Here is a 72,089-nt window from a genome sequence, read left to right on the forward strand (position 1 = left end):
TCTCCGTCCGAAAAGACTTTCTTGTTCTTTATTTAAAATGTGCAGCTCTAAATGAAGCTTCCGTTGCTTTGTGTGACTTGTTCCCCGACCTCGTGAAAACAGATGCTGCTGTCCAAAGCTTTAACTCCCGGCTTGTTCTGCCCGCAGTGCTGCCAGCTGGGTAGTTAGTTAGTTAGTTAGCATGGTAGCTTTGTGACACGTAGCGAAGTGTATCCACAATGTGTTGATTTAAATAAAAAAAACAGCAAAACAATTAAATACAAATTTTAGACGGAGCTTCATGGTGACTAGTGCTATTTTTAGAACATGGCCTGCAGGCGACTCACGTAGTCCCTGTGGGCACTTGGTCGCGGGCACCGCGTTGTCTACCCCTGGTTTAGAGTCACCGGGTCACCTGATGAATGTAAGTCCAAAACGTACTGTCTTTTAGCTCTGTTTTTGGTCTCCAACAACTCCTCAGGTATCTGTCTCTTTAGCTGTTTAATGTTCCATGATGTTCACCAGCTGATCACTGCAGTTTGGTGCTGATCAGGTATAGTGTACAGTGGGTATTATCAACTGTCTTCTTCGACAAGTAATGATGCTGGTGAGAGTAAACAAAAAGAGTAAAGCTGGGGGCCAGAAAACAGGACAAGTTGCTCCTTTACCAACCAGAAAACATGAACACAATGTGGGACTGAATAATAAAGTGAAACAAAATGCCACTTCAATCTGATTATCAGGCAAAAAGTCGCTTTAAACCAGCACTTAGCTGTTACTGTGTGCGCTCATCAGGCTACAGCAGAAACCAGGTCAACTCAGAATCCCAACTGGAAACAGACTTTATGTTTATGTTCACTTTGTCCTTGAGTTCTCAGTCTGTCTGCTGCTCATTAAAATGCAGATGGAGTACATTTATCTTTTAGTGTTTGCTTTTATTCGACATAAAGCGTAAATCAGACTTTAGGTTAAAGAAATACTGCTTATAGGGTAGCTGCTTCCCATAAGGTGAACAATATATTCACGACTGGGCCATTAACATGAACACAGGCGATGTCCGTCTGATGAATTTAAGATAATAAAAATGTTGTACTTTTTAATTTATTTGCAATCACAAAGAATAAAGAAATAATAAAACATTTTAAAAAACGTTTCAGTTATTAAATGCCTGAAACAATGTGACATTACATTTGGCTAGAGTAACAAGTTTTGTGTAGTGAAGCAACATTCGAGAAACAGACTTGTGGTACGGCTCGACTCAACTAGACTCGTTTTATTTTGGGTTTTTCATTAAGAACAGTTGTGGATAGTACTTAGTAACTTCAGCTGATCTGATACTAAAAGGTGATGTTGAAACACTGCCGTCAGTAGCACGTCACAGGACATCCTGCACAAACCCGGTGTTTGACAGAAATGTCCAATTGACATCATGCTTTCCACAGTTTGAGCTATAGCTGGAGCTAATTACATCAACTCATTGCATCATCCTCTTCTTCTGCAATGGTTGAAATGTTTAAATTCAAACTAAACTTAGCAACACTAACTGTTTATCTTGATGTGCTCAACACCTAATATTCAAATGATGGTAGTGGATGGAAACTCACATTAATTTACATTTTCTTTTGCTGATTTTTGGGAAATTCTTTTAAAATTTGTGTTACATTTGGATGGAAACTGGGCTATATATATGTCACCCCAAGGTTACTACTAGGTCGTCCTCAGACGGGCCCTCCATCGGTGCTTCCAGTCATCCCGATCCTCCATGCATCTGGCTAGCTCGCCAGTATTTTCTGCTCCCGCATCTTTCCTGAGTACATCCACGTATGTTATTGCGGGACGCCCTCGTGATCGGTGCCCGTATGTTGGCTCCCACAGCACAAGTTTGCTGGCTGGCAGCTCTTGGTGTCTCTGGCAGTGACCTGCCAGCCTCATTCTCCAGATCGCTGTTTTCTCACCCACCCTTAGTGCCCCTCCATACAAGTGCGTGTTGGTGACACGCACTGCTGTTGGTGCTCATCTTTGTTGATGCCAAGTACCACACGCAGCATTCTCGTGTAGCACCCATCTAGGGATTTCTGCAGGGTGGGCTTCAGCGTCCAGCATTCACTGCCATACACGAGAACAGACTCCACTGTTGCATGGAAGAAGCTGAGTTTCATTTGTCGGGGGAGGTTGGAGTTCCACACACAGGTCATGCCATTCAGGGCCCTCCATGCATGCGCCTTCCTCACTTTAAGGTCTTGCTCGGACGAGTTGACCCACAAGCCCAGTTATTTGAAATCATTGACTTCCTTTAGAGCAGTGCCTCCTGTTGTTTTTAGAGGTGGATGGTCCGGGGGGATGTTATATATGCTGTGAACTCAGTTTCCTTGGCATTTAGCTGAAGGCCAACCTTGGCGGACTCTGTCTCCACTCTGCCCAGGAGTTCTTGTGCTTGCTCTACGCGGTCAGAGACCAGACTGATGTCATCCGCATAGTCCAGGTCCGTTAGGACTAGAGCGGGGTGTCGTCTCGACCTCCTAGGTGTTATTGTGAGGCCGAGTTCTAGCTCCCGTCCACTGATGGCCTTCCTGAGCGCATAGTCTAGGACAGGGGTGGCCAACCAGTCAGAGGTTAAGAGCCAAAAATGTTACTATGTTACTGCAAGGAGCCACATCATCCAGTCACAGATGTGCACCGCCCCCCCTTCTCTCTTTTGTTCTCAGCCTTTCTCTGTGCTCCCTCACTCTCTTCCTCCCCTCTCTCTCTCACACAGACAAAATTAAAATCTAAAACTTTACACACACACACACACACACACACACACACACACACACACACACACACACACACACACACACACACACACACACACACACACACACACACACACTCAAAGACCCTCCCTCCCAAAGACACACACTCCCTCACACAGACACACACACAGCTCTGCTCAGACAGATTTATTGTAAAGGTCACACACCATAATATTGACAGAAATGGAATTAAACCTCTCCTACCAGTATTCAGAGGCCAGTTATTATCAACAATGAACATTGTGTGCACTCACACACACAAACTCTCAGTGTGTTTTATCTTCCTATGCATGTTGCTTCTTTAAATTAGTGGGACTTCTAACATCCCTTGCCTTGAACAATCCTCCTCAAATCTGTCTTGTATTCCGTTGTGGTCACTCGAAGCATTTATTTCACATGTGTGTCAGTCAGAACAGATGGATACTTTGATTTCACGTGTTTCAGGGGAGATAACACCGACTCACAGACGTATGTTGACCCAAACATTGATAGTAGCTTGAGTGAAGCCCGTTTGACATTGGGATATTTTCTCCATTGGCACAGTTTTCCAGAACTCAAGGGTCCCTTCCCTCAGAACAGGTTTCAGTCGGTCTTCCTCAGAAAGTTCAATCATCTCCAACTGGGCCACCGCCTCGTCCGTGACTAGCGCATACCTGTCAACCCTCCCGTTTTTCCCGGGATTATCCCGTATTTTTACTTCTATCCTGATTTTCTCCCGCTTAAATATTTTTCCCGTAATTATCCTGTATATTTTACCTTTCAGAAAACAAAATAGGCCTAATTTAAAAAAGTGTAAAGTGGCCTCCGGTAGAGCAGGTGGCAGTGTTATGTTTAACTTTAGCTGAAAAACTTTATCCGCGAGTAAACACACAGAAGAAGAAAATAGGAACAATAATACAGAAGAAGACGAAAACATATGGATGAGAGTCACAGTGAACGGGAGAGAGATGCAGTTGTACCTGCCAAACAAGTTAAAACTTTATGCAAGTACCTGGCCAAATGAGAGGAGACCTTCCCTTATTTATTAAAAGCAGTCGGGCAAACTCGTGCTTTTTGTAAAGTGTGCCATTCAGATGTTAGCTTTGCACATGGCGGAATAAGCGATGTTTGCCAGCAAGAAAAATCGTCCAAGCACAAGCACGCCAAGAGGCACAAAACATACACTGTCAATGACTTCATGTGCGATAAGAACTGTTTCGGAGGCAGACCAAGTGACCAAAGCTGAGGGAAAGATGTCGATGCTTGCACTAAAAATAATGTAGTCTTCAGCTTCTGCGTTGATTTCAGTCGCAGTGTAGCGGACATGTTTCCCGACATCCATCATCAAATACATTGATGATAATAACTCATCAAATAAAATACATAAATCTTATAAACATATATGTACAAGTAATACATACTTTAAATAAACATGTATTATGTGTTTACGTTTACATTGGCGGCTGAGAGCTGTTAGAGAGCCGGGCGGAGTCCGGCAAAAAAAATCCCTTATTTTGAAATTCCAATGTTGAAAGGTATGCACTAGTGGGGCTTTCAAACAGTCCGTCTCAGCATTAAAAGGGTCGACGAGGAACGTAATCTGTGACCTTTTCAGCTGTAGATCATGGAACCGGGTCGCAAAGTTTTCGTGCAGGGTTTCAACCAATGTTGCATTTCGGCTTGTCCGCTTGCTTTTAGCAGGGAGGGAAAATGCGCTAATTCTCCCTTTTGAAGAAGTGTCTTAAACAGTTTCAGTTTGTTAACAAATGCAAATACACTTTGCACTAGGTCAGGCAGCATTTTTATATGAATATGAACACATTATTAATCACCTTCTAAATGAATCATTTGTCTGATTAATTCCTGGTGAAATGTGGCGGGAACAACAGCAACACTCGGGATGAGCTTCGGGTTAAAAACAGTGACACAACAAATGAGGGAAAAAACCTGAAACATGTATAAGAAGAGAAAACTACTTCTGAGCTACACAATCAGTGATATGAACATGCTCAGAGAAAACAACCTCTAGTGGATTCCTTGTAGACAGTGGTGGAAAGTAACTAAGTACATTTACTCAAGTACTGTCATTTAGTTCAACTTGAGTATTTCCATTTTCTGCTACTTTAAACGTGTACTCAAATAAAATTCAGAGACACACTTATTAACTAGCCACTTTACAAATTCAGATAATTAATCCAAAATAAAGTGAGCAAATACATGTGGATGTATCGTCATAGCTACCAGGCAGTATGTAAAGTAAAATGAGCCCCACCTCACGCAGCTGCAACATTAAAGTAATATTAACATTAATCTATCACTGATTATGATCCAATACATCTGAAATGGGCCATTCTTCATAATTAGTACTTCTTCCACCGCTGCCTGGTGCTCAAAACATCTAAATCCTTCCAACGGGAGCTATTTGGTGTGCACATCTATCTGCTCTTACTCTTTTGAATATGTTAACGATAACTCATTAAACAAAGAGAATTGACCTTTACCATTTATGTGGGTGAGACTTAGTTCCTCAATTTTAGACAATGGAGGTACACCTTCAGCTGTGACTGTGAATGTGACTTTATACTGTACCTTTTGGTTGTTTAATCTGTAACAAGACATTATATGTTATAATGTTTTCTAACTAACAGTTAATGCAGTAGAGTTTTAAGTACAACAGTTACATCTGTAATGTAGTGAAGTAAGAAGCATAAAATGGAAATGAATTAAGTAAAGAACAATGAGTACATTTTTGAAAAAGGACTCAGGTGAAACTTTACACATCCATACATGCAGCAGCCTGACGAAGGGCATATGAGGTCTCTGCCAAAATGTGACTCCAGGACACACACAGTTCTGTTCGCCTTATTTGACCTGAAATGTGCAGCCAGCTGAGACATAGATCGGAGCTGTTAAAATATGCAGCTCACGTGGCCGATGCAGACACACAGTATATAACATGAGGTTTCATTCACAGCTCTGGCAGGCGTCCAGGTTGTCCTCAGGAAACCCCACATCCTGCTGTTAACATAAAGTCATTTATCGTGCGCTCTGGGCCAAGCTGACAATGTGGGATTTGCAGACGCAGATAAAATGGAACAAACAGACTTGATCCAGAGCTCCATTAAACAGGGACGACAAGTTTATACGTCCCTTCTGTGACAGCAGCTATAACTTTGTCAAGATACATCATTCTTGTCATTTGTTTTGACTGAGGTGTGTGTGTGTCAACTAAATTCTTACATATGTAACACTAGTGGAGTGTTAAACCTATCCATACACACACATCTATAATATTCTGCTGTTTGTACTTCAACTTTATCAGCTGGTAAAAATGAATCAAAATGTTGCTTTTTTATATCTTGAGAGATAAGGAAAACAAAACATGTTGTTAAAGGGACGCTCCGCTGATTTATATACAGCCGGGCTTTTTCAATCAATGAACTCAAACAGTTTGTATTTGGGACAGGGGCCGATAAGGGACAGACCTTTAATTCCTTTCTTACAAAACTCTTGTTATTACTTGTATAAAAATGGGGCTATTGAATATTATAACAGTTAGCAATCATTCATTTGAACTAGCTCCGAGACCTGGCATACCGACGCAACACCTCTCTTTATCCTCTTAAAACACACCTGCCTGTCAGCAAGCATCCTATTTGGCGTACTAAAAAGGAAAGTGGGTGAAAAAGAAAAACACACACACACACACACATACGTACACACACACACACACACACACACACACACACACACACACACACACACACACACACACATACGCGCACACACACAACCACACACACACACACACACACACACATAAGTACACACACACACACACACACACACACACACACACATACGCACACACACACACACACACACACACACACACACACACACACAAACACACCACACATTTCAGTCTTCTACAAAACATTCTTCTACAAAAAAATGGATAACTTCTCACAGACCCCCTATATATAGCTTATATTTGTGCCTAGCTCTCATTTTACTCTGTGAGCACAATGAGTAGGCGATTATCTGTCAGAGATGTTCTTGACCACATTTTTGAACCAGATGAAGTTGAAGTTGACCCAGAAATAGAGGAGGATGTCTCAGAAATGGAAGGCAACATCGATCCAGTTTTCGATCAAGACTGACCAGTCAACAGATGGCGAGGAAGAGGTCCCTGAAGAACTGACACCGAAGAGCAGGCCCCTGAAGAACAGACACCTGAAGAACAGGCCCCTGAAGAACAGGCACCTGAAGAACAGGCACCTGAAGAACTGGCACCTGAAGAGCAGGCCCCTGAAAAACTGGCACCTGAAGAGCAGCCCCCTAAAGAACTGGCACCTGAAGAACTGGCACCTGAAGAACAGGTCCCTGATGAACTGGCACCTGAATAACAGGCACCTGAAGAACTGGCACCTGAAGAACTGGCACCTGAAGAACTGACACCTGAAGAACAGGCAGAAGAACAGGCACCTGAAGAACTGGCACCTGAAGAACAAGCACCTGAAGAACTGACTCCTGAATATCTGGCACCTGAAGAACAGGCACCTGAAGAACAGGCCCCTGAAGAACTGGCACCTGAAGAGCAGGCACTTGATGAACTGACACCTGGAGAACTGGCACCTGAAGAACTGGCACCTGAAGAACAGGTCCCTGAAGAACTGGCACCTGAAGAACTGGCACCTGAAGAACAGGTCCCTGATGAACTGGCACATGAATAACAGGCACCTGAAGAAATGGCACCTGAAGAACTGGCACCTGAAGAACTGGCACCTGAAGAACAGGCAGAAGAACAGGCACCTGAAGAACTGGCACCTGAAGAGCAGGCCCCTGAAGAACTGACTCCTGAATATCTGGCACCTGAAGAACAGGCCCCTGAATAACTGGCACCTGAAGAGCAGGCACCTGATGAACTGGCACCTGGAGAACTGACACCTGGAGAACTGGCACCTGAAGAACTGGCACCTGAAGAACAGGTCCCTGAAGAACTGGCACCTGAAGAACAGGTCCCTGATGAACTGGCACATGAATAACAGGCACCTGAAGAACTGACACCTGAAGAACTGGCACCTGAAGAACTGGCACCTGAAGAACAGGCAGAAGAACAGGCACCTGAAGAACTGGCACCTGAAGAGCAGGCCCCTGAAGAACTGACTCCTGAATATCTGGCACCTGAAGAACAGGCCCCTGAAGAACTGGCACCTGAAGAGCAGGCACCTGATGAACTGGTCCCTGAAGAACTGGCACCTGAAGAACTGGCACCTGAAGAACAGGCCCCTGAAGAACTGGCACCTGAAGAGCAGGCACCTGAAGAACTGGCACCTGAAGAGCAGGCACCTGATGAACTGGCACCTGGAGAACTGGCACCTGAAGAACTGGCACCTGAAGAACAGGTCCCTGAAGAACTGGCACCTGAAGAACTGGCACCTGAAGAACTGGCACCTGAAGAACTGGCACCTGAAGAATAAGCACCTGTAGAACTGGCACCTCAAGAACAGGCCCCTGAAGAACTGGCAACTGAAGAACAGGTCCCTGAAGAACTGACACCTGAAGAACAGACACCTGAAGAACAGGCACCTGAAGAACTGGCAACTGAAATGTGATGCTTACGTTTGCAAGGCACACTCCGACATGATGGTAAAATCAAAACCCTAGATTATGTTCATCCATCAGATAGTACACACACACACACACATGCACACACACACACACACACACACACACACACACACACACACACACACACACACACACACACACACACACACACGTGAACCGCACATTTCAAACTGAACAATGTATAATGTCTTCTACAAAACAAAACAAAAATGGATATCTTCTCACAGACCCCCTATATATAGCTTTTATTTGTGCCTTCCTCTCATTTTACTCTGTGAGCACAATGAGTAGGCGATTATCTGTCAGAGAGGTTCTTGACCACATTTTTGAACCAGATGAAGTTGAAGTTGACCCAGAAATAGAGGAGGATGTCTCAGAAATGGAAGGCAACATTGATCCTGATTTCGATCAAGACCAGTCAACAGATGGCGAGGAAGAGGTCCCTGAAGAACTGGCACCTGATAAAATTTGGTGATGATTAATGGTTTTTATGTTAATGTAAGAACTGTTAAAACAGACCGGTCAAAAAATGACCGGGAACACCAAAGTGAGGGGGGAGAAACGAACACAACAGGAGTGTTAAAATCTCTCTTTGATGCCGGTATACGTCACTTGTTGACCATGTGCAAGATTAAAGCATGGGGTTTATCATTAATCTAGATGTTTGACAGTGACATTGATTAAAATGGCTGTGTGTAATGTGAAAAGAGGTCACTAGCAGTGATGAAATCACAGAGAATTTCACAATAATCTGGTGGAAGCTGTGTCGCGATCTGCCTGTTTGTTTTGATGTTGGTCTGCCCTCTAGTGGACACATCTATTTATTAATGTAGCTTTAACATCTTAAAGGGTGGGGGAATTTACCCGAAAATACCTACAAACGACATACCCAAAGTAAATTGAAAGCTGCTCTTCAACCATTTGCACCAGCGCGCGCCACCAGGACGCTGAGCTGATCCAGGGTCAGTCTGTAACAAAAGAAGAGGACGGGCACTTTCTTATCAAGTTGACACTCATTGGCTCATGAAGGTTGTAAAAAACCCATTGAAGCTCCGATTGGCTCAAATGAAGTGTCAATCTAACGCTAAGCTTCCGCCTAACATTCAGGATGTAACTGGGCAGCGCTGAATGCACAAGATATTACGTTATGAAAGTTTCTGATCACACAATGTAAAAATCGATCAGCTGATTTCACAGATTGCAACACCTGTTCATGGGCTTTTATCGATGTGACGATGTTCACAGTGGATATCTTTTTACTGGAAACGAACGTGTGGACATCTGGCAATGGCTTAGGAGCGTCTTTTTCAGAATATTGCTGAAAAGAGGATATTTATGAGGCTTTATAGGTAAGTGGGCTCAAAGTTATGATTTTGATTTTGAGCATACTTGCTAGTTTGAGGAGCTGATTGTACCTGCTGTTGTGATGTTCATCTCAATGTTAAAATAGACGAGATTCTAAGCTTTCCAAAAATATATATTCTTTTTTTTTTTCAGAATTAAAAAATGTAATAAAACTCTTCGACAAGAGGTTTTTAAAGGAAAAGTCTGCCGATACATTTTTTATTATTGTCAACAAATCAATACTTACGAGAGCACCAAATGTAGATTAATCCGCCGCTGAAAATAGTCCATGACAAATGAACTATTCCCTCCAGTTTGTGTGATAAAGATACAGTGACCAGCTGTTTAAGGAAATTATTGAACCTTTTTAGAAAATGTTTGAGTCATTTTTTAAAGATTGAGAAATGTTTTATTTTCCTGGGATTTGTTGACAGTAAGGAAAGTTTTAAGGTCCACTTGACTTAATGTGGTTGAGTCTTGTATTAATGTGACACCTGGGTGAGTTGTTTCCTTCCTCAGATTAAATGTTTCCCCCTTCATCTGCCTTCCATTGTATGATTTGTATGACCTGGCTTCAGGTTCACTGGAGCTGTTTGTGATAACATCGCCATCAGCTGGAATGGGCTAGTATTACATCCTGCCCTTCAAATGCTGTAGAGTTGAGTCCATTTACATAGAAAACAAAAAAAAGCTGTGCAATATATACACATGATGGCAGGTTGACATTAATCAGAGTGCAATAAAAACAGTGTTAGATTAGTATTTTTTTCAAACAACGAGTAATTATAAAGAAAACGTTTAACATTTGAAGGGGGAATTTAAAGGGAATTTTTAGTGGTGTTTGGCATTTTGTTTATCTTACAGAGTTTTTCACAGGTTTCCAAAAGGTAAAATAGAAACCACAGGCGAACATTATTTCAGATGCATGCATTTATGTTTTTAAATATTATTATTAAAAAAATTATATGAATGGCCAGATGACAGCTTTGTAAAACACTGAAGGTTCACGTTTCCAGCTGTAAAAACAGTGCCGAAGTTCATTCTCAAACTCAAATTGTACTCAAACTACAGATATTTTCTCACAAACTTGAATTTCACATTATTTGCGGGTTTACAAATGATAACGGACAACAGGCTCTGAAATTCATCACTGATCATCCTCTCACATGCTCCAAACCTTTTTGACCCTTATCTTTGTGTGTATCAGTCCACTGGAAGCTCAGTTATGTAACTTAAAGCCTCCTGCATTCTTTCGAGGAATCATTGCTTCAGCTATTCCTGGAAATGCTACTGGTGCCAGTACAGTGAGGGCAGGCAGTGTGTTGGACAACTGCAGAAGAAGAAGTGTAATAGCCAAGCATGTTCAACAAATATGTACACAAAAGGTTGAATTTCATTTGAAAAACGTGGATTCAGTTGCACTAAATGGATTTATACAAACAGTATGAATATATCAACATATGCTGAGTACTCTTCCAGTTCTCTTCTTTGAATTAAGAAATAACAATAATTGAAAGTTTCTTTTTGCATAAAAAGCTCATTGAGGCCACAGCGGCCCAGCATTCAATGTCAGCTTACAAAACACACACACACACACACACACACACACACACACACACACACACACATATGTAACATGCTTATATATACACACAGACTGTCCAATAGGAAGCTCTGAATCCCCCTGATACTTCCACACAGCAACAATGATGCACTTCTCATGTGCAGACATGTGAGAGGCGTCTGAACATTGTGTCGTCCTCTGGAGACATCATGAGCACACACACACACACACACACACACACACACACACACACACACACACACACACACACACACACACACACACACACACACACACACACACACACACACAGTCATATATAACACAACACATGATACTATCACAGGTTTTATTTTCAAGCTCTGTACAACTCATGTGTAGCCTCTGTGTGGATTTACAGTTGTTTTTTAAATTTATTTCAAGCTAAGTGAAGCGTGTTTGTCTCATTCATTGAATATATACTGTATATAGGTTTCTAGTGTTCAACTCCTACATGCAAACAAATAATAAAGTGTGGAGAAGAATAAGTGTCCAGGTGGAACCTGAAAAGACAAAGGGACACATTCATTTAGTTTGTTTATGTTCAGTTTATATGCATTAAAGATTTTTTAAATTCTTTAATAAATGATTCAATATTTTATAAGAGGACAAACCGCCTGGAGACAACCTAACAAAATTAACTCGCAATCAAGACTTCTTAAAAGATAAAGACTGAAATTATTCTTATTGTTAAAAAAGCCCATAAAAACACAAAAAACAACGGTGAATGTGTGTACAAACAAGAAATGTCAAATATCAAATCCTGATTTATGTTCTTCCTCACAAATGCAGTATTTCCTCCTGGTTGAGTAATGTTTTTCAAAAACTACAGTAAACAGCAGGAAATCACTGAACATTTTTCAGCCATGCTAGCAATTTGTCTTTACTGATGACGATCAGTGTGTCCACCTTCTCGGTCCAGACTGAAATGTCAGGTGAACACTTTAATGTGTCCAATAGGCCTACTTTGGTTTAAGACCGAATGCCTACAAAACTAATCACATTCCCATCAGCCGGTACTCTGTGCTTTATGCGGATCAACTTATTAAATGTTAGCATGCAAACAATTGAAACAAAGATGGTGAACGTGGTGAACATTAAACCTACTTAACATCAGAATGATAGCATCATCATCGTTAGCATGTTAGCACACGGTTAGCATTTAGCTCAAAGCAGTGCTGTGCCTAAACCTGCAAAAGCTGATTTTCTTTTTTAGCCACTTGGGCAGCGGAAACATAATGTGAACACAACATTAACATATCATCACCTTTTAGGTTAGCAAACACTTTTATGTGAATGTTCAATCAGTAGGCTATTGATGGTAAATGAAGTCAATTCAGGCATTAACCCCTGAGTGCTATATTGACCCAGCAAGCTGAGTTCTCCTGCTGAGAAAACTGTTGTTCTTCCTGCATTGAGTGCCTTCAATTGACGTGACATTGACGTAGTTGGAGGCAAGGAAGAACTACAGACTACTTCAATACTTTGAATTTTCTGGCCCCGTGCTCTAAGTGCCGCTCAAAAACAGAACTTCCTTGTTCTCTTAGCAACCGGTCACGACAGATGGTTCTGCTCAAGGTTTCTTCATGTTAAAGGGGAGTTTTCGTCTGCCACTTTTGGACTCATGGGAAATGTTATGTTCGGTCTCTGCAAATTATAGTGTACGGTCTAGAACTGCTCTATATGAAAAGTGTCTTCTGTTATGATTTGGCGCTAGATGTATTATTGTCTTTGTCAGTTGGAACCATCGAGCTTAATCTCAGAGCCACAGATAGGAAGTCAGAAAGTATTGAGGGACAAACTAACACAGTGAGGATTTTGATCTTTGTTGATACAAGAAAAATATAGAATATCTTTCAAGTAATAGTTCACCACATAAAGAAAGAACGTTTGCTTAAAGGAGACATTTAAGACGGAGGGGCCACATTGAGGACGTAACTAAAAGGGCAATAACTTGCTGTGTGTTTGATGGGTGAAATATCCCTTTACCACGTGTGCTTCATGTAAACGTACCTGACTGATTCCCTCCACTCTTTGGTGCTGAAGTGACAGCCTCTAAAGAAACAAACACATCCTGTTACTTCACAGTATCACAGCTTGCATGCTCTTTAACGCACACAGACGTGCCGCCCCTCACCTGTCAGACTCACCTGTCACTCTGGCCAGCTCCACGCTGTAGTCAGAGAACTCATGTCGTTTGCTCACTGAACAAACATGGGCCCCATAATCCTCCATGTTGATGTGTTGGATGGTAAGTGTGATGCTGCCGGGGCTGTAGGTGATGATATAGCCCGCGGTGCAGTTCTGGTACGCTTTATGTTTGATGTAGTGACACAGCAGCTCATTGTTTGGGTTCCTCCACTGCACAGACAGCTGAGAGATGTGCGCGTGGTCCTCATAGTGGTACGAACACGGGAAAGTGACCCGCTGACCAGGCTGACAGAGCACTTTCACAACACTGCCTGGAGACAGAACAGCTTTGGAGGGGTCAGTTATAGATGAACCCACACACATTTATCTCTTACTCTGCAGCTCTCCACTGCCTTTTAGACTCTTTAACTCACAGTTTAAAATGTACACAGAGGAAGAAAAATACTCTACCACAAGTATAAATCCTGCATTTGAAACCTTACTTAAGTAAAAGTATGTGACATTTGACACGACAAATGTAGTGGAGTAAAAAGTACAATATTTACCTCTGAGATGAGTATAAGTATAAATCAGCATCAAATGGATTTATTCAAATACCTAGAATGTGTACTTGTACAGTACTCATCCACTGTTTTTTATAGAATAACAAAATAAAGTCTGTTGCTTTTTGTGAAGAAGTTAATTGAACCCGGATATAACTACAGTGACTGTGCAGAAACCATCAGCAAGGAGAGAAAGTACAAGACACCATTATTATCAATCATTCCTTTAGCTTCAGTGGTGAGTGATATCTAATTAAAAACAAAATCAGGTGATACATTTATCTAAAAAAGTCACATCTGATCATTTGTGTCATAAAACGTACCTTCTCCAACCAAATGTGACAGAAGCAGTCCGAGGTACAGTGCAGCCGTCCCAGTCTGTTCAAGAGGTGTTCTGCACATTTGGTGATGGATTGACCCCACAGGTTCAAATCCTTATAATATATATTATAAGAATATAATTCGGAAATATCAAGAACCTTCAGCACAAAGTTTAGAATCGACTCCGGCCTCGTATCACTTTTGCTTTCACAGTTGTATCAGTTTACAAGCCGCGGCACAGGAGTGCATGCACTGAATCTGTGGTTATCAGGCACCACAGGACTCCTTGTTATGTGATCCTATGTTTTGTTTTTTTGTTTGAGTTGTCTGCAGTATTTGTTCGATGGGGAAAATAATAACTGAGCTAGCAGAAGAGTCTGTTCGTGTTTCATCAGGGGCTTTTACAGAATGAGTCAACAAAAACAACCCACACATCACAAGATGGCTGGATTATTTCCACTTATCAAATGAGAAGACGACACAGAGAAGGTCAGCCTCTAAAGCAGGGGTGGGGAACCTTTTTCCTATCAAGGGCCATTTTTTTTTCAACATCCTTCGAGGGCCATACTAATGAACTCATAACCTCTGTAAAAAAAAATTAAGACACAGTCCATTCATTTCACTTTTCTTTTATGCTAAATGCAAAAAAGCAACTTTTTTTATCCATGTATCTTTCTGTTTTATCAGAAAACAATCCTTTATTAGTCCCACAACGGGGAAATGTATCTTGTCACAACAAAAGAACATATGAAGTAAAAAGGCAGTACACAATAATTAAATAGAATAAAAAATAATATAAGTACCAAGTGGTTGATAGAAAATAAAGTGAGTATTGCACATGGCAGTGATAATTGCACAGCAGTGGTGGAATAGTCTGTTCTTGGTGTGGTGGTCTACCTCTCTATCTTTCCATGTTTGTATGTTCCGCTCTGCAGAGAGCTACTTGTTGGGCCAAACTCCGCCGAACTTTATCCAAACGCACTCGTCCTTTCAAGCTCGTGCAGTTCGGCATGTTTCGTGCAGTAATGACGCTCGAGATTATTTTTAATCACCGCAAGTACGTCCGCACAAACTAGACCCACTGGCCTTTTACTTCCACAGAGAAATCATCATTCGTCCATTTCTCCTGGAAAGTGCGACATTCCGAATCCAGCTTTCTGTTTTACACTCGCCATGCTGCGTTCACTGATGTCAATGACAGTCTCGTTTAAAATGGACGTTTTTTGACATGACGTGACCACGTGATGACACGTTCCGCTCGTGTTGTTGTCAATGACCCTAACCTTGGCCAAGAAAAACAGTCAGTCGCACATTTAAAATATTGCCGTCTAGTTTTTTTTTGCTAGTGGATTTTTTTTGCGTGCATTTTACGAATGACCTCGAGGGCCGGATCAAATGGTCTTGCCCCTGCTCTAAAGGATACTGTACCCCAAACTTTTAAAAATAATATAATATAGCCATGGTTTTTTTAATTTTTATGTCAAGCAAATAATATATATACATATATATGTATATATATATATATATATATATATATATATAATATATACTATTATATAATAATATAGTAATATTATATAATAATATAATATAATATAATATATATATAATATATATATATATATATATATTATACATATATTATCCAGCAGGTGGAGCTTCACTCGCCCAATGTGAACCTTGTTCTGTATATGATTAATTCAATGTCACACCACTAAAACCACAGAATTCAGTTTAATATCAATCAGTGCCATTTATACAAATCAACTTTTTGTTTATTAAAACACACATACAGTAAAATATTATTTTAGCTAAACTTCCACTTTATATAACTACTGACCACAGTAACATTATCACACTGTACACAAAGAGGAAAACACACTGTACATTGGCACAGTCCCACTGAGGCATATTTACATATAAACAAGCATACATGCACTCGCACACATTCACACACATTCAATCTCATGGTGTGAAGTTGCATTCATTTACAGGTGCTCCATGACAAACTTAAATACTGAATACTCCTTATCTTAATACTTTACACTGAACCCTGCACTAATGTACAGACTCTTGTAAACAAACACAAATAATCCTGACTGTGAAGAGACTCATGTTTAAAGATTTATGACTCGTGTTGTTGACTTCAGGCCTCATGCAAGAACCTCTTGTACGACGACAGTTTGTCACATTCAGAAATGTTCACGGATTTAGAGCATGAATGAAATTCACGAGTCCTGTCGTATGAGTTGTGTACAGACAGTTCTCCACAGGGAAAAACACCTGTTACACTCAAAAATCACAATGCCTTACGTCATTTATGTTGTATTTAGATGGTATTGTATTAATATTCACTGGCCCATTTCTGTCTGTTTGTCCTTACTTATTTTGCTGGTGTGGCTTATTTGACTTAGGTTAACTACTATACCTGTCCAGTTGGATTAGTTTTGTTCTGCTTGCTTTGCTACTTGTTCTTAATTAATTCACTTTAATATGTTGTTTTGTTTTGCATTATATTGTTTATCTATTGGAAAACTTCATAAAAAAACTTGAATTACAAAGAAATGATACAATCATAACGCCTTAATCTGATTGAAATGTTAAAGTTTAAATTTGTAACAAAAACAAAAAGTAAAACAAAACTTTAAATGGACTTTCTTCCTCATATATCTCCAGCCTTAATTACATTTGGGATGATACTTTCAAATCCAGGTTGAAAACATTTCTTTATTCTATTCACTATGATTTTTCCTAATTTTACCTGCTGGGAACCCAAATCACTGATTTTAGCTCATTGACAAGTACGCGAGCTACCCGAACGTGTACAATCTTTGTTTTTTAAATGATTTACCTCAAACTTGTGTGTGTGTGTGTGTGTGTGTGTGTGTGTGTGTGTGTGTGTGTGTGTGTTTACTTTTCATGTAATATTTTGTGTTTTCTTCTTTCAAGTTTTTTACTGACTTGTTAAGTGTAAAGCGACTCTCTGGGTAATGTGCGCTTTAATTAAACTGAATTTGAAGTTGAAGGCAGTCGTGCGGTAAACCGCTTTCCTGTTACAAAGTAATCTTTAACCTCTCAGAGTGTGCGGCCCGCTGGATATAAACAGCTGTTTTATATCCTCTTCATGTCAGACCGTCCTTCCTTTATTTCTGTCACACTACGGCTCTGCTCTGATGAAACATTGTGGGCAGCTGTATTAATATGTTCTACTCCTGACACGGATGAGTTTGTTCTCTTTTTGTCTGTTCTTGTGTGATGCTTTTGTGAATGAACAGGTGGCCTTATGAAGCCATTTGAGGGCATCCATAATTCTACTCATGAACAGTTTAAATTCATCATCATCATCATCATCAAGTTCAAACAATACATTTGTGCAGCTCAGCAAACCTCACAGTAAAAAGAAAGAGAGGTTTATGATCAGAATACAAAAATGTTCTTGCATGAGGCCCGACATGTTCTGATTTCCATTGTTGATTCACATTTTTGTTATAATCCTGTCAGCTCTGTTCTGAGGCTCCCTGCAGGTTAACATGTGCTGATTGTACCTGGACGCTGTTGTGCAGACTCTCCATGATCCTGAGAATCAATCATCATGGCCAAATCGGGCTATAAAACATGTTTCAAGCTTTAGGCCCAGTTTTCTGGACTGAAGTGACGATGTATAATTCAGTTTGCCCTCTTAACACCAGTGTTAAGCCTTAACCTTTGAGAAAACAGTGCGGACAGTGCAGAACCTTCTCAGGTTGCAAATTACTTCCTGTGTGTGTCTATTGTGCCCAAAGCAGCACCTCAAACGCCCTGCTGCTGCTGCTGTTGCTGCTGTGAAGTACAAAATGATGTCACAAAACCAATGAGACACATAAACTATCACTGTACAAATACATTTCATATTTTACAGTTTTTGTTTTCGTTCTGCTTGTGCCTTTCCGACGGCTGGTGATGATGCGTGTGGACGCGACGGTTACTGGATGCCTCTGAACAAACACATCGCAAACACCATGGCGAAGAGCTGCAGAGAGAACGAGAAAAATCTCAATGTAAGTCGTTCCCTACAGTTATATTTCTAGAACATTGTGGGCCTTGAGATACCAGGTACAGCAATAGTTTAGCAATGTTTTACTGTGTGTAAAATCTTCAGAGTGATGTTTTCATTCAGTGCCGTACATGTATTCTGCAGTGAACTGTGTCTGATCTCGGCAAAGACAATAATACATCTGTAAGTGAAAATGCACAACAAATTTCACAAATTCACATTTACAAATGTCAGATTTTCAGACCTTCATGTCTACAACAAACCTGCCTTCTGTTCTAGGGTTACATTTGGCAAACTTAAACAACCATTCCAGTTTTTGATCGTCTGTACAGGATCAAAGACGTCAGGGTTTTGTTTGAGCCATTTCATAAAATAAATAGAATATTATCAGTTTGTACAATACAAAAGAAAATGAAATCTGCCAAATGTGTAACTAAAGATCTTGGGCGTGTTTAGATACACAAGATGTAACTGATGATTCAGGGCCTTACTGTTGTTAAATATGCATACATGTCTTTACGTTTCGGTTTTGACAAGATATTTACAAACCATTTTCTTCAAACTTGAAAAAAAGCAGAATTGTAATAGCATCGACATCATAACACAAATGATAGTAGTAGTAATGCACCAAAATCAGCCTCCTTTAAGACTCAAGCTCATCGCTCCTCTTAAAAACTAACTTGTAAGGTAACACACAGTCTTCGTTTTCTTGTTATTTAAAGCCTGCCTCACTGCCCTGAATCACTCACATGCAACATGATTCAGTATTTTATTATAAATCAGTGAGAAATCAGTACATACTTCAATTGTCAGCACCACGATGGCCAGAGCTCCTGCTGTGTAAATGTACATCTCAAAGTAGTCCACCATCGCAGAGTAACAGCCCTGCATGAATAAAACAAACACATGGATATAAAATAGATGCCTGGGTGTAAAACCATATTTAATTATTCTGATGTCTTTAATAAAAGAGAACTACATGGTGATTATTACTGTAATAATGTGTTTTTAGAATTGAAATATTTGTTGAATTATGAAACAATATCATGTTTCAGCGATGGCAGAAGTACCTCAAGTCTTTTCTTTATTCAAAAATATCAATACAACAACTCATCAATTAGTGAACTCGAATTTAATATTTACTACGTAACAGAAATGTCACTATGATATAATAAATAAGAATATTTTTACTACTTGGAGACATGTATTGCTGTGTAATTTATAATGTATCTATTATTGAGGAAGTTCAGCTTCTATTTTAATCTACTTTACGGTTTCTATTTAGGAAATGTTGCTGTACTTCAGAACTATCATTACGGTTACTTTGCAGATTAAGATTGTATAAAACAATCATTTATAAAAGTTACGTATTTGTTATACAGTAGGCTAAATTATCCAACAATGACTTACAATATTATATATATTACATTATTTGACCAAACATTTTTTGACCAAAAATAATTATTATATTATGTCTCCCAAGATTACTACAAAGTCAACCTCTAAAACTGCAGTATGTGCACTGGTTTGCTAATCTACCACCATCACAATCGCCACACTCAGAGATAGCGATGCTAATTCACAGCTAGCCCTGAAGCTAAACCTATAATCAATGTTGATGACCCAACATCTTTGTCATTATGTTTGTTATAAATAAATGTGCACATAAATAAGACAGCAGCTGTATTCAATATGTTGAAGTTACTCAGATAAGCTAGGTAACTAGCCTAGCTTAGTTGAGTAACTTCATCCTGTTAAATCACACATTTATGTATATCATAGGTTTAATTCATCATATACTTAAATTGTATTAAATTATGTACAGTAATTAAAACTAATATTTCAGTTCATCAAAGGAAACTGAAGAAAGAAATACTATACATACATACTATTTTTCTCAAAGTCACTTCAGGCCAGAGCAGTATATAAAGTATTTAAAATGCTGCTTGCACATGAAGTGATAATAACACAATACTTGTGGAGTGTTTTTAAATCGTTTAATCTCTCAGGTGTTTTAGACTTGAGGTGTGTACGTTTCTCATGACAGGCATTCGAGTGTTTGTGAGAAAATGTGTTTTCTGTGATGACCTTGTTGTGTCTGAAGACCATGCTGCCGCTCACACACTGCTCCACACTGACGTCTCCGGGGGAACTGTTCCTCTGGCAACAGGCCTCTGGGACCATCTTACTTGGGCTGAGGAGCCTGAAGAGACTCTCCTCGAAGTCCTCGGGGCCACTCACGCCACAGCAGTTGAACTGTACAGAGACACATGATGGGGGTTGATTAAAGGTGGGGAAAAACAAGCAAAAGGAGGAGAGGTACTGTAGCTGCAAGATGGATGCTTCACCGTGGTCATGATGGCGTTCCATGTAGATGTGAAGACGTCGGTGTTGTTGTGACCTTGGTAGTGACGTTTCAGCTCTCTGCTGAAATACTCTCTGGTTAACTGGACAGAGACACAAACAGTTCAGTTCAGGAACCAGGTAACCATGACAGTGGTGGGAAGTTACTAAGTACATTTACTCAAGTACTGTACTTAAGTTATCAGACAAATAAAGTGGATCTTTGCGATCATTTAACACAAAACACATGTCAGAATTCAGCCATTCACACACTCATACAGAGTCAGAGGCTAACATACTGCCACCTGCTCATCAGCAGTGATAAACATTCACACACACTCACACACCGTGCTATCGGGAGAAATTTGGGGTTCTGCCCTAATGACGTAATATCATGGATTAAGCTACCCAGCAGTATATAAAGTAATTAACATTAGCTCCACCTTTACCAGCGGCAACATCAAAGTGATGAACACATTAATGCATCAATAATTATAATCCAATAATATAAAATGCATGATTCTAAAATGGTCTACTCTGCGTGATGAGTACTTTTACTTTGATGCTAATACTTTCGTACTTTTACTTAAGTACGAGTTTGAATGCAGGACGTATTTAGTTAATTGTACCTGAGTATTTTAACACTCTAGTATTTCTACATTTCAGTATTTCGGACATGCAGTTTATTTACTGCTCCAAATAAAGGGTTAGAAATGCGATCAAACATTCATGTGCCTCCATCATCCACGTTCACACATGCAGACTCAAACACTGCAGCAGCCACTCATTCTGAAGTGAACCTTGAAATAACATCCTGGCACCACCCACCGAGACTCAAGGGTCAAAAGCCGACCTGGGAAAGTTCAACTTTGCTTTGCCCCCCTCTGGGAACAGAAGTACACAACTGCTTCTTACTCCAACTCAACAACGTCAAAGTACTAAAAGATTAACGGAAGAAAAGCTGATCATCATGGTTCTGCGACTTCTCGGTTCTCTATGAACTTTAATGAGCTACGTGGACTAAAACAACGCAGTGGCAGTATGAGAAAGTAACCGGAGCAGAGGTTGTAAATAACACGCTTCACGCTAAACATGTCCACAAACTTAAGGCTTTTTAGAGGGAAGAGAGCGCGTTCCACATGTGTGAACAGGGTTAAAGCTCAATGCATCTATGCAGCTGCAGCGGTCTGCATGACGTAAATCTTGTTATCTGCCCATGTCTGTGAGCGTCCGTGCAGATGTTATACTTACCTATTTAATATATATTTTACAGATGTTGTAGAAAATTCAGAGATTAAACTACAGGGGCGGATTTCAATTACAACTTTTCTTTTGATAGTATCATGATCCTTCTGTAATAAAACCCTGTTCCACAGAAAGAAACTAGTGCAGCAGCTCTTTCTAGTCACAGCACAACCTTTGGCCTCTGTACTGATTAACTTATCGTGGTCCCCTCCCGTGTCCTGTATTCAGAACACACACTGTTCCCATCAGCTATTGAACTTTTACCTTCATTGATGATGAACTGATACAGAAAGTGTACTCACATGCTCCCTGAAGAGGAAAGCCAGGATGGCAGCTGCCAGCTCGGCCAGGAAGATGAAGAGGATGAGCATGAAGAACTAAAAGCAGTAAAGATAAAATAAGTCAGTGTTGCCCAGGGAACGTATGCTTATGGGAAGATACTCGAATAATAATAATAATAATAATAATAATAATAATAATAATAATAATAATAATAATAGTAATAATAATAATAATAATAATAATAATATTCTACAAAAACAAATGTTCAGTTATGACTCCATATATTAATATATTTTAGTAAAAAAAATCCAATAAACACAATGAATGTCTCAGTTTACACAGCATACAGTACTGGCTGTGACTAATACTTTGTCTGTCAGTGTCTGGGGAAGTAAAGGTTGAATAAGTGATCACTGACAGCTCGTCTTGTTGCAGATAAGCACCATTACATTCCTCTAGATGGAGCACTTGTATTGTTGGACTCTGCTCTTTACATAACTCAGAAGCAGGGATGTCATGCAGGATGGACAGAGACTCTAACACAGCTTCCTTCTTGTTGCAGTTTCACAACTTTTTTTATGCTGATGTGAAATCACAAAACTTAAATATAAATGAAACAGAACCAACTTGATGTAAGACATACACAGATAAGGCCTTTACAGTAATTCACAGCGTATAGTGTTTTGGACCTACATGGATTTCTACCAGATTTCTTTATTTAAAATACAACAGAAATAGGATGTGTATGTGTGCTATATAGTATTTCTGAAAATATTTTTTAGTGTGAATACAATATGGACTCTTGGGACACTAGCCTTGAGCTAAAAGACATCAAAAGAAATGTTGCTTTACTACATGTACCATGTTCTCCGAGCTAATGAGTCAATCAATACTAAAATGAAACAACAACAAATCAACTTCAAAAGCACCCACTTTCCACCACTGCAATGTGTGAATGCAGCATTATTTTCTACATACAAACTCTATAACCTACTCTTATTTTTACTAAGATGATCACACAGGATGTCGTGGTTCACCTGTTATACAATAAGACCAGTAAATCTCTCTGCTCATGTGTGACGGGTGAAACTTCAGCACACTCACAAAGAGCAGGAGACACTTGTTCTCCCGGATGGCTCCGCAGCAGCCTAGGAAGCCCAGCAGGAACAGCATGCTGCCCATGGCCAGGATGACGTAGACCCCGGTGAACAACACCGGGTTGGCCGCCACGATCTCCCTGAAGCCCATCGGGTCCACCAGCACCCAAACGCCGACACTCAGCAGGAAGGAGCCACCCAGCTGGGAGAGAGAGGGTTAATTATTCAGGAATTAAGTAATCAGTCATCTTTCCTCACGATAACTAATTCTATATAATATAATTCTATATATTGACCAATAATTGTGATAAATGATATTATTGTCATTTTAAGACCATTTGATGCCACTGATAATATAACAGCGTCATAATGCAAAAACACTCCTTTAAAGAGCAATGAACTTTTCATTCTTAAAAATATTCAGATATTGGAATTGGAATGTAAAAATTGTTAAAATATCCCAAATAAATAAAACATAAATAAAATAAAACAATAAAATGGACTCTCGGGCTCTGTCTACAAAAATGCGCAACGTCGAAGTTTATAAGCCTGCTGTTTATTCTGGCTTCATGTTGGTGACATACTTATGTAAATAAGTCCATAATTAATATATTATGGACTTATTGTTCAAACTTAGCATGTTGTTGTTTTTATTGTTGTTTTAATGGATACATCTTACATGTGGCTAAGGGGCAGCAGTTAAAAACATTTGCAGTGATGTTAACGAGTGTGACTTTGTCCCTGTAAAAGAAAATATAGCAAGAAGGAAGTCAGTCTGTAAACTGTGAACAGACAGTTTGGGTAATAATTTTAAGATTTGTTTTATCTTACAAGTACATTTGATTAACCTTCACGTCTGATCGCCTGCAGCTCTTGTGTGTCGCTCTGTTGGACAAACCTTTTGCTTGATGTTGCTGTGTTCACAGAAACTCAGCAGTGACTTTAGCGTTACTATAACTGATGGAGCCATCGGCCAAAGCTACGGAAATGTAACATCTGTAATTTCCCTTTAATTGTAAACTCCAAGGCTCCATCACATATGAAGAATCAAAGGTATGTAACCTGGACATCGTGCCAGTAACTTGTTAAAGCGGCACAAGAGAAAAGAGAAAGAGACACAATGAACTTGTATTTCACTTACTGCTGACACCTCTCTTACTTCTCTTCACTACATACATATATTCTGCTGTCAGTGATGTTGACTATGGATTATATAAACTTGACATAAAGCTTATAGTATATTTTTGGAAAGAAATCACATTGTTAATTTATGTATGTCCCTAATGTGAGCCAGTTGAATGTTATGTATCACCCTCTTTTCAATCAAGTTCCGCAGTAGCACTGTCTATAGCAAAGAGAAAGAAAAACCTAAAGGCAGAAGGCAACAGCATCATGTTTGATCCTGTATTGTGTTCACTTACAACTAGAAACAACAAAGAAAGATGCTGCATTTTAAAGTATTTAGAAACAAATCATTACAATTTCACAGGATTGTTTTACGATTTCAGTCTCTTGTTAAACCATAGAAGAAGAGAGCAGAGTAAACACCCGTTGTTGAACTCACAAAGATGAAGAAGTTGAAGATGAACATAAGGTACTTCATACAGCTGAGGCAGTCCCCCTCCATGGCTGAGCCTCGAGCTGAAACCTCCCCCTGCCCCTGCAAACACACAGATAGGATCGAGTTGATTAAAGGCAAGTTCTGTACCAAAGATGCTCAACATCGTCAAATAAAACTAAACAAAAATTGTTTAAGCATTTTTCCAGGGAAAATACCACCCTCACACACACACACACACACACACACACACACATACACACACACACACACACACACACACACACACACACACACACACACACACACACACCATTGCACTTTGTTACAAATTAAAAGCACAGAAATCGAGAGTAGGGAGCAGTGGATACGATAGTAATCCTCATCAGTGTCATATAAAGGGGCTTAACTGTGGGATATTAATAACCAGGAAAAAATCAATCAATATTCACTCTCATCAACTTTGTTACCAAACTGCAGACAGTTACACACTAGCTGGTGAAAATAACAGAGCATTTAGCAGCTAAAGAGACTTTTTATTTCCCTCAGGAGTTGGTGGAGACCAAAAACAGAGCTACAAGTGAATATTGGACGTGACCAGGTTCCTCAGGTGGACACAAACACAACACCAAATGAATGATGTGTCTGCTGAATGTATAAATAGGTAAGTGTTTGTTAATATGTTCATATTATTAACCGATTATAAGGTGACAATATGGTCCAAATACAGGTTTGAATTGCATAAATTGATTTAGAAAATAAAAAACAATGAGTTCACTGAACTCTTTCGAACATTCCTGAAAACTAGAAACATTATTAAATAATTTGATATTCGATTGTTTAAGTTCCTATCAAGTAAAATGTGTTGTCACCAGCTTCTTAAATGTGTGTATTATCAGTTTTTTTCTGTTTAATATATTTGTAAATGTAATATATTTGCGGTTTTGGACTGTTGGTCAGACAAAACGAGCAATTTCAACATGTTACATTGAGTTCTGGGATATTGTATTAAGCATTTTTCACAGTTTTCTGACATTTAATGAATGAATCATACATACTGATTTACCACAGGGTTGCACATATGAATGGTCTTGCAGCATGCATAAAATGTAAATGTAAAAATCATACGGTGTAGCTCTATGCAGCATGTTGCATAAAGCCACAGACTCTATCAATACAGTCTGTGTCTTATCTGCAGTTGATATGAGCAAACACAAGAAGCAGGAGGGAGAAAAGCACGATGACACTTTGTCAGTAACAGTTTCATTCAGAGGATGGGACACTGACAGCCTGTCCCTGTGGGATCGTTTGACACATAGAGGGACGTTGGCTGGTGCTGAGGAGGACATGTTGGTGTAAGTGGATCCATCAGTGGGGAGGTGTGAAGAGGACCAACTGTGCACTTATGGTCACTGAGGGTGTTTACCAGATAAAACTAACATGCAGCCACATGTCACATTTGAGGAGACGGCGAGCAGTTTTCGTTTAATAACTTCATATTTAATCAAGAGCATGACTACTGTGAGGGATCTCACTTAATCTTTCCAATATAAGCTTTTTAAATGATCGCGTTAAAGGTCCTTATTTCAGATTAAATCCCATTAAACATTGTGTCTACCTTGGTTTCATGAAGTTTCAGTTGTTAGAGACAGGTGATCACTTTTTAAATGTGTCCATGGTGGCTATAGCTGCTCATGTTAACCAACCATTTCTTCCTCTATTTTTTTCAAGGAACAAAACATAACAAGCATCACTCTCTCTTTGCAGAGACATAACCCACAATAACACATAACACACACTTAGAGATCACAACATTACATAACGAAGCTTTCAGGGTAGGGCTACACTTTCATTTACTACTGTTAACTGTGCAGTATTTTCTTTAAACATCTGCTAACTATACATCTCACCAAACAAACAGGAGGAAATGTTGCATTTGTTGGGGACTATTTTCTGTGGCGTATTAATCCACATTTGGGGCTCTAGTGAGTATGTGTGGCAGCAGGACGGTGTGTGTGGGAGTCAAAATAAAGTACAGTGTGTGTGTTCATGGTAATGAAGGAACATGTCACACAGTGCAGCAGTGTGGCTCATTGATGTGTTTATATTAGTTTTTAGACAACAGTGGAGTAATGTGTGTTTTTAACCGTGCGGTGACTCGGTCTGTCCACCACATCACACTGAAATATATCAAGTATTGGATGTATTGATTTAACGGACGTCGTGATCCCCCTGATTCTCCATCTGACGCCATCATGGTGTTCACCTCTAACAAAGGTCCGAAGTCCCAAACAAAGTTCTCATATCAACTCAAACCACAATCGTTCTTTTAACCTTACTAAGTCATTTTTGCGCCAACACTTTTATATCGTGCTGATGTATTTCACAGCAGTGAGTTGTAACAGGTTTTGGAAGACACACAAAATGACAGAAAACACTTCTATTTGTCCGTGTGTAGAGGGAAGTTACAAACAATGAATATTCATTTGGAGGACTTGTTGGACAATACAGTCATGTAAACGTTAAAGTGAGACACAACAGGCAAAAACATTATTTTTTGATTCCATAACATGTTTTCTTTTCGTCTAGTGAAAAGAGAACATCCAAAATACCCATTTAGGTGTTTATTTGACTAACTCTATCAAATTGCGTGTAGATTTGTCATAAATTCAACAAATTATATAATGCCTCATTTGCATATTTAAACATAACATTTCAGAAAACTTGAAATACAAAAGATTAGTGTCTCGATGTAAGTGATTAACTGGGGAAGTTTCATTGCTATTAGTTACCATCTACCCCTGTAGTGTCTTGCAAAATGTTTTGAATTTTACAATACTTATCTTTAAAATCCTCCACTTCAGAAGCTCTTCCATGCACCAAACTCTTAAGTTTAATTTCTCTCTATATTCTGAAGGATTTTACTGAGAGGTTTGTTTATACATCATACAGAGCCTGATTTGTACAACATTTTATTCCTAAAATATGGAAATTGTTATTATGCCAGTATTTTCTGATTTATGGATTGATACAAAGAGATATCCAACATCCCCTCAGTAAAACCATTTTGACTCTAACATGTCAACAAAATTTTGAATGTTCAGATTTCTGTTGTGGAAATGTCTGTAAATGAGCACATATAATAAGAGAATGCCTCATTTGCATATTTTAATACACAATTTCAGAAAACATGTAAAACTAAAAAAAAATGTTTATGTATGTAATCAACTGGGGAAGTTTCATGGTGATATTTAGTAGTTAGATGTTTTACCGTATTCCCCTGTAGTGTCTCCCCTTAAATGAGAATTATTTTATTTATTTGTATTGCTCTTTTACGATTGTCTACATTTCCCTGTGTGTGCTATGCATTCTGGATGTAATTAGATTTTCTATCTTTTTTAGACAGTTAGTATTGTTTGTCTTTAAATGCACAATTTGAACAGACATAGCTTGAAATAAACTGCAGGAAAATAAAAGTTTGGAAGGTGTTGGACGGAGTCATTTCTTGGTGGTTTTCAGGTCTCTGAGATTAAAACTAACAGCTGAAGTTCCTTTTAACAGATTCAACACGACAGTTAACACCAGTAATTGCTGCTTATTTACCAGCTCGCTCTTTGTCTGACTGTGTTGAGCTCTCAGATGTGTATGTGCTGCTCATTTGATTGCTGTGTGGAGCTTTTACTTTAATGGAGTGAAATGGCGAGTGTGCTGCTCTCACTGCAATTAACACAGATTTTGTGTCAATCAGTGCACTCTGAGCAATTGCTGCCTCTTTGGCTGAGTTCAGGGATAAGAAAACGAGCGCATGTGTGGTGTGTTGGGAACTTGTCTGCACATGCACTCAGCATTATTAACACATCTATGTAAATCACTCATGTTGGCACGATAAAGCAAGAATTACAATTACGCAGATAGATCTGTGATTGTGAAAGAAAGTCAGCGGTTGTAAGAAAAACACTAAAACAAGAATACATGAGCATTGTTGCAGTGTTAGCGAAAACATGAATACAGTCACATTTACTGTAATCACTAAACTGCTGCCATAATTACAAACAGATGTCTCGATTAAACCAACAGGGGTCACAAATGCAAAAAACAGCTGTCAACATTACAAGTAATCATGATTTAATCAATCAAAACTAAATTAGTAGGACTATAAATAAGTGAAAATACTCAAGTGAGGTACAAGAACCTCAGAATTTTATTTAAGTAAAGTACTTAGTTACTTTACGCCACTGCAGATTAAAGTTATCTCACCACACGTGAAGCTACAAAGAGACAAGAAGAAGCAGGATGTCTTTTTCATTGGAAACCTGACTTGACTGACTTGAAGTTGACCTCAATGGTATCTCACTCCTGCAACTCTCCAACAATGAGCTGCCGACAGCACGGCTGATTTAAAGAGCGACTTCACACCGTCTGAAAATCTAGTTTTTGTTGACCTCCAGTGTTTTCTTTCTTCTCATCTTGCTTTTAAGTCCTGTGCAGGTTTTGAAAAATAAGTCAGGAAGTGAGTTCAATGTTTCAAAATTAATTACATATAATTTATGTTAAACAGTTTTGAGTGACACATCTTCCCAGAAAATGATAAAATGTGATAGATCTGTTAAATACTGTAAATTAGAGTTTGGTTGAAAGAGAAAAAGACAGCATCTTTGAAGAAGTTGTTTAATTACTGCTGCATCAAAGCGTTCACGTTCTTTATTGAAAACATTATAGACCATAAAATGTGGAATTAAAACAGCCATGTACTGTGTGTTACATGTGTTTTTTATCTTAATTTTCTAATGACAAAAATGGATGCCTTCAAACTTAGGTTAAAAACTATTTTGGCTTGTTGTCTGCTTCTCTGTTGAAAATTGGGACTCGGAAACATGTCCTTCTTGCAATCACAGTTTCCCAGCTTGTTGATCTTGTCCGTCTTTGCAATTATTTATAGTTTCTACTGTAAGAAAGAAAAAAAAAGCAGTATTTTATCTTTTGAGTAAAGCAGCTGGTTTCATTGTTACATTTAGTCCATTATGGTACTTTTCATGCAAAACTATTTTCTTTTAATAAACGGTTCCTTTTTTTCCAAATGTGTTTGAATGGGAAAAAGACCGCAGCAGGAGATAAATCTCCTGGTGTGGGTAAGTGCTCTTAACCCTGAACCACCTGAGCAACTGTACCTTTAGGCTGAACAATCAAAAGTATGTCTGGAGCTTAATGGTGCTTTCTGTTGAAGAAATGCAAGTCCTACGCTTCCTGTACCTTCAATTTTGAGTGTGTACCTCATACAAAGACACACTCACATGCACAGCAACTCAGAGTGGTGCTCAGGTCCTATTTAGCAGCTGGGGCTCCTTTCAAAAATAGGTCTGGACGCAGCTGGGTAATTTCACGCAGCCAGACTGAGAATGGCCACAAATAATTCCCTTTCCCCTCTGCAGTCACGGAGAATTGCTCCGCTTGGATTCAATAATCCTGCAGCCGTTTCCTGCGGCCCAACACTGGAGATCCTTCAGGTGTGGAATTTGACTAGACCAGTGGTTCTCAACCTTTTTTGGGCCAGCGCCCCCCTATCCATTATCCAGGTCCCTTACCGCCCTGCTTTGCGCATTCACATTCTCTCCGTTACTCGAACAAACAAGAGGAGAGAACTAAAGTGCAAAAAAGTCAAAAATCCAACACATTAATTATAAATGGAGTGATGTCGACCCCAACGTTCAGAAACTCAGGTGAAAATATCTGCGTTTTTCACACAGCTTGAATCAGCAGCAGTGATGCAGGTGTTAGCTCTGCTATAACGTTAGCTCTGCTGGTGTTAGCTCTGATGTTAGCTCTGCTGGTGTTAGCTCTGCTGGTGTTAGCTCTGCTATAACGTTAGCTCTGCTGGTGTTATCTCTGATGATGTTAGCTCTGCTGATGTTAGCTCTACTGGTATTAGCTCTGATGTTAGCTCTGCTGGTGTTAGCTCTGATGTTAGCTCTGCTGGTGTTAGCTCTGCTGGTGTTAGCTCTGCTATAACGTTAGCTCTGCTGGTGTTATCTCTGATGATGTTAGCTCTGCTGATGTTAGCTCTACTGGTATTAGCTCTGATGTTAGCTCTGCTGGTGTTAGCTCTGATGTTAGCTCTGCTGGTGTTAGCTCTGCTGGTGTTGGCTCTGATGTTAGCTCTGCTGGTGTTAGCTCTGCTGGTGTTAGCCCTGCTGGTGTTAGCTCTGGTGTTAGCTCTGCTGGTGTTAGCTCTGCTGGTGTTAGCTCTGCTGGTGTTAGCCCTGCTGGTGTTAGCTCTGGTGTTAGCTCTGCTGGTGTTAGCTCTGATGTTAGCTCTGCTGGTGTTAGCTCTGATGTTAGCTCTGCTGGTGTTAGCTCTGCTGGTGTTAGCTCTGCTATAACGTTAGCTCTGCTGGTGTTATCTCTGATGATGTTAGCTCTGCTGATGTTAGCTCTGCTGGTGTTAGCTCTGATGTTAGCTCTGCTGGTGTTAGCTCTGCTGGTGTTGGCTCTGATGTTAGCTCTGCTGGTGTTAGCTCTGATGGTGTTAGCTCTGCTGGTGTTAGCTCTGATGTTAGCTCTGCTGGTGTTAGCTCTGCTATAACGTTAGCTCTGCTGGTGTTAGCTCTGATGTTAGCTCTACTGGTGTTAGCTCTGATGTTAGCTCTACTGGTATTAGCTCTGATGTTAGCTCTGCTGGTGTTAGCCCTGCTGGTGTTAGCTCTGGTGTTAGCTCTGCTGGTGTTAGCTCTGCTACTACGAGCAGCCAGAGTGCAGCTCGTCTGCTGCTGGTCCAAGTCCCGACCAGAGTGTTAGTGTTTTAACATTAATTCAGATTTGTTTTATTCATGGTGTATCTTTGGAATAACATTAATGCTTTCGAGCAGTGGTGGCTGAGGGGGGCGGCACTTGTTTTTGTTTTTCAAGTAGCACTTTCGCTCAGCAAAATAAAAATAAAAGCCTAAAAACACACAATGTTAACTTTATTCAAACTCACTTGACTCGTCCTTTCAGCTCGTGCAGTTTGGCATGTTTCGTGCTGTAATGCAGCTCGAGAGCCTTTTCCATGACCGCAAGCACGTCCACACAAACACTGGCCTTTTACTTCCACAAAGAGATAATCGTTCGTCCATTTCTCCTGGAACATTCCGCATCCACCTTTCTCTTTGTTACACTCGCCATGCTGCGTTCGCTGATGTCAATGACCGTCTCGTTTAATATTGAAGTTTTTTGACATGACGTGACCACGTGATGACATGTTCCGCTCGTGTTGTGTTCAAAGACCCTGACCTTGGCCGGTTATATTCTATATCTGACTAGATTTGGATTAATTTTTTTGGAGTAGATTTTTTGCGTGTGTTTATGAATTACCTCGCGGGCCGTACACACAAACGCCCCCCAAAGACACGTGAACGCCCCCCTTTTCTAAAATATTGCTTCCGCTCCCGTTGAGAACCCCTGGACTAGACCATAGCGTTGAGGACTGCACAGTCAGCATATTGCAGCAGGGAAACTAGATCCCAGTGTGAATCCCAAAGTTTCCCACAGCCACACTGTGGAACTGTTTCTGCAGAGATTACCTGCAAGTGACAGGACGCTCCAGTCCAATAAATCACAGTGCCAGGGAGGCTGGAGGGAAGTGCAGCGTATACAGAAGCGTGTTTCCTCCTGATTGCCTTCATCCATCAAAGCTGTGCAGCAGTGAACACGGAGGGAGGGATAAACCCAGTGGATTTAATCTTTCTGCATCCTTACATCCGTAATGAGATTGGAAGAAGACAGTATTGACGTTGGTAAACCTCAGGTGTATTGGTGTGGTTTCTGCTTTTCTGTGTGAGTTCTGATATTCTGAAGATGTACGAGTTTAATCCATGTGTTCGATTGCTTGGCCACCATGAACTGTGAATAAGTATTAATAAATGTGTTGATGCTCAATATGGACTTTGGGGAAAAGGTCATTTTAGCCCACAAATAATCAATTTGCAATGTTCAGCCAGTTCCAGGGGTTATTTTGTAAAGCACTGTTTGATATTTTTGGACGATACAGCTGGTGACATTTTATATTTTCTTATTGTCAACCAACAGTGAGTGTATCCACGAACAAGTATTGTGTGTGTATCAAAGCCTGATATACCTACTTCCTCTGTGCCATTGAGCTCTATTGTTGTTAGAAACTAATAAAAACACACCAATAAGCCACACTGCTGCACTGTGTGACATGTTCCTTCATTACCATGAACACACACACTGTACTTTATTTTGACTCCCACGCACACCGTCCTGCCGCCACAAATACTCACTAGAGCACTAAATGTGGATTCATCCGCTGCTGAAAATAGTCCCCAACAAATGCACTTCCTTCTGTTTGTTTAACCAAAACTACAGGGACCAGCTATTTTAGGAAACTACTGAACCTTTTAAAACATGAAACTCATGTTTGTAAAGAGTTACATCTTCAGGAACCAATGGTCTTGGAGCTGAGAGCCACAGACGGACTAACACATTGTTGGTTTTGGTCTTTTCATGGGATTTGTTAACAATGAGAAAAATATAGAAGGTTACACATTTTTTTGCCCACTGGTGATGCTTTTTAAATCACCAAATTAAGATTCAAATGGTATCAATAAAGTAAAAGTAAATCTCCTCCATTCTCACAGTTCAGCAATAAATCTCCTAAAGTGACTAGCAAAATTGATTTTGACTTTATTTCATTTCCGTTTTGAAGTAACTGAATGAAGGTCTATGAGAAATACTGGAGAAGAGGAATGTTGGACAAAGCGAGCCTCAGGAGATTGATTCCAAAGAGGTAATTATTACCACTCCCCGCTCTCGGTCCTCGCTGAAAGCTACCCCTTATGAAAACCAGTCACGTGGACAGCCTCTCCCTTGGTGGGACTGCCATCGTTCCTCATAGCCATAAAAAGGCAAGGCAGTGGAGACATCAAATTATCTGCTTTCACACACTTTGATTTCGTCAAGGCCCTGAGATGCATACTAAAGAAATGCAGGTGGATGAAGAATACGTAAAGGTGGAGGTGGTGTTGGTCCTGCTCTGAATGCTAAACAGATGTGGAAGCATAGAAGTGGAGAAGCAAGAAGAAATAAAGCTCTCAAGGGGTCCCCACCCATTTCACTTTAATTAGCCAAATCATCAACTACTTCAATGAGGCTCTCCAACCAGATATATATATATATATATATATATAGTCTCACTTCTCTCCTTATTAGCTGCAGTGTAGCCATCGAGGCAATTTGAAACACTCAACATGGGGAATCTAAAGAGTACCCAGGACTCTCATACTGCTGCTTAATATATAAATCATATAGGGAGATTATAAAATATTGTTTTTTGCATTTCTCTGTCGAGTAGAAATAATCGGACTCGTAGTCCACATTATAACCTAGAGAGCGCTGAAGTGCCATGTTTGGGCTGCATTTAGCCTTTGTTAAGCAACATATTCTGTGTTTGTTTTGAGTAGTGTCTGAATAAGAGGACAGTGACACTAGCAACTCTGTGAGGCTTTAGGTACAGTATTGTTTTGAGCTAAATGCTAACGTCAACATGTTCAGCAGGTATAATGTTATAACTATCTTAGTTTACCGTGTTATCATGCTAACATTTGCAAATTATCACTAAATCCAACCTATTTGAGGCTGATGGAAATGCTAGTTTTGCAAGAATTTTTCAATGAACCAAATTCCTGGACAAATTAAAATGTGGACCTAATGATGGTGCTGGATGAAAGGTCACCATTGGATGACCAATCTACTTACAATTCATCGTGAGGATCGTCCATCCAATAGAGATATATTTAGACCAAAGTGGTGGCATTGCTATGCCTGGAGCCACACACAACATTGTTAAAATTGCTAACCGCCAGTGAAGATCATTGTGTGAATTAGCTGCACTATATAAATATAAATATAAATGGGATTTGTGTTCTGTTTTGATGTCAATATTTCACGTTTGACTTTTATGAGAGAAAAAGCTTTGAGGTTGAGGACTCTTTTCAGGACAAACAGTATCTCAGGACTAGTCTGAAAGTGGTTTCTATCTTACAAAAGTATTTTTCCAAAAACATTGTGTCATCCTAAAATCAGGGTCATCTTAGGCCAATACTGCATTCTCCTGGTTACGCTTTGACCTCATTTCAGCACCATGAACTGTCCACTTTGTGAGCTGTTTAAACAGTCGAGGGTCAGTATTGGTGTGTGGCCTCTCTCCAGAGAAGGTTATTGATTATTAGATGGTAAATTAGGATAGTTTTCACTGGGAATTACATGTGCCTCTTACATATATTGTTACATCTGCAACAGAGTTTTGTAAAACACCTTGCATATATGACACAAAGAGGTAAAAATCCACAATTTAATTTGGAAGAGATATTGCATTTTTGGTTAATTAAATGTGATTAGAACAAAAATTAAGATCTAAGAAGATTTAAAATAAATATCTCCCATTTTAACTGAAGTTGAGTCACATGACGTTCTTTTCCAAGTTGAACTGAGTGACGTAATGATGTGTGCTGACTATGCACCTTGTATCCTAAAATAGAGTTTGAAATTAATTTAATTATTTAGGACAGACCTAAAATACTACTTGACTCACTATTGGTTCTGTTTTTTCCAGCCTGTTAGTTCGGAGCTGTTATTAATGTCAACGTGAGGAAGAGAAAGTTGTTGGTCAATCTGAGAGCTGCTTTAATGACTAATGCCACTTTAATTAATACATTGTTTCCCTATTTTACTAACAGGAAAGTCCAAACGGCCACAGTCAGAAGCTTCAACAGCAGCGGTGGTACGTTTACCCAAGTATTGAACCGAGTACGATTTGGAGGTACTTTTACTGTACTTGATTATTTCAATGTTAGGCTGCTTTGTACTTCTAATCCACTATCTTTCTCAATGGGAAATAATTCTACTCTTTACTTTAGTATTTGACAGCCGCAGACACTTTACAGATTAAGATTTTACAAACAAAACATATGATGAATTTATAAAATATGATGCTGTGCTAAAGATTACACTCACAGTAAATAAAGTAGTTCAAATGTGTTCCACCTACACCATCTGTAACATTCAAATGCTGCTATGTTTTAAAGCATCAGTAATAATATTCCAGTAATGACGTAATGTATATCCTAGTTAGGGAGACACTGTCAAAGTCTTGGTTTCTGTTTCCTGTTTTATTTTGACATGTTCCCTTCCCCTTGTGTCATGTCTGATATTACTTCCTGCCCTTGTGTTTTCTGCCTTTCTCCACAGGTGTGTCTCTTTCCCTTCATTAGTTTCTGTGTATATATCCCTGTCTGTCTCAGTGTTCTTTGTGGGATTGTCATTCATGTTACGTGTTTGTTACCTGCCCGTATCGGCCTGTTCGTGTCCTGCTCAGTCCCCTCGTCCCCTCGTCCCCCTGATTGGTTTGTTTTGTTACTTTGTATTTCTGTATGTTTATTAGCTTTTGTCAATAAAGCTCTCTTTTGGTTAAAATCATCATCTGCGTCCTGCAATTGGGTCCTCACCTTCACCGAACCGTGACAGACACAAAATTGGATTTTTGCCAATATCCAATATGGTGATATTTTCCAACTCTTTCTCGCTGAAGGTCAATACAGATATAATGCACTTTGTTTTCCACCTAATTGCAGAAAACTTTTGCAGAATTTTTTTCCTGTGATTAATTAATCGAAATTAACGCGTTAATTTGACAGCCCTAATAATTGCGTAACATATCGGCCTGTCATTTCGGACAAGATGTTAATTTCTGTTAAAGCTTTATATGGCGATACCGATGACTTACTGATATCACTGTGCGTCCATTCTTTAAGAACATTTATGCTTCTGTACTTTTACTTAAGTGAAATCCTGAATGTAGGACTTTTACTTGAGACGTAAAGGTACTTCTTCCACCACTGGTCAACAGTCTGATCTCTTGCAGGTTTAGTTCCACTTTTGAGATGTTTTGTGCTCCTATTGTTTAAAAAAAAACACAAACTGGCATCATAACCTCCGCGAAGGAGGATGTGGTTTTGGCTCGGATTGTCTGTCTGTTTCTCAGTTTTTTTGAGAAGTGCCCAATTCTCATGAAACTCGGTGGTAGCATGGGCAAATGGAGAACCCATTACATTTTGGAGAAGATCCAAATCACGTTGCGGATGCATGAATTATGTTTCACTTTCTTTAACATTACCAGATAGGGCATGTTTGCTGCATTTATGTGGTGTCAGAATAATTGGAAGAATCTGTTCCCGGCTGGGAAAATTCATGCTCCAGTCGGAACAACAACTCAGATATCAACATGTTGTGTAAATGCGCTGAGCAATAACATATAACATATCTTCCTTTTAGTGTCCATGCTGTTTCCAAATGACATCTTAAAGGTCATCAACACAACAAAGTCGGAAGAACAACTTCCCAATTCGGGATACGGGACATTCTGAGGAGCATGTGAATGCACCGTTGGCCTTGGTGGAGGTCTGCGCTCTCTCAGTGGAGACAGAAGGAAAATGTCTGATAAATATTTTGCTTAAACTTCTGACGAGCGCTACTGATGAAGGGAAATGAACATAGTGAAACAATCCTTTAAACTGAGGACTGAACAGTAAAGCTCACCATCTGCCACAGACACACACTATAATGCTTTCATGTGTGCTCATACTTCTGTGGGCATGACACAGTGAGGAGATGAATTAACTCTAAATTTAATTTACTTTCCAAACTGAAACATTAAATCATACTACATTTTTAGTCAAACTGCATAAATAAACACAAACTTGTTTCTATTGAAGTCGATGGAGCTCCTTAACATTACAATACATTTAACAGTTTAAATAAGTTAGTTTTAATGGGACTTAATTTGATCAGTCGGACCTCTACGTCTGTCTGCAGTCAGCAGTTTGAATTGAATCAGTGGAATGATGTAAACCACAACAAAGTAATGTCTGTATACTGTCATTAATAATAATAAACAATAAGCACTTTGGCATGAGGCAAAAGAAGCTTTTACAACAATAAAATAATGATTTGAAAGCACACAGATAACATAACTCTAATAAAGCTGCACAAATTAAAATGTTTAACTGATTTCAGCAGTTGTTTTTTTTGTTGAGAAAACCTAAATCCTGTTATAGAATGTCAAATAATATATCTGGTAACATTTTGCAGTTCCTTTTTATTATTGTCAATAAATATCCTGAAAAGACCAAAAGAAACGTATAGTGTGTTTATCAAAGTCTGATGTATCTTCTTCCTCTGTGTCTTAGAGCTTCATTGTCCATAAACTATTAAAAACAGATCAATGAGCCACACTGCTGCACTGTGTGACATGTTCCTTCATTACCATGAACACACACACTGTACTTTATTTTGACTCCCACACACACACCGTCCTGCTGCCACACATACTCACTAGAGCACCAAGTGTGGATTCATCCGCCACTGAAAATAGTCCCCAACAAATGCAACATTTACTCCTGTTTGTTTGAAGATAAACTATATGTGTGAGCTGTTAAAAAATGTTTTATATATATATAAAAAATGTTTATATATATAAATGTATATATATATATATATATATATATATATATATAGTAGGAACCAACAGGCTTGGAGTGGAGAGTATTATGTATTAAGAGGATATTGAACACATTGTGGTTTTGGTCAATCCCCCATCGACCAGCTAAAACTCATGCCGTCTATTTCAGTAGTCCTGCAATAAATCCTCTTTTCATGAAGGTTAAATTGTTAATTTCTTTAATGAAACTGTTGTCGTGTTTGTAATTTGTGGTTCTGTTCAAGTGTATCTAATTATACTGATAGGTGTTTTTAATATTTGCTGTATTACACTGCATTAGCTTTAGCTAGATGTACCTATTATACCGGCAACTGAGTGAATATTTGGTTATAGTTAAACAATGGGTTGAAATTATTTTGCAACCAGTAACAGGAAACGGTCTCTGAATGAATAACATGTTTTTGGGGGCTCGTTCAAATGGAAGTACCATGGTGACGAAAAACTGCAGCTTCTTTGTGGACTTAACATGACGTCAGTGGGATAATATTTCACTTGCTGCTGGTTAAGTAAAGCAAAATAGAACAAAATAAGCTACATTCTAAACAAGACATCGTCTGATATGAAACTAAATGATAATCCAGTCTGAATATCAGGCTCATATCCTGAAACAAGGAATGCAAGAAAATAAGAATTTCACCTCCATACCTTTTATTGGCAAAAACAGAAAGTTTGCTTTATAAAGATCAACCAAAGCTGTCTCCCTCTAAATAACAAGCAGCTGGATGAAAGCATAAGCTCTTGGGTGAAAGTAATAAATGTGGGAAGAAAGTGAACAAAGGGTGAGAGGACAGTGTGACTGAGAAGCAACAGAAAGCATCATACCATATGTACCTGTTTAATGGTTCAACTGTAGGTGGGAGGTCTGTAACCTTTGACCTGGAGCTGCTTTACTTCAGCTGTAGAGAGACAACAGAGGAGTTAATGTCGGGTTATGAAGAAACAGTCAGACAGTAAACCATGTATAACAGTAAAAATATTATAAAATCATAGGAGCAGATGGCTTAACAGCTCCTTCTCCACTAAAGTACATGGTTTGTTTTTAGCCGTCGCTAACAGCATGGAAACGTCAAAGCCAACACTCTACAATTATTGGATGGATTGCCAAAAGACTGGAAATACAGACTTTCATGTTCTCCAAAGGATAATCCTAATGACTTTGTTGATCCTCTTACACCAAGAGGTTCTTCCAAAACTTTAATTTCATCCAATAGTTTAGAGCTTATTACCAAAGTCAGCATCCTAACACGCTCAACTATGCTGGTGAACATGGTACTATTTTCATATATGTTAGCATGCTGATGTTAGCATTTAAATCAAAGCATTGCTGTGCCTGTACAGCCTCACAGAGCCCATAGTGTTAAATTAAAGGTACATATCCTTTTCAATCTCAATCAAATGAAACTGTATTCTGTATGATTTGATTATTATTATTATTACTCTTCTATGTTACATCGCTGAATATAATCTACGCTAAAACACATTTAACACACGGTTCTCACACGTAGTCACACATATCTTAAGCCGTGATTCAAAAGTTTTTCAAAGCTCTCCCTCGAGACAAAAGCAGCGATGAGTTTACACTGTGACCCTTGTAGTCTACTTAATGTCTAGCTGTTTCTATAGCAACCACCGCATGCGAGCTCTGAATCGATGATGGATGTTGTTGCTGCGATGGTACTGTACGCTACATAAACTACGTCAGGCCGTGGGAAATGCAGAAAAAGGAGAAATAAAATCACTTCAGTAATGAGAGCGATTCATCATGCTGCAATAAAGCACAGTGTGTTTGTGCTGCATGATTCATGTTTTTGTCAATATGTGATTCAAAACTGCAGAACTATTTGACACATTCATGCAGATTTGTGAGCAGTAAACACATGAATAGAGATGACCTACTGGTGGAGCTGCAAAGTTAACTGTGAGTCACATTCATACAACCACACAGACAATACTGTAGCAGAATTAAAAGTGCACAAACTAATCCTCCAGTTCTTAGCTGCTCTTTTGTTTGGATTTACTGCTGACAAAGCTTTTGTTTAATATTCAACATGACGACTGTCCCCTGTGGGCCACCATGTATTGATCTGTGAGAGCCGATGGGCAGGCCAGTGTTTCTGGCTCATTCTGGATCAAACAGAAACAACCAAACACGCAGCTTTAGGCTGCACAGATTGTCTCGGACTTTGTTATTATAATATGATTTAGACCAGCGATCCTAGCTTCTCTATAAATACAATCTAAAGTATTTCTCGGTAACATAAATATATATTTCTAAATGTGCAACAATCAGGTAGATTTCAACATTCACTTACTGTAAACCAATTCTTATGACGCTTTCCGTTAACCTGTTGACATTTCTGGCATTGTGTACATTTGATTTTTGCACCTTGTTGTATTTTAGGTTTATTAATTGCACTCTAGGTATTTGCTACTACTTTGTACTACATCATGAGCACAAACATTTCCCTCTGGATAAAAGTTTTATCTTGTTTTATTTTCAGATATTAAAAAAATCTATTTTTACATTATCTTTTACATTTTACTTTTTAACAAATTGTAAAACACAGAACACTAAAGTAACACTAATTCCCTCTCCTTCCTATATAAACCCGATTTGGGTCAGTGAAAAAGTGCAGTGACGCTGTAACTTATCTTATTTGATTGACAGTGGCCAAAAACATCAGTAAACAACCGACAAACTGCCGTCACTGCCGATTCAAATATTGCAAAATTCTGATTGGTGCACAGATATGCTTGACATCATCATTTTCCAACTGAACCCCGCCCACTTCAAACCAGTGAGAAGAGAAGAGCTCACGAGACAGAAATCTCTTTTGTAAAAAATATCCAAAACAGTTTGAACTGAAAACTTTAGTCTGAAAACGATGTTCACGTATTATATTTTACTATAATGCAAATAAAAAAAGAGAGAAAAAGTAGCAAAAGTGGAATTAGGGCTTAAAACTTGAGACTTTGACAGCAATGAGAACTAATTCAGGCTTTACTTTAATTCAGGACTCTAAAACAGAGTTTTATTACAACATATTGTTATTAATAGGCCAATAAAACAACAAAGCTTGCATTAAAGCCAAGCCAAGGCCAGGATATTGGTTTATTGCATCTATATTATAATGGTGTATATGCTGGTTGATGCGTACAGTATTAAGGAATTAGGGTGGACAAGTCTCAAAGATATATTTGAGGCCATTCCTCTGAATGGCCTCAAATATATCTTTGAGACTTGTGTTATGTCCTCTGTCCAGCAGTGAGCTCTGACTGTTATGTATATGAGCTGTATTTATAATTAAAGATTAATATTGACATACAGTTTTAAGATTTCTAAAATATATATCATATATATATCAAATATCAATATTGGTTTCAAAGATCCTGCCTTTATACATACAATATACTGAGGATTTTGTAGTTTGTCTGTCTTCAGTTTGAGTAAAACCAAAGACCACAGAGGATACTTACTTACTTTATATTTAATGTAAACCATTTACTTTTACTGCATGTTGTACCACTGCTTTAAGGTAAGGTGCTTGTATGTACATATATTCTTGGACAAAGGTGACCCAGGTCAAGTTAAGTCAATCAATCTTTTTATATTGAGTAATGTACGACACCCTCCATCCTTAGACCTTCAATTTGAAAGAGGAAAAGCTCCACAAAAACCCTCCCTGTGGATGTAATAACTTCAGTGAAATAAGACTATAATTGTGGTTGAATAATGAAACCTTTTATAAGCAGTACATTGTGCTGTAATCCTGCGTACAGTGGCAGGTTACTGCTGGCAGCTGTGCAGATGATGCAGGCCTTTCAAACAGAAGGCACATGACTCATGGATGTGTAGGACCAAATCTGTTGACAGCAGACGCTGCCCACACATCAAGGAGCCCTTTTCCCCGTTTCTTACGTGCTCCATTTCTGCAAAAAATTAAATCACATTCATGTGAAGATGAGGTGAGATGGTGACTAATGCTGCACCAGCTGAATGTTTTTAAGGGATCTGAATAACTGTTTGAATCTCTTAAATGAACAGTTTGAAATAAGACTCGAACTCCATTAAACGGACCTGAACTCAAAGGGATGAAAGCAAACTGCCTTTTTGTGTGCATGTGTGCATCAACAGATTCACCCAGTTGAGTAAATGACTGCTCCAGTGCACATGTCAGTAAGAGAAGGAGAGTGAACGTTTGTAGAAGGGATGGACTCCAAAAGTATATAAAATGATCTGCTATTAAAACTCCATCAACGCTGCGCCTGAAATCAGCGGGAGTGTGAAAATCTGACAGCCACCAACACAATAGGCCCAGAAAAGAGAGATTCAGCACAGCGCTGGTTTCAAACATAGAAACTTAGAAAACTTATTTTGATTTAAAACCTAAAGAATAGCTTTAGAAGAAGTGATGAAAAGAGAATAATTCCCTATTGCTGTCAACACTTCAGAACCTCAGTGCCATTTGAGAGTGCTGAGCTGTCAGCCAAAAAAAAAGCAAACTTTTAAAAGATGAAAGTCGAGAATGTCGAGCACACAGAGGCAGACGCGCAATCCTCCGGAGAGCCAATTACACTGGAACCCCGAGAGGTGGATGCAGAGGCGGAGAAGAGAGGCGTCCACTCTCCTCCGACAGCTGCGCCCTGCACATCGTCATCCTCAGACTGACTTCTATTAACTCCTGTTTATTAAGTGCAATCAATGCACCAGGTGTGACTAAAAGCTACCTTCCATGCAGATGTTCTAACTCTCACCACAACAGTGAACCACGTGTCTAAGCAGGACCACACATGCAGACTCCTGGAGCTGTAATTGCCTCGCAAAAGAAACTTCACCTTCATTACAGCCGAGACCATCTGGTTCAAGTTTGGGAGAATAAACTGAAAAAGACTTTCTGCTGGTTTCTCTCAGCGGACTTATTCAGACTCTGCGCTGAGATTTTGGCTCCCACGTGTTAAGAGTGTGTACGAGTGGCTCGGTGCCAAATGCTCTGGTGATTTAGCCACGGTGTTACAGCTGCACCACTTCTTTAGTATTTAATAGGCCACAGCGACTGAATTAAAAAAAGCATTCGGTCGTGGCAGAGTGCACTAAAAGCTACCACGCTGCAGTTTGAAGTACTGTTGGATATGATTATGGTTAGATTACAAATTCTTAGATTGAATCAGTCCCAAGTCTCTAAAGCCAGGAGTCCCTTCTGACTCACAGTTGGACATTAGTGAACATGTCAGGTCTGTTATTTCCAATCACAAAACATTCAACAACTTTTCTTTCGTTTCCTCACATCTTCACTATTATGTGTGTACTTAAGTCAAGAAGCTGCTAAATCACTATTAAGTCAATAGTTCTGCTGCATGGTTCCCAACTAACTGCACAAGCAGACAACACAAACCACAAGTCAAACTCTAAACTGAAAAAGAAAAGCCTCATCAAGTCTCTCTGCTTTGATTTGCATCAGAACCCCTTTGGTCAACACTGAAACATCTCAACAACTTTTGGATGGATTGCCATACAATTGTGTACAGACATTCATTTTCCCTGGAGGATGAATCCTACTGACTTCTCCTTTAGCGCCAGCAGGTTTACATGTGTGGTGTTGAGAGACATTTCTCTCTTAGATTCATTCGTTTCATTATCATGAAACATGGTTTTGCAAATTAGGTTTTTTACTTTTCTCTAATTAATAACTAGAAACATTTTTAACAATGCAATATATTTTATAAGATCGTTATATATATTTTCTGAAAAGTTACCAGTTAGTTTAACAATTTTTACACTTGCCAGGACCAGGCTAGCTGTTTCCTGCTTTCCCACTCTTTCTGCAAAGCTAACTGTGTCCTGTCTGCAGAATGGTGTCAGTCGTATCATCTTACGCTCGTAAAGTTAAAAATTAGGATGGTGAACATGGTAAAATATAGCGTGTTGCTAGTGTTGCTGCAGACTCTTGTTCTTCTGCATTGTGTTGCAGCGATATAGTAAACCAATCGCAGCTCCCCTTGAAACACTTTTTTTATTCCGTTGAAATGTATATTATTCTTTAAGTAACTACAAAAACAATAATCCCACAAAAACCTTAGAAATTTATTTGAACTGAAACCACAAATGTCAGCACGTAGGATCAGACCACAAAGTGATCCCATTATATAACATTTTAATCTCTTTTACCACTTTAAGCATCACAGAACTTTGATTAATGTTTGAACGCCACAGGTCCAGTACGACCAGCAGGTCTTCAGAGCAACAAAGTCTCTTGCTGTTATAAAGTTTAATCAAACGTTTGACTGAGGCGTTTTAATGATGCTCCTGCTTGTCTTTATTTAATTTGTTTATTCAAATGTAATATCTCTTCTCTGTATTTTCATATTTATTCATATCTTCCATTTCTAATTACTCTTTGTAACCCAGATTTGTGTGCGTTATCTAAATATCTATATCTTACACAGCTTCAGTTAAGAGTTGAATGTTTTGTATGGTTGACGAACACAGGAACTCCAAATGTGTTTTGAGACCACCAAGAAGGAGAAAAGCTGATAAAGCCCCTCGTGCTGCAACAGAGCAGAGTTCGGGGTCAGAGTCGCTCTGTGGAGGGCTGACCATCTGCCTTTTAATTCACTTAGACTGAATTTAATCTCGTTAAAACTAGAAACCTTTGAAAAGGCATTATGTGTCCGCAGTGTGTTTGAGGAGAATAGGTTGTGTTAAAGGCTCGTAATTTAATCAACAAATGGAGGAAACGACCTCTTCTATTTTTACCAGATTACCACACATTTCTCATTAGCAGACAGAAATCTTACACACAATTGTTAATTTTCTTTCTTACTTTTATCTAGTTTGGATCTTGTTAATTACTGGATCATTTCCCCTCTTCTGGGCTCTAAGAAGTCCTTCCAACGATACAAATCCGGGTAGTAAAAATCACTTTTCTTTTTTCCCAATTTAGTTTCTCCCAACTCATAATGTTCATTTTAAGGGCTCACGAGCAGAAAAACTGGTTTAGACATTCAAAAAGATCAAATCCTTCCGGACAAAACCAAGTAGGGCTGTAACTAGCTTCTTTAAATCTGTTGAGTTGACATCTTCCAACGACCGAAGTGTCCGAACCCTTAAAAATCTTACATTTATAATAAACAGGGAATCTGAAACCAGATTGCATTTTGAGTTTTTGGTGGAAAACTTAGTTTAAAAAATAATTCTTATAAGAATTGTTAAAGATTTTTCTTTGGATCTACTATCTGTTAATCTTTTTTTTGACTAATCAATTCATTGTTTCGGGTATAAAAATGAAAAACAAAGCTTATTTTAACTGCAGTTACAGTTGAAAACACACATTGTTGACTTAACGCTGACACAGAGAAAAACAGCAAATACACACATTTAAGAAGCTGGAACCAAAAAATGTTTGACATTTGTTCTTCATAATTGACCCGTTGATTATCAAAATGGTTGTTTACTGACTAGAGCAGAAACATTCAGAAAATAATCAATTGTTTATTTAATGTCAGAATTCTGATATATATCACTGAATATTGAATGAATTGAGAAATCAATTGGTGAGGAAAATAATCAAAAAATACAATTGTTTTTACACGTTTCAATTAATTGCTTTGAGAAACTTTGCTAAAGTAAAGAATAAACCAACAACGCCGACAGTCTGATATTAAGTATTTTCCTCAGACGTCTCAGGTTGACACTGCAGGTCTCTATATGACAGAGCTCGACCTCAGTCCAACAGCGTTCCTCCCACAGTTCACCCCAGAGACGCTCTGTAGGCAGGATGGGAAGTAAAGAAATAGCTAGTCCTCGAGGGTCGCTCCCCCTGAGCTTCGTCAGTTCTTTTGTCCGGCTGCAGTGGCCATACTGTGATCCATAAATAGACTAAGTGCCTCAGTGCTGCACATGAAGGGAAAGGGACAGATGGACCGGTGGTCCCCCCTCGCCACAACGCCTGTCGACATCCTCCAGAGAGACACAACCTGAACTCTCACGATGTGGAGGTGGTGAGACCGATAGCAACAGTCGAGTTGAGAAAAAGGATAAGTCAAAACTTGACTTGTGGCTGAACTGTATATAAGATTATTTTTGCCTTTATTTAGCTTGTAGAGAGAGACAGATAACTTTGTGAGAGTGAGGGGCGCGACATCCGACAAAGGTCCGGGAATCGAACTGTGGATGTTGTTGTTAAGCGGCATACGCCCCAACCATCAAAGCAGCAGGATGACCTTCCCCACATGACTGCTAAACATGAAAACTCACAGAGACGGGCATCATTTTCACCTATTGAAATCCTTTGAACCAACAGGAAATATATGGGGAATACAAGTACTGAAACCAAAAGCTGCTTAGTTTAATTTGATTTGTTTGATAATATGAACATAGTTTGATTAATCAGCAACACTTTTGATAGTCAATTAATGATTTATCAAGCATCAAGACTACAGCAGCAACACTAGCTGTATATGCTCACAATGAAAATGCTCACATGCTGACGTTAAGCAGACAATGTTTACCATTTTCACCATCTTAGTTGAGCTAAAATGAGCTAATTAGCAGTAAAAACAAAGTGCAGCTGAGGCTCGTATGGCTGAAAATGCTAATGCCTGCTCTCATATGTGCCGTTTCAGCTTTTTTTTTTTTTTCCTGTTTTACATCATTTTAAATCTAATATGGTTCAGTGTTGGAATGTGGGTTCATCCCATTGGAGTCTGGGAACTTACAATGCTTATGTTTTATTATTCTCTGACATTTTATAGACCAAAAGCTTCACTGACTATTTAAAAATAAACAACAGATTAAGCAATGATGAAAATAATTGTCAGTTGCAGCCCTAAAGCTTACACCAAACAACAAAATGTGCCCCAAACGCTCAGTGAAAATGGCAATAAGGTGGATTTAGGGTGGATTCTCCCTTTAACTTGTAAGCCATGTAGCAGGACTCTTTTTTTTTTTGCTGATATACGTAATCCTGTTCTGAACATTAGTTTTCATGCAGATGGTGCGCATTAATGTGCCAAACTCATTTATACAGGAAGAGAAAACTTCACACAGAAAATAAAATGAGTCTCTCGATAACAGTCTAGCAGCTGAAGCTCTCAGAAGAAAAACAAAACCATGGAAAGGGTCAGTGTGTGTGTTGCACAGACTCACAAGGTATGAAGGCACCAACAGCCACCAGCCAAATGCTCGTTTGGCTACTCGACTGACCACCATGCCAGTTAGTCAACTCTCATTTGGAGATTTTTATTTTGCTCTAAAAATAAAGCTGGCTAGTGAATTGTCAACAGAGGAGGTGGTTTTCTGCACAAATAAAGACGGGAAACATTTAAAGTTACACAAACTGCTCTATAATATACCAACCGGCTGTGTTTGTTTAGTGAGACAGATTGTACTTTCTTTACAGGACTTAATTAACAAGTTGTATTTGTTTATGTTTACTGATACTTCTGCATTCTCTATGTTTATACATTTCAGAATAATTTAGGTATGATATTTGAGGCTGGTACCCATACAGGGTATTTGAGACTGCAAATATTGGTCCCAATATATCTGCTGATATTCATTTTGTAACATAAACATGTAATATGAAACAACAAAAAATGTGTCTGCGACTAACTTGATAATCAATTCATCATTCAAGTCACTTTTTAAGCAAAATCATAAAAAACGTTCTCATTGAAGCTTTTCCAATGTAAAGATTTGCTGCTTTTCTTTGTCTGAAGTTACAGTAAACGGACAAAACAAAGAATTTGAAGAAGTCCCGTTGGGTTTTAGAAAATCTTGACAGGAACCTTTCACAATTTTCTGACCAAACAATAAATACGTGAATTGACAAAAATAATGAGCAGACTAATTGATCAATCATAAGTTGCAGCCCCACATAACTTAAACAATATAAACAATAGTGACAAAAATATGTACTGAGCTGAACATTTTAGAGGGTATAAATAACCTTCTCAGTGCTCTTATGTAATAGACCTCAAACATACAGTATGTTGAGCATTTCTATCATTCAATTTCTTGTAACTTATTGGCTGACATGTCGATACCTATATACAGTATATCTCAAAAGTGAGTACACCCTTTAGATTTTTGCAAATATTCTGTTATATCCTTTCAGGGGATAACATTATCCTACTGAAACTTTGATATAACTTAAAGTAGTCAGTGTGCTGCTTGAATAACAGTATAGATTTATTGTCCTTTGAAAATTACTCAGTACACAGCTGTTAATGTCTAAACAGCTGGCAACAAAAGTGAGTACACCCCATAGTGAACATGTCCTAATTGTGCCCAATGATGTTGTTTTCCCGCCCTGGTGTCATGTGACTCGTTAGTGTTACAAGGATTCAGGTGTAAATGATAAGCAGGGCTGTTAAATTTGGTGTTTTGGGCACAATTCTCTCTGAATGCTGGACAACATGGCACCTCATGGCAAGGAACTCTCTGAGCGGCTGAAAAAAAGGATTATTGCGCTTCACAAAGATGGCCTTGGCTATAAGAAGATTGCCAACACCATGAAAATGAGTTGCAGCACAGTGGCTAAGATCATACAGCGGTTTTCCAGGACAGGTTCCACTCGGAACAGGCCTCGCCAGGGTCGACCAAAGAAGTTGAGTCCACGTGCTCAGCGTCATATCCAGAGGTTGGTTTCCAAAAATAGACGTGCGAGTGCTTCCAGCATTGCTGCAGAGGTTGCAGAAGTGGGATGTCAGCCTGTCAGTGCCCAGACCATACGCCGCACACTGCATCAAATCGGTTTGTATGGCCGTCGCCCCAGACAGAAGCCCCTTCTGAAACCGATGCATAAGAAAGCCCGCAAACAGTTTGCTGAAGACAATGAATCCAAGAACATGAGTTACTGGAACCATGTCCTGTGGTCTGATGAGACCAAAATAAACCTGTTTGGGTCAGATGGTGTCCGGCGTGTGTGGCGGCACCCTGGTGAGGAGTACCAAGACAAATGTGTTTTGCCTACAGTCAAGCATGGTGGTGGCAGCATCATGGTCTGGGGCTGCATGAGTGCTGCCGGCACTGGGGAGCTGCATTTCATTGAGGGACACATGAATTCCAATATATACTGTGACATCCTGCAGCAGAGCATGATCCCCTCTCTTCGGAAACTGGGCCGTAGGGCAGTTTTCCAACATGATAATGACCCTAAACACACCTCCAAGATGACAACGGCCTTGCTGAAGAAGGTGATGGACTGGCCAAGTATGTCTCCAGACCTAAACCCAATTGAGCACATGTGGGGCATCCTCAAGAGGAAGGTGGAGGAGTGCAAGGTGTCCAACATCCGTGCGCTCCGTGATGTCGTCGTGGAGGAGTGGAAGAAGATTCCAGAAGCAACCTGTGCAGCTCTGGTGAATTCCATGCCCAGGAGGGTTAAAGCAGTGCTAGATAACAATGGTGGTCACACAAAATATTGACACTTTGGGCACAATTTAGACATGTTGACTATGGGGTGTACTCACTTTTGTTGCCAGCTGTTTAGACATTAACAGCTGTGTACTGAGTAATTTTCAAAGGACAATAAATCTATACTGTTATTCAAGCAGCACACTGACTACTTTAAGTTATATCAAAGTTTCAGTAGGATAATGTTATCCCCTGAAAGGATATAACAGAATATTTGCAAAAATCTAAAGGGTGTACTCACTTTTGAGATATACTGTATATATATATATATATATATATATATATATATATATATACATACATACACCTATATATATATATATATATACACACACACACACCTATATATATATATATATATATATAAAAAGTTGTTTCAAAATATTATTTAAAATATCAAATAACTCTCGAACATCCCTAAAATAGCATTTTTCTCTTGTCCCAGCTTCTTGGTGACCAACTTGCATGTCAAATAAAACATTTAAAATAGGGATTTTATTTACTTTCTTTGGTATTATTCTATTGATATATGTCTTTTGTATTGGTAAAATCAATTTGTTAAATCATAAACACAGAATTTTACACAGAAAGTGTGTCCCACAACATGCACGCAACCCTGTTACCGAAACCTTTTTAGCTTGGCAGAGGAAGTGAAAAAACTGTTAGTCACATGACACAGAGGAAATTACATCAGCAAGTCATGTGCTACTATTATGGGTAGACCAAAGGTGAGTCCTCTCTTTTATTTTTAATATATTTCCAATCTTTTCACTCTTGATGGAGTGTGGCACTCACACAAACGCAACCCTGTTACTCACATTATGAGACTAAAACAAATTAATTTAAAATCTTTCTTTAGTTAGATATCTAAGTGTGTCAATTCCTTGACAGTAGCATTACATTGTGCAGCTAGCATTAATTCCTGAGGTAAAAGCTAAAATTAGCATTGATTTGCAACCCTGTTACTTGCAATCCTGTTACTATAATTAGAGTAACAGGGTTGGCAGCAGCTACAGCAGGGAACCCCAAACCCCTTTTCCGGGCCACATCCGCCAGCTCCGACTGGGGGATCCCGAGGCGTTACCAGGCCAATGTGGAGATATAATCTCTCCCCCGAGTTCTGGGTCTTGCCTGGGGTCTCCTCCCAGCTGGACGTGCCTGGAACACCTCCCTAGGGGGGTCACTTCTGACGGCCATCCAATCCATGTACGCCCAAAGCGAGAGTGGTGTTCGGATACTCGGCAGTAAGTCGGACTCGTTCCCAGTGGATGTTGGCCTCCGCCAGGGCTGTGCTTTATCACCAATACTGTTTGTGATTTTCATGGACAGGATATCGAGACGTAGTCATGGAGGAGAGGGGTTGCAGTTCGGTGGGTTGAGGATCTCATCGCTGCTCTTTGCAGATGATGTGGTCCTGATGTCATGATCGGTCTGTGACCATGGCTCTCAGCAGGAAACCGGTGGATTGCCTACTCTGGGTAGGGAATGAGCCCTTAAGTGAAGGAGTTCAAGTACCTCAGGATCTTGTTCGCGAGTGAGGGGACGATGGAGCGAGAGATTGGCCGGATATTGCATTCGCTTTACCACACCATTGTGACGTAAAGAGAGCTGAGCCAGAAGGCAAACCTCTCGATCTAACAGGCGATTTTCGTTCCTACCCTCACCTATGGTCATGAAGGCTGGGTCATGACCGAAAGAACGAGATTGCGGGTACAAGCGGCCAAAATGGGTTTTCTCAGACGGGTGGCTGGCGTCTCCCTTAGAGATAGGGTGAGAAGCTCGGCCATCCGTGAGAGACTCGGAGTAGAGCCGCTGCTCCTTTGCGTTGAAAGGAGCCCGTTGAGGTGGTTCGGGCATCTAGTAAGGATGCCACCTGGGCGCCTCCCACCCCATATTCCCGCAGCACCTCCCAAAGTATCATCCGTGGGACCCGGTCATACGCCTTCTCCAGATCCACAAAAACACACGTAGACCGGTTGGGTGTACTCCCAGGCCCCCTCCTTGCGAGAGTTGGTCCGTTGGTCCGTTGTTCCACGGCCAGAACGGAATCCGAGGTTCGACTATCGGCCGAACCCTCCTTTCCAGCACCTTGGAGTAGACTTTATCAGGGAGGCTGAGAAGTGTGATACCCCTGTAGTTGGCACACACTCTCTGGTCCCCCTTTTTGAATAGAGGAACCACCACCCCGGTTTGCTACCCCATAGGACGATGATGCAATATGGCTTGAAGACAATTTTGAGCTGACATTTTTTAACATGATTAACAAGTAATACATAATTATACTGTGTTATTTTAAAGTAAAACATTTAGCAGTGGATATTTCTTTTTAGTTCTCCCCTCTCCTTTCCTCCGCTTTGCCTCTGACTGTAAGTGTGTGAGTGCATGTCTCGGGGGCGGAGCCCTGCCCTTCGAAGAGAAACTGCGCAAAGCAAGCAGTAGAGCAGGAGTGTCAAACTCAATCACAGAGAGGGTCAAAATTAAAAACTGGGACTACGTCAAGGGCCAAACACGCTACATATTTATTGAACAGGATAGACATATTGGAGAAAGTGCAAATAGATATGGAACATATTTAGTAACATATTAACCCTCAGTGACTAAAGGTGTGCATCAGTGACACGACTCCTGTGTGGGTTTTTGTTCATCTTCATCACAGAGAAAAGCTGCTCACACAGGTATGTGCTTCTAAACATGCAAAGCATCTGAGCGGCATGAAGGAGGGTTGAGGCATCGTTTCGGGATGAAGCTTGGAAACTGTGAAGCGCCCACAGAGTCATACTTTGCCTTGAGCGTGTCATTACACGGGAGGTCAATCAGCTCCATTTGGATGTTCACAGGTGCTGTTTCCACGTCAACTGCAAATGGATTGCTGAGCAGTTCAATTTTAATTTCTGAGCTGCAAAATCTGCAAATGCGCTCAGTTTATCAGCAGAATGTGCGGTCGGGAACACAGCAGTGGAGATGGTTTGTCAGTGTTTGGAAACACGTAATGACCAAAGTTTCCTTGCTGCATCCGAGTCTCCCACAGGCAGCTTGGCATCATACATGTCCGTGATCACACGGCCCTGAAGCTGGAGCTTGGTTATGTCGCGCAAAAAGGCCAGCTCACATCAACACTTTTCGTCCCAGAGATCTGTGGTGTCTTTCCCTTTGCTGACAAAAATTGACAGATTTCCTCACGCAGCTTGAAAAATCTATTCAGCACTTTCCCTCGACTCAGCCATCGCACCCCCATGTTCAGAAAAGACTTAAATTGGCTCTTATAAAGTTTCCTGTCTGTGTTACTGTGCTTATTACATGTTCCATCTCCAGAGCTTTACAACACAGCACTTCCTGGTGTATGATGCAGTGATACACCGTCAGCTCACCTGCACAGGTCTCCCGCATCCTGCCCACTAATCTGCTCTTTTCACCGCATCACAGACGCTCCATCTGTCGTCAGTCCCATCACTTTGTCCCGGGCAGTTTCATTTCTCACACATTTAGATACTTCCTCAAATATGTATTTTCCCGTGGTTGTGCCATGCATTGATTTAATTACCAAAACCGGCGGGCCAGTTATGATCGACATATGATATTTTCTCGCTGGCCGGATATAATTGCCTTGAGTTTGACACCCGTGCAGTAAACACTGAAACGTGCACATAAATGAGATAAATAACATAAGTGTTTAGTTTATTTAATAAAAGAGCACCTGTTCAATGAAACACTGATAGCGCTTTTAGTACTCGGAGATGTGTTATGCTTAAAAAATGCTTGCATAAAGTTGCATTAAATTGTATTAAATATATGGCTCTCAAGGAAATACATTGAAAAATATTTGGCTTTTATGGCTCTCCCAGCCAAAAAGGTTCCCGACCCCTGCCCTAGGCACTGTCCCAGACTTCCACGCAATGTTGACGAGGCGTGTCCACCAAGACAGCCCCTCCACACCCAAAGCCTTCAGAATTTCTGGACACATCTCATCAACTCCTGGGGCCTTTCCACTGTGGAGTTGTTTGACTACCTCAGAACCCTACATGTTTTATATTTGTCCAGTGTATATTTGATTATATCCAGTTTGTTGTTGTGTTGACATGTTTGTTATGTATCATTGATACTCTTCGTGTTAATCCTTCATTGGAAAATATATATAAAATATTTTCAAACAACATTTCTGTGGTCCTGAGTATTTATTTGTCACATTTATGTCATGATCTACAACCAAAAGTAATGTAGCCATTCAACCCTGTTACTTTACGCAACCCTGTTACTCTAATTTCAACCCTGTTACTATATCATTTTCTATTAAAATAACCTTAAATAATTTTATCAGCTCACAAAAGTCTAAAATAATGTCCTTTTAATAGTTTGATTAATTATATGCATAATGTATTTGAGCACACATCATTGAGCAAGATCGATTTAAAAAGCTACTTAAATTAATATTAAACCAGTTTTATCCAAAACTACATGAGTATTTAATATAAATGTAAATTTCTTTACTTAATATTAAAGAGTTTTATTGAAGAATATTTTTTAAATATCTTTTTCTGCTTAATGAGTATGTCACAGGGTTGCACACAACAAATACAACATCTAATAAAAAGTATACATTTGATGCCTTAGCTGGCCAAATCACTTTTTTTGATGGTTTATTATCTGTTTTTCCTAAATACATAACAAAAAAGAATTCAAAAGTGTTGATGTCTAAATTATCCTCCAATTCTGGAATGACCCAACTAACATTGGCTAAAATGATTAGTTTTACGTGGTTTTTCAGGAGTGAATAATGAATCCAGCGGTTAAATGCCCAATAACAAACCTACTGTACAGGGGTAACAATCGTGAATCTGTAGGCTGCTGTACGTTAAATATAAACCGCTGTAACTTACTGAATGATGAGAGCTTCTTTCTCCAAAGCGTCTCTTTTATCGGTTGTTGGAGTGAAGTAAATGTTCTCCCGACAAACTAATAAATCCAACAAACTCTTACAATCAACATTCACGCGTCCAGCAGTTGAAGGGGAGTCGGCGGACTTGTGTTCATTCCTCGATGTGAGCTGTGGGTAACGTTTACGTTCCCATTTAAACTACCATCAAGCTAGACAGTGAACTACCCACTTGCTTCCGGTCCGACTTTTCAGATTAAAGCTTTTTCCGGAACAGGTGTCACCAAAATCAGTGACTTTTAAGATCCAGGTTTAAAAAAAGTTACTCATGTTACAAGTAAAATTCCTGCATTTAAGATTTTACATAAGCAAAAGTACAAAGGTATTAACAGTAGGATGTACTTAAAATAGGCTAATTGTTGGTTGGATGGTCTCAGAGAGTTATATTATTATATACCAGTATATCAGATTATTAGACTATTATTAAAATGCTTTAACAAATAGCAGTATTTCAATGTAACAGCTGGTTGCAGGTGGAACACATTTTATTATAAAGCTTTATAAAATAGTACAAGTATCTCAAATGTATACTTAAGTACTGCTCTTAATACATATCTAGTGTACTTAGTTGCTTTCCACCACTGCCAACTTTAACCTTTAACTACAAAGTAACCTCTCAAAAATGTACACACAGTTTGCCCTTCTCATCTCCTGATCTTGAATTTGCTCTCCACTCAGAGAAGTATGCTAATCTGCAGCAGCTAAATGTGGGAAGCCATCACTCACACGCTGCATGAAAACAACTGAAGAATATAAAATGGCAAAGATAAAAAGGATGACACATCGAGTCCTCCCTTCTCTCCACTTGTGCGAGCTCTGTATTTCCACCGACGCTTGATTCACTCTAATTGACTGCTGCAGATGTGGTTGATGGGCCAGAGCATCCATGATGCCTCCGGGCAAGGTGACCTACTCCTGTTTGATCATTAGATGCTCTACACAGTTTATTTTATTTAGATGCATTTCACACGTTAGACCACAATCACAACACAATAACAAAACAATCATTACATAAATGTAAACAATACTAAACATAAAAATGCACAAATAACAACCATAATAATAATGATAATAGTGAACTTAATACAGCACTTTACAACAACAAAGTTTCAATGCTTTGTATGGTTGAACCAGGAACACAAATATTTCTGAACTGTGATGAAATAAAGTCGGACTATTACACTACAAATACAATACAAAATATAAGATTTATTGAAAATAGAATGGCATGCTCACATTAATATAAAGCTCGAGATATTAGACAGTGTTGTTGAAGAAACGTGTAGTCTCTCGTATAGTCCTGCTTTAAAATAATAGCAAGATGTTTCAGAAACATTTTTGTGTTTTTGTGGAGAGTTAGATGAGAAAATCGAAAGTATGTATCGACCTAACAGCCTTTTCAATAAACATCCTTACACTCAGCCAAATGATACGGCCACACGGTGTCAATTCTGTAGCTACGTGGACGACACACATACATATCGTTAGCGCCTGATGATCCTAATTGTTTAAATTGTTTGACTGAATTCCTTAAATATATTGTGTGAATGCGTAACAGCTATTGGAAATTAAATTAGGACAAAACTGAAATGATAGTCATTGTCTGTGGTTGTTAAAAAAATACTAAATTCTAAGTGGGTGTTATTATAGAGGCAGCTCTTGAGCTAATCATTATGACACTGCTGTCACTTTACCATTATATTGTTGCTGCATCCATTACTTCCTTTATATACTTTTACTCACTGTTTACATCTCTGTATATATATATATATATATATATATACATACATATGTATATATATATATATATGTGTGTATATATATGTATATATATATATACAAATATATATATAAACATATATACATATATATATATATATATATATATATATATATATATATATATATATATATAACTTACTACTTTCCTGTTTATATTCAAGTTGATTCAATTACTGTACAACTGTCTACCACACATATATTTTTATATTTGTTATATGTATCACTGCATTATTTTCTATCTTAGAGTTTCCTTTTTTTTTTTTACTTAATTGAGATCTGAGAATTGTATTGCTTACAACTGCTTCTCTGTTGTTGTTGTTGTTGTTGTTGTTGTTGTTGTTGTTGTTGTTGTTGTGCATATCAAAATACAGATCTTAAAATTTGACAATGAGTAAGTAGATGGAGTCTAAACATATCTCGCTCTTCGTGGTGCGCAGAGATTGATTCATGTGTCTGTGTTCTCTCTGCTCGACTATAGTAATGGTCTTTTAACTTACAAACTGCAGATTAATAAATATGCAGCTGCAGCAGAGTTTTAACAAAACCCAAATAAAAGAGAGCACATGACACCTTTATTTTAGCATCTTTAAATTGGCTTTGTGAGTCTTTTAGAATTGATTTGGAAGTTGTTTTAATAAGTTCTGAATGGATTACCGTCTCCATACAAAAATACTAAAGTTAAACATTTTAATATTGCTTTTAAGTAGTCTGTATCCTGGCTTTCATTGAATGTTACTGCAAGTTTATTTAGTTTTTTTAATACTCTACCCTGTTTTATTATTATTATTATTTTAATGATCTCTTTATCACCTTTTTTAATTTTTTTAATGTATTAAATATATATATTGTATATATAACATTTGAAGTAAAGCACTTTGATCTGCTTTGTTTGTATGACAGCTGCAGCACAAAGATTATTATTATTATTTCTTCCTATGCTTTGTGCAATAAACATGACTGGTTCTTTTAAAAGAAATACACCAGATTTCAACAACTCAGCTGGGTATTCTTGTGTGACAGGGTTTTTAGGCTACAACCCACACAGCTAACTGCACATAAGCATTGTCGTCCTCCTGCTGCTGAACACCTCTGTTCCCTCCACTGACAGAGGAACACCATCTGGCAGAATATGTGGAGACACCAGGGAGCTCGAGTCTGTTCAGGGACAGCGATGAAGACAAGTGAACTCATCACCTCCTCCATGTGTGGTCTATCTTTTTTAAATTTGAAGGCACCTTCTCTCCTCGTCTACAACTGATGAACAGTTTTGTTTTCTGCTCGACCTGCAGAGGTTTAAAGCCTGGGAGGGGGATTTTTTAAATAATGCAGCAGACTTCCCGCTCTCACAGTGGGTGAGAAAGCCAGTCACAGCGGGGAAACCACATCTCTAGGATTTATCTTCAGCTTATAACGAGTGTGCTTTCTCTAGAAGTACAAAGGCTGGCTGCAGCAGCTTCACTTACAGAATCTACAGAATCATTGTTTGCAAAATACTTAAACTGTCCCGGGAAAAAATTTTTTTTTTTTCATGTTTCAGATCTCCTGAGACTGTATATGTGTAGAAATGTGTGTCTGTGTGTCTTACTGCGTCAAGGTCATAAAAACCTTCTGGTTAATACAGAGAGACATATGGTGCAGACAAACAAAGCAGCAGTTTTTCTTTAGAAAACAGAAAATCAGACCGCACAGATGAGATAAAACATTTCAGCATTTCCTCAGAAGTCAAACAAAAAACCCACTCTGCATACAAATTGCTCTTTTCTCCCTCCACCCAAAACATCACCTGCCATCCAGCATGACAGCTTGTCTGTCTCAAATCAGCCGCCCACCACCAGTGAATTTGAGATTCTTGCTGTGTCTGGTTGTTCTCTGAAGAAAGAGTCTTGTTGGACGGAGGAGACGTGGAGCAGTGAGTTTTGACTTGAGTCTTGCTCTGTCACTGTCCATTACCTCAGCGTGTTCCCCTGTCATCAGTGATGGGCACAGCGATCTCCGCCGGAGGTGTCTGATGTATGAACCCTGACAGGCCTCCGGAGGAGCTGCAAGCATGAAGGACTTTGAGAAAAGAAAGGTTGCCTGCCGAGGCACAAGCAGGGGGTAGATTTGTGTCTCTGTTGTGATTGAAGAGTGCTGGAAACATTCAGTCTGATGTTGTGTTAATTTGCCGTGCTGAATATGACATTTCTGTTTGTTTCATGTATCAATGTGAGGAAGATTACAGTCTCCTCATCTCTCCACACACATCTCTTCAGTGGATGTCAAAGTCAAATGCTTTATGTATCGTGATTTACTCACTAAGTCTGTTTCTACTGCACTTTGTTGTACGTTGCTTTTATCGATATACAAACTTTTACACCTTTTTTGCAATATTTTGATTTATTTCCACTCATGTTTTTTAATGCACAAATTGAAAATCTGCATAAAACAGGTAAAGGGAAACACACTTACCCACATATAAAGTTGATATCCCGATTCTATTAGCAAACTGTTGCCTATTTATACAAACAGCCCTTATAGAGCAACATTATCTTTCAGCAGTCGTGTTTGTGTCCACCTGATGAATGTAAGTCCAATATTCACTCTTGCACCCGATCAAATGTTATCAACCCATTGAATGGCCGTTATCAATAACGTTAACCATTCTAATGGTTCAGACGGGACAAAATGGGCAAACTGCCCTTCCCCACACAATGTGAAAGTGAAACCTAACGGTCGTAGTTTCTAACACGTGTTTATCGATTAAGATAAAACAGCATGTTTCAGGTTTAGGCAAGAAAACTACTTGGGTTGAGTTAGTAAAAGATTGTGTTTTGGGAATAGTGGAAACAGATAACCTTTCAACTATTCTCCCCTGGCGCTTCAAAGAAGCAAAGACAACCACTTTCTGTTTTCCTCAGAGCTATACAACACAGGACACACTTGTCTCCAAACAGCAATGGGGACGGTGATAACATATTTCATGTCCGTTGATTTTCTTATGAACAAGCAGATGGATATACTTGTTGGCAACATGGCTATCACTAGCCACCTGGTTAAGTTAGTGTCCAAAGCAAGAAACCACCGTAAAACCTTTAGAAACCTGGACCTCAAGACTATGATAAAGGCAAGTTTTGTTACTTACTTATCTAGTTTAGTAGAAAGACATTTTTTATCTCTCTCCCTCTTCACCTTCTTTGCCTCCTCTGTCAACGGGGCTCTTTTGTCGGGTTGAATATCCGCAGTTAACGTCACTCCGGGTGTAGGGATAGCTACTGTAAGCTATTTTGTTGAGTTGCCTCTTAGTTCTCTGGTAAACAAGGATGCAATGTATATGTCTAGGGCATTTATTGTGAAAGTGAGATTGCGACCCGCAGGCAGACAGAATTGCATCGTGAAAGCAAGGTTTATAGGGAACCCATCTAAACACTAATGGTGTCATTATTCTACAGCCAATACATTGTGCAATCATCATTTACTTCATAATGATAATGCAAGTTATGTAACGTCACTTGAAATAGTCACTGTGTTGAGCTTTGGTTTCACCCGGGACACAAACAGCGGTGTTCTAGGTCCTGTGATTATTTGACCAGTCATACAACCTCCTACCTACTCGCTCTGTATACTACAACACCCCCTCATGACTACTTCGGCCACTAGAGGTCGTTGTGGTCTTATAATTGCATCAGTAATCAACCATGTGAATAGATGATAACGCCCTTCTGAACATAGTAGGAGGTGAAGCGGCCCCCTTCTAACCCATATATATATATGAGGCTGATAACCACTTATAACGCCCATCCAATGGCCTCTTGACATCCGAAGCTCTTTAGAATCTAACTGTGTCTGTCTGATGTGAGGAGCTGAGCTGGTAGTGTACAGCGGGTTTATCAGCGCCTGCTGCTGCTGGAAACAAAGACTGTTGAGAGTGAACCAGAGTGACGTTGCAGTCCTTACAACCAAAACAATTAGCTTAAAGTAGCTAGGTGTTGAGTGATAATTCTCTGTGAGTTTGTCAATACAAGCTTTCACTTTAAAGTAATTTAACCCATCATTCATATTAAAGATTAGTTCCACTTTAAGGACTATAACTTCAACAAACTTAATTTCATACATGTCTTCTGTATAACTATCTATTTCACTGAGTAGGACCCTTAACACACACTTTTTCTTGCTATTTTTATCTAAAGCCATTTTTAATACAGTAACAAAGAATAAATAAACAAATAAAACTTTTGATTTGTATGAAGCTTCTAATATGTCAGTGCTTCATGTGGTTTCTCTCTTTTGTGTTTCACGCCTACTCAGCGCCCACTCAAGTGATGCAACTGAAAAACACCACAATATCATCAGACACAAATATTCTACTTATTTAGGATATTTGGAGAAAAACACCATCAAAACTCTGCCATGGTACATGAGCTCAGAACTCTCATTCAGAATGAATCCTCTTGTTGTGATGCTGCAGGAGGAGGAGGAGGAGGAGGAGGAGGAGGAGGAGGAGGAGGAGGAGGAAGACTCCTGGATCTCAGCACATAAAGAATAACAAACACTGCCTGCTGCTGGGAAAGACACCTTGGAGACCCTGTGGGCATTTTACAGCTATGTCAATAACTCCAGGTAAGGTCCTCCATGCTACATTGCCCTTCTGGACATGGCAGGAGGAACCAGGAGCAGCAGAGTGTCGAGCTTGAAGCCCAAAGGACACAAAAAATGACTCATGCAGCATTTCAAGGGCCAATCCATCAAAACAAAACCTACATGTAGCAGCAGGAGCCGCAGATATGAAAGGATTTTTAAACAACCTTCTGGTTTTAGCCATCATTTATGTTGATCCTGACATATTACAAGGCTCTAACCTAAATATAATCATCTCTGGTTCAAAACCAAATGATTTATTTTGAGGTAAACAAGAACAGAATATTTACCCAAACTTCATTATTAAGGCAACATTTCTGATTTCACTTTGATTTAATGATGCTAGCTGTGATAATAAACATGCTGTGCATTCAAAACCATTATTATTAGTATTATCAGTGATATGTACATGCAAAAGCATTGATTGTGCAGTGAAATGTTCCCTGCTGTGTAGTTTATTCTACAGCAACGCATCATCTTCTATAAGATAAGATTTGTCTGCAGCTTCGTCTCTCCTGTGAGAACCACAAATCTGTAAAACGCTCTGAAAAACAGCCTGTTTTCAGCTTTGTGACGAAGCTTTTTACTGCTGATCCAACAGGATTTTTAAATAGTTTATTTAACTAAAGAAGTAGGAGAATTTTCTCAACACATCCTTCAGTTTATCACAAACATTAAAAATCAACAGCCGAGCTTTGAGTCACAGCTGCCAGTCAAAGGTGCGTGAACTCAATGAAGGAGACTTACTATAACTTCTCTAAGTTTGTATTGATTTTTATTCTAAATTGGAGCAAATGTAACATAAACCAATTGTCCCCGGGTATGAATAAACTATTTCTGATTCTGATTTAATTAACTGGAGAGTTTTCTGTTAGATTTCTGATCTCAGCCGAAAAGGACACGACGTGAATGAGAAGAAGCTTGAGCTCCTCTCTGAGCAACCAGCAGAGATTCATCAGGAAGCCATGGCAGAGTTTCAATGGAACAACGACCCCACACACACCCACATCCATACCACTAATGACTTCCTCTCTGTGCATTCAACGCCCCTCATTGGGAGGTGAAATTACATTATGCTTAACATGGCTGATGGTGATCTCACTGGTCTGGACCGTGTGTGTGTCTTGCCTGTTTCCTGTCAGCTGTTGTGTCTCACGTCTGTGTTGAACGATGTCTGGTGTGATTGTGTAACTTTATTTAGTCGTTTCCTGAGCAACATGTTGTCACATGTCCCAGGGAAGAAAGCACATCTGGAACAACCAATCAACATGCTGCTAACACCTTCACATTATCACACGTATAGTGGCTCTACTATTTCATCCATTATCTGATTCCAGCTCACATTCACACACCACATACACACTACTACATCAGTAATAAATATCCGCTGGCAGCTGGACATGAAACAGCAGCTGACATCACATCATCTATTTGCTCGGGCAGAGGTGGAAGAAGTATTCAAATGTCTTACTTAAGTAAAAGTACTAACACAACAGTGTTCAGTGATGGATGTAACATACTATATTTACTCCACGCTTAAAATCTTCAGTGAAGTCTAAGAGGTTAACAGCTTCATAAACAAGAAATAACAACAAAAAGCGAAACGACAAACACTGAAAAGATTACTAATGCTTTATAACCAATAAATGTAGAAGCAAAAAGGAATTTCTGACACAACTTCAAAGATGCATGGACAAGGGAACAAGTCTGAGGAGGTAAAGCTCCAGCAACACTTGAGTAGAATGCAGAACAACTTTATTGTAAGACCAATGCTTTAAGGCTTGTGGCCTTCATCAGGGTCTCTTATAACCATTAATTAACCTGTGCGACTATTTACTGAACTCGCTCTTTAAGCAGAATGGGACACAACCAGTGGCGCAGTTAGGCCTATTTTAGGTCGGCTACAGATATTTTTAAATATTGTTTCCAAATCACCCCAAAACTCCCTTTCATACTTTACAATGTAATCTACCGGGCACTAAGACCCTGGGGGAGGGGAGAGATGGCTCGGAGTAAATCAAGGGCGCTAGGACCCTGGGGAAAAGGGTTCCGCCATAGACTGTACGGGTGTAGCACAGCTTTGATATCGTGATAGATATGTCTGTTGCTTTGTAGTTATTGCCATCTCAGCTTCTTTTTTTAAATATTTTTTTATAATTATTTTCACAGTTGCTAGTACCATCAACAGTAAGGGCAAACATTCTTATATTTTCACCCCCCATGGGCTCATAGAGATTAGCAAGTATAATATTAGTAAGAAACAATTATAAATTCACATCCAAATGAAAGAAACTGGGATTCCCGGCTCATGCTCCTTTTTGAAGAATAACGTTTTCAAAATTAAAATATTTCACTTAATTGTCATTGGTTATGGTATTTTTTATACTTTGATTGATTGATATATTTTTCATATTAGTGTTGAGAGTTGTGCCCCCTCCCCTTACCAAGACCACAAAGTTATATTAGATCTAGCATCTTAATTGTGCTCTCAAAGTGGACCAGATGCAAACAATTTACTTTAAAATGTAAAAACAAAATTCGGCCGGGGGAGCATGCCCCCGGACCCCCCTAGAGGATGTGAAGTCCACCCTACCCCTAAAACATGTCAACATGACTAAGGCCAGGTAACATGACTAATATATTGATGACGCAATCAGCACAGAACACTATGGGTGTGTAGCGGCTTTGCTCAGTGCAAAACTCCCAGACTTACTTCTCCATCATCCGAGTTCCTTTAATGGTAACTGTACTACCATGCAGGTGCACACAGCTCCACCTCACCTTTGGGCTAAGCCCACCCAAACTTGAAAACCTAGCTACGCCCCTGGACACAACTAAACGTTCTTGAACTTGTCGCTTGGATAGGTAAAACAACACGTAACGACGAGTTACAACCGAACAAAATGGCTAATTTCATAGGGGACCGGAGGTTTTGATAATTAATCGACTAATCGGTTCTTGTGTCACTGACTCAGTCGGCCTGTTTGTTAAATGTATGTAGTTTGTCCTGTTGATGTCTCTGGTTTCTGCATACTTTCATCTGCTCACTTCTCAGTTTAAATACAGACTTAGATGTTTAAATGGACGTTCTAGTTATTAATTCTAAAACATCTGTTTCCCTGAGACGAGACTTTATGCTGCGTTCACGCCATACGAGTTACCGTAATTACCAGTTTCCAATTTGCAAGTATCGTTTATGTGAACATCCAAGTTGTAATTACGACAAGGACACATTAAATGTAAACAAATGTCATTAACATGTTAATCTCGCCATCCTACATGTCGTGAATTCAACATAAGGCAATTTTATTAATATTGTGGTCTTTAAGGGTTGCTACTCGTGATTATTTTCATTATTGATTTTAATCTGTAAATCTGTAACTATCCTTTCTCAGAATAGTGAAAATTGCACAACTTCTTCGAGGTGATATATTAAAAGAGCTTGTTTTGCCTGACAAACAGTCCAAAAGTAATAATATCTTCATTTTTGAGAAGCTGGAACCAAAGAATTTCCAGCACTTTTACTTGGAATATTAAATGAACTGCGTTGTCATATATATATTTATATATATTTTATATATATATATATATATATATATATATATATATTATATATATTTATATATTATATATATATATATTTCTATATATATATATTTAATATTTCTATATATATATTTATTTATTTTATATATATATATATATTTTTTTTATATTTATATATTTCCATCCATCCATCTCAAACACAGAGGCAATTCTTATAATTATTTGGCTCTTCAGATGTCACATCCTCATCAGCCAATTATATGGCAGCAATTTGAGCCAAGGACTAGCAGTTTAAGGGGGAAATCCTCATGTAAAGGAAGCACATTTTAAAGATTTTTACCACTGTAGTGAATAAAAAAAACAATGATGCTTTCTTACCACATCATTTCTTTGACCTCAACTTTCAATTGTAAAGTAGCAGAACCTGTAAACTAAGTAACTTGCAGGTTTTCTTTTTACTTCATCACTGTGCCTGGAGTGTAGTATGATTGACGAGGCTCTGTGAAAGGATTTATGAAAAATGTGACTGAAAACTCCAGCTGGGCAGTGACATTATAGTTTCTCACACACACATCTACAAACATTAAATCATTTTGTGCACTTTTATAATTTGTTCAAGCAAAATACTGCAAGAAATGTCAAGAGGCATCAATCATCTTATTCGAATGAAATGCTACAAAAAGGAGGAATTCAGTTCTTCAGAGTGCAGACAGATCTCTGGTTATTGTATCTGATTGTTTGTTGGAAGCTCTTGGACTTCTTCTCAGCCACCGTGCCTCTCTGCCAAAGAAGTTCAAGGCAAAACCTCTATTTGGAAAAAAGAGTATATCTGCTTTTCCAGCATGTGTTCACTGGAGACCTTGAGTGTCTCAACATTCTTGGAGAATTTCTTTTTGCAATAATTACTCTCAGATTTCCTGCGTCTGGTCTCCAGTGATCTGGATAATTTCATCCATTATAAAGTGCTGCTGTTTTCGGCTGCTTCTCGTAATGCTTCTGATTCAAGTGAAACATGGATCTGATTATAAACCTTTTAATGTTGTTACCTTTTCTTTTTGTTCAAAGGACTTAAACTTAAAGGAATAGTTCAACATGTTTCAATTTTCATCACATTCTTTCACCTGAATCAGGACACTAGTGTCTTTGAACTCACCAAGATCTCCAGCAGTTTCTTTTACTTTCCTCCAGACGTTCATTTTTCCTCCATTCCTTGTCTACATCATGACCTGCAGTCCTACAGCTACAGGAACAAGGGGAAAAAACAAAGCAAAAACCCAGAAATAGAAATTGGAACAAACCATAAACGGCATATAACACAATACAAACTGCAAGTCTTCCCTTCAGTTTAACCAGCTCAAGCATATTTGCTCTCTTCACATTGCTGAATCTGTATTTTGCATCATAAGATGTTTATTTTATGCTCACCACACCTGTTTTCTTTCAGTTAAATGAAGAGATGTCCAAGATCGTGACCAATGTGCTCGACAATTACCCCGGCAACAACTCGACCACGGAGCAGGCCTGGGACTTCATCCAGAGGAATGTGAGTTGGAAGAATTAATCTAGAGTCAGATTCATGATTCAAGATGCTCTCTTTAAATCTTATCTCTTTTCTTCAAAATGCAAACTGCTTTTGTATAATGACGGATAAATACAAATCTGAAGTACACACTGAAGTGTTCCTGTAAAATAAATTAAAAACATTCACTTCACTACTTATTAAAGTAATTTAGCGTCACACACACACTGTAGCAAAAATACTAAAAGCAAAAAGAGTCAATAAAATGTATTAGCAAAGTCAAGAACGAAAAGAGGAAGTCAAGTGCAAAACATACTGTTAAAAAATGTAATAAAACGGTCTGTATTTGAACAGAAAGGTCCCTCAGTTATCTTTTACTTCTGACCTGCAGTAAGCAAGTAACCTATGAAAAATGGCACTTATAGGATAAGTTCCCATTTTTTAAATCTAAATAAAACTATTCTAAACTTCTTAAAACACAGAATGTTCCATTTTATATCGTGTTTAAATAAAAAACACATTTATGTCTGTAGAAATATTTTAGCACTTATTAACACTTGAAGAATGTAGGTATGTATGTAAATAAGAAATTAACAGAGGGTTACGGTAAAAATCTTAATTTTTAAAGTAACTTAAATTTATAAATCCATTGGAGTAGAATTAGAAAGTTGCATTAAAAGAAAAGACTCAAGTTAAAATTCCTCAACTTTGTCCTCAAGGTATCAACACGTCCTCCAACCTAAATAATAAAATAGGATGTTGCCAATGATCATAAAGACATATGACGTTCTATGTAACGTTGTTAGACGGAAAGACTTGATTAGGAAAAGATTGTGGTTTGGGTTGAAATAACTATGTTTGTTACTTACATACCGTATTTTCCGCACTATAAGGCGCACTTAAAAGCCTTTAATTTTCTCAAAAAGCGACAGTGCGCCTTATAATCCGGAGCGCTTTATATATGGATTAATTCTGGTTGTGGTTACTGATCACGAAGCGATTTTGTGTGGTACACGGCGCTCTGTCAAAATGTTTTAGTACGACTTTGGTAAACTACAAAGCCACACCGCTTGCAGCATTACGGCTACCGTAGTCCGCGTCGCGGAGTAATACATACTGTGCTTCACCATAATATTACAGTGTGTGTGTATAAGGACCCCAAAATGGCACCTGTCAAGAGACACGCTTACGACGCGGACTTCAAACTCAAGGCTATCAGTCACGCAGTAGAACATGGGAATAGAGCAGCTGCGAGAGAATTCAACATTAATGAATCAATGGTACGGAAGTGGAGGAAGCAAGAAGATGACCTGCGCCAAGTAAAGAAGACCATTTCGCGGTATCAGACTGTTTTTTTTACGTGTTACAACTGAACAAGGTTGGGAGTTATTGTGAATACACTCATTAACGTTTGAACAATGTTGAGAGTTATTGTGAACACGTTTAATAAAGTTTGACTGACTGACTTATCTGACTGTTTTGTTTCGCTTAATGCGCCTTATAGTCCAGTGCGCTCTATAGTGCGGAAAATACGGTAATTACTTACGTAGCAACCCTGGCGTCACTCTTTATACTACGTCCCTGATTCCTCCTTTGCTCCCGTCATGATAGAGTGCTATTAGTCCTAAAACCCTGAATTGAGTTAGTATTTTAGCACTTCCTTTTCCCTCGTATCAAAGTCGATTTTTTTTTTGGGTTAAATGCCTTAAATAAGGTCTGTGGTTAACAGAGATTTTAAAGTTTTGTTCTACCATATCAATTCTGTCAGTAATTACCCCAGTCAAGAATTTTTGAAGCTTCTATGGGTCTTTAAAAACGGCGCTTGCTATCAAGTATCTAAATAAACTTTAGTTTCATTTTCTCCAATAATCCAAAATCCAATGGAAAAATCCCTTTGACTTGTCGAGGGAACCAGGGTGATGCCAACTTCTGGGTCGGACTACGTCATCCCTGTAGCTCTATTACCACGGCCACTAAAGGTCGCCACCTAACAACCAACATAATTATGGGACATAGCCTAACTAGCTACTTGCACGGACGACCAATACTGCGTTTCTTTTCCGGTGAGCACAATTTGTAAGTATAGTCCTTGAGTGTCTGTCTGTCTGTCTGTCTGTAGATGGAGTGTTGTGGCTGGACCAGCCGTCTGGACTGGAACGGTAACATGGTGATTGTCAACAGCTCCCAGCTGCTGTATCCCTGCTCCTGCCAGAACTTCTCGCTCACCACCGGAAACCTCTCCGACAGCGGATTCTGTGAGGCTCAGACGCCTGACTGGCCCGTATACGACGTGGTAAACAGTGCTTTTCTGTTATTGTGTTCACCTGTTTACTGTCACCTGGCTGAGTTCCTCATGCATTCATTCTCCTGTGCGGTTTTGTATTACTCTACTTTAGGGTTGTGCTGCCAGCGTGGAGAGCTGGCTTCTCACCAACATCGGGGTCGTCCTGGGTATCTGCCTCGGAGTGGGTCTGATTGAGGTACACCTTCATTCATAAACATGTAATTTCATTATTTCTGTGGTGTCAAAGTAAAGCAGAACAACCACAGGATTTTTTTCATAAATTAAAAAGCTTCACTATTGTTAAATCCATCTGCTGAAATGGCATTATATTTTCCCAAAGTCTACGGTTATCATTAGATTGACTTTTTAACTTCAGTTTTGCAATTCCATTAAAAAAGTATATATCATTTAATAATGCATCATTTAAAGATTTTTTTTTCCTTTGTATTTATGAATGTATTCTTTAAATTCAAATGTTTATCTATTATTATTTTTTTATTATTTATATTTACTATTAATTGAACTGTTAATTAGTTATTAGTTAATATAAAGAAACGCTGTAAAGATCCAGTGTTACAGACTCCTGAGCTCCACGGATGAGATATAACATGTTGTAAAGATGTAACATGTTGTAAAGATGTAACATGTTTTAAAGATATAACATGTTGTAAAGATATAACGTGTTTTAAAGATATAACATGTTTTAAAATATAACATGTTGTAAAGATATAACATGTTGTAAAGATGTAACATGTTGTAAAGATGTAACATGTTTTAAAGATATAACATGTTGTAAAGATATAACATGTTGTAAAGATATAACATGTTTTAAAATATAACATGTTGTAAAGATATAACGTGTTTTAAAGATATAACATGTTGTAAAGATATAACATGGTGTAAAGATATAACATGTTTTAAAATATAACATGTTGTAAAGATATAACGTGTTTTAAAGATATAACATGTTGTAAAGATATAACATGTTGTAAAGATATAACATGTTGTAAAGATATAACGTTTTTTAAAGATATAACATGTTGTAAAGATATAACGTGTTGTAAAGATATAACGTGTTTTAAAGATATAACATGTTGTAAAGATATAACATGTTTTAAAGATATAACATGGTGTAAAGATATAACATGTTGTAAAGATATAACATGTTGTAAAGATATAACGTGTTGTAAAGATATAACATGTTGTAAAGATATAACGTGTTGTAAAGATATAACGTGTTTTAAAGATATAACATGTTGTAAAGATATAACGTGTTTTAAAGATATAACATGGTGTAAAGATATAACATGTTGTAAAGATATAACATGTTGTAAAATATAACATGTTGTAAAGATATAACATGGTGTAAAGATATAACATGTTGTAAAGATATAACGTGTTTTAAAGATATAACATGTTGTAAAGATATAACGTGTTTTAAAGATATAACATGGTGTAAAGCTATAACATGGTGTAAAGATATAACATGGTGTAAAGATATAACATGTTGTAAAGATATAACATGTTTTAAAGATATAGCATGTTTTAAAGATATAGCATGTTGTAAAGATATAACATGTTGTAAAGATATAACATGTATTAATCGATCTATTGTTTTGTTCAACAGCTGGTGGGGATGATCTTGTCCATCTGCCTGTGCAGGAACGTTCACACAGAAGATTACACCAAAGTGCCAAAGTACTAAAGAAGCTCACTGGTTGAACTGAACAGAAAGAAAGGGAGGAAACAGTAAAATAATGCATTTTGTTTTCCATCCTTTATTTGGTTAAACATTTTGTCCAAATGTAAAAATAATTTGTGTTTGCTTTATATTTTGTTAGATTCTTCTTTTGAGGCACTTCCATCTTTTTATTTTTGTCAGTCCAGTCTTTCTTTGGAGCACTTTAGATCAGATAACTATGCTGAAAATGTTTTGATTAAATATATATAAGAGGAACCATTTGGAGAGTTTGTAAAGTAAGAAATGATGGATACTCGGATTACAGCGTCGCTGGTTTCTCTATAAATTATCGCCTCATGGTTTTAGTTTTCCCTCAAAAATCTGAAGAGAAATCGTGTTTTATTGTCTGTAACGACAGAAGCAAAGCTAACGTCTGCATGACAACTGATTTGGACAACTGGAAAAATCCACCTTGTGTGTGAGGCGTGTCGTTTCTTTATTTTTATACACCAGCGTTTTGAGTTATTGCGAAATGTTTTCAGTACTTTGTATATAATTTTAGTCATTATTTGTGTGAATTTGAATCCAAAAAAGTCTGCCAGTGTTTCCTTTAGCAGCTGATTTTTTCATGTTTTCTTAATTTTTGCTCTGGAAATAATAGAAATAATGAGGTACTAAAGAAGAACATTTATGATACTTGTCTTTTAAAAGTATCACTCCCAGTTTACAATTGTCTTTGACAAGCAAAAACAAGATTTTCTTTTTTTTAAGGTAGTTTTAAGTTCATATTTTACCCACTATAACGTTTGAGTCGTGAAATGTTTCTTTTAACCACTTTTTGAAATATGTAAACTTGAAATATTAGGAAAAGAGGCAAAATTTTTTCGAGCAGAAGAAATATTTTTGGGGAGATCCATCTTGGAAATTGTTCATACAGAAAAATCTTTTGAAATTCATTTATGTACAACTTTCAACTTTCATCCAAGATGTTGTGTTGTTTTTATAATGTACAAATACACCTTCCTGTTCTTTGTATGTACAGTCTGTATGAAAAACATCCCATTAACATTTATAATTAAGTTGTAAGACGGAAAGGGTACGTATGTTTGTAACTAGATGGACTTCTGGTAGCTGGATTAGTAAGAGTGTACTCACAACATTCATCCTTTCATTTTGCCAATAAACTGATTACAGTAGTTTTGTGTGTGTCCGTCCTTTACACACATACACACAAGTGTGTGTGTGTGTGTGTATATATATATATATATATATATATATATATATATATATATATATATATATATATATATATATATATATATATATATATATATATACTCTAGATTATATGTAATGTGTGTGTGTGTGTATATAGTCTATAATAGATATGGTGTGTTGTGTGTATAATATGTAATTATATATATATATATATATATATATACACACATATATACAATATATAACACACACATATATATATATATATATATACACACCGTATATATAATATATATATGTGTGTGTGGTGTGTGTAGATTATATAATATACACACATATATAGATATATATTATATATATATATAGATATATATATATGTGTGTATATATATATATATATATATATGTGTAATATTATATATATATGTGTGTGTATATATATATATGTTATATATAAATGTGTGTTTATATATATAATATATATTTGAATATCTCTATATATGGTGTGTATATATATATATATACATATAATGTGTAATGATATATCTATATTTTTGTAATGTATATCTCTATCTATATATCTATTAATCTTTTTAATTTATCTCTATATATCAATATATTTCTCTTATATCTCTATATTATAA

General features: G+C 38.6%; 2 protein-coding genes across 4 annotated transcripts; one reads left to right on the plus strand and one right to left on the minus strand.

Annotated features, from left to right (window-relative positions):
• Positions 1-16,066: 16,066 nt before the first annotated feature.
• On the minus strand, positions 16,067-54,899 carry LOC115023643 (tetraspanin-18-like). Of its 3 annotated transcripts, none has more exons than XM_029454835.1 (9): positions 54,746-54,899; positions 39,287-39,351; positions 24,913-25,008; positions 23,356-23,550; positions 22,272-22,346; positions 20,730-20,828; positions 20,470-20,637; positions 19,183-19,266; positions 16,067-18,357 (listed from the first exon to the last, which is right to left on the minus strand). In XM_029454835.1, the coding sequence occupies exons 3-9, from the start codon at positions 24,973-24,975 to the stop codon at positions 18,310-18,312; spliced, it is 732 nt and encodes a 243-aa protein (XP_029310695.1). In that variant the 5' UTR covers positions 24,976-25,008; positions 39,287-39,351; positions 54,746-54,899; the 3' UTR covers positions 16,067-18,309. The 3 variants fall into 3 exon arrangements, with proteins under 3 accessions (XP_029310695.1, XP_029310686.1, XP_029310703.1); XM_029454826.1 differs by having other exon boundaries at positions 39,278-39,351; XM_029454843.1 differs by lacking the exon at positions 39,287-39,351.
• Positions 54,900-65,866: 10,967 nt separating this feature from the next.
• Positions 65,867-71,423, plus strand: LOC115006507 (CD82 antigen-like). Its single transcript, XM_029428796.1, has 4 exons — positions 65,867-66,286; positions 68,382-68,555; positions 68,659-68,742; positions 70,174-71,423. Exons 1-4 carry the CDS (start codon positions 66,161-66,163, stop codon positions 70,249-70,251), a joined length of 462 nt encoding a protein of 153 aa, XP_029284656.1. The 5' UTR covers positions 65,867-66,160; the 3' UTR covers positions 70,252-71,423.
• The last annotated feature ends 666 nt before the right edge of the window (positions 71,424-72,089 follow it).

This window comes from Cottoperca gobio, chromosome 3 (genome assembly GCF_900634415.1).
Source record: "Cottoperca gobio chromosome 3, fCotGob3.1, whole genome shotgun sequence".
In the NCBI taxonomy this organism is placed as follows: Eukaryota; Metazoa; Chordata; class Actinopteri; order Perciformes; family Bovichtidae; genus Cottoperca; species Cottoperca gobio.

Bases quoted from the DNA above. Each gene is read 5' to 3' on its own strand.
- LOC115006507 (XM_029428796.1), top strand. From the start codon at position 66,161: ATGCTCACCACACCTGTTTTCTTTCAGTTAAATGAAGAGATGTCCAAG. The intron at 66,287-68,381 runs GTGAGTTGGAAG...GTCTGTCTGTAG, and splicing joins GGGACTTCATCCAGAGGAAT to ATGGAGTGTTGTGGCTGGAC. The intron at 68,743-70,173 runs GTACACCTTCAT...TTTGTTCAACAG, and splicing joins TCGGAGTGGGTCTGATTGAG to CTGGTGGGGATGATCTTGTC.
- LOC115023643 (XM_029454826.1), bottom strand. The intron at 22,347-23,355 runs GTGAGTGTGCTG...TACTGCTTTTAG, and splicing joins ACAAGTGTCTCCTGCTCTTT to TTCTTCATGCTCATCCTCTT. The intron at 20,638-20,729 runs GTGAAGCATCCA...GTCTCTGTACAG, and splicing joins GGAACGCCATCATGACCACG to TTCAACTGCTGTGGCGTGAG.